Below are 72,089 nucleotides of genomic sequence, written 5' to 3' on the forward strand. Positions count from 1 at the left end.
TTGAAGCGCCCAATAACTGAACTGTATTTAAAAGCTTTGTGTAACGGTTTGGGTCAACCTAACGCAACGCAAGGTTTGGGTCGTAAATTTTTAGATATAAAACCACATTTCTCGGGCCTAACTTTGTAAATATACAATATACACCCTCCATTCCAAAAGAAACCGAACTTTTGAAAACAAATAGTACCACTAGTACCATCTGTTGTAATATTTTACCGTACAACGACTTATCAAAATGATAGTCGTAAACCTGGTTCGTTTGCAGAGATAAAAATCCGAAGTGGTAGTAATTCTTTGACATTAAAAATATTAACTTCGATCTTTAAATACCATTAATCTCACCTTTTTAATAAAACTGACAACGTCTATAAACGATGTTAAACTGGTTTATTATTTGATATAATTTATAGTATCCTTTTCTTAAAACTGTTAAGTACACAAATTCACTGACTAGGTAACCATAAAACATGTCCATATCAACAACTATCCCATAATAATCACTTACATATATTAAAAACATTCTTCTTTTGTTAATATGAAATGAACATTCTACTAAGGCCGTGTCCAAAAGATACAAGTGTGCATTCGAAGTACGCTTATTTCCGGAACTGACGTCACCTAGTGTGCGTCAAAAGGTTCAAGTTCACAAGTCTGCGAGTGCATAGTACGTAGTGTGCGAGGATGTACACTACGTTAGCACACTTGCGTACTTAAGATGGCAGTTCTTCGTAGTAGGAACAGCAATAATGTCAAAGTGACTTAATAAAATTTTAAAAGACACATTTTTAATACTTTTTTTGAGGTGAATATATATGTGGGCTAATCTAATAATAATTTACTTGATAAATATACAAATTAGTGATTTTACAAGTGGAATATAAAAATGTTACGCAAATAACAAACGTACTACGTTGTGTTCTTTGAGTATGCAATGGAGTATAGGAAAAGCAACCAAGTGTTTATTTAATAATGCTATAAAGGCATTTGTCTTTAAATATTACATGGTTTATGTAGCTTATTTGAAATAATTACACTATCGGTAATGGAGCTATTTGCACGTAAATGACAAATTTTAATGGCGTATGAATTAAAATGTTAAGTTCTAGCATAGAATAATGAATACCTAGATTATTCATTTCTCTATAGCTACAGCTACAACTGCAGGTGCAATGTTAATTCGTAGGTAGATAGGCCTAATTTTCTAGTTTTGATTCTAAACAAATTCCTTTCAAAGCGCATATTTCCTTGCGCTTGAGAGACTGTAATATACCAATTACCATACATTTTGTATTTTTGACAGCTGCCCAAAAGTGAAGTACAGATCAAAAATTTCTTTCTCCACATTTATCAAAGATTTCATAAATTCCTCTGGGTAAGTCTTTACTTTGGCCACTTTATTTTTTATTTTTATTTTTTTATTTATTTATTTTTATTTTTTATTTTTTTTGATTCTTCGATTCAGCGATTTGATCTTTCGGTTCCGGTTTTGAGAACAGGAACCAACCTAGTAACTAACTTATAAGTTAGTTACTGGGTTGGTTCCTTTCTCTACCAAAGTTTAATATTTAATTCACATAGTATTGTTGAGCGAGCGTCAGCGAGTGAATGCAGGTTAGAGGCTCGCAAGGCATATCTTTTCAGTCTTGGTTACGTATCGGTTCATTGGATGAAATGGCCAAAGTAAAGACTTGCCTTCCTTTTAATTCATATAATCCCATTACGGTACCCATTATGAATTGATTATGAACAAGTAATTCCTTCCGTATAGTTGAACAATGAGGGCCACTACGTTGCATACTGTTTTTTTTTTTTTTTTTTCATAAAAACGTCTCTTACTTTTCATAAAATTCTTATTAGGTTAATAGTAGCTTTTTATGGTTATATTTGGACGAGGGGATTTGTTTCGTTAATGAGTAAACATTTTCGTAGTGGGAAGAATGTGGGAGAGACTGCGGATATATTTCAAGAAAGATGTAGGGCACCGAAAGCATAGTGAAGTGCACGCAAATGTTGAAGTGTATACAATGTACAGAACTCAATTTAAGCGGGCTTATAAGATCTAATCTTGAGTACACGTGATCCTTATAAACAGTGTGCGAATTGAAAAATTTTCCCAGGGGGGGATGAATTTCACCCATATGCGCACCCAGTCCTCCCACACACACACACACACACACACACACATATATATATATATATATATATATATATATATATATATATATATATATATATATATATATATATATATATATATATATATATATATATATATATACACTAACAGGTACAAAACAGTTGAGATGTGAGATCTTTCATAAATTTTCACTGAAGTAATATTTAGGTTAGCTACGCAAAGTGAGAATTGTTCCCTTTTTCTATCTTATCTTTATGTCCATTTAAAAATACTCCAGAGGGGGAAAAAGTTATCCCTGCCAGGGATAAAATTTTTCTCCTCCAGGGTGGGAAAGATTTTTGTCAGGGGGGGAAATCCCTGGCATCCCCCCCGACAATTCGCACCCTGCTTATAAATTTGTATTTCATAGTGACATAATAGCTTTTTCCTGTAAATCCTGGTCCTCATGTTGTTGAACTCCACCACCTCTTTCCTTGTCATCCTTGTAAGTGTTAATTTTGGTGTACTTTAACAATATGGAGACACTATTTTTAAGATTTACGGGTAAAATCTATAGATTCACAAAGAAAGAGTAACACATAAGGAACTTCAACATCAGCATAATATGGTAGAAATAGTCTAATCAGTATGCCTGTAACTGAAGCAATACAGTAGAACGACGACAATTATAGTGTCATTCTTGTGTATCTACTGTACATAAAGGAATTATACTCAATATGAACTCTCTCCCAAAGTGGATTTGAGCCACATTATTGTAAATAGCGATCTCCCCTCGGTGTCCTAACGCTTTTGTAAATTGCCTACTTTCACCTGCAATAAAATTCTTAATCTACTTCGCAACAGTGTCATCAGCGCCCTAACCACCAGTGCTGCTTTTCTTCCGGGGGATTAATAAATATTAGGAAGCATGTCTAATAAAATAGAACCGCCAATAGTTTAGTGGTTTTTATGCTGATAAATATTTGCAGATACTGCAAAGCTGAAGCTGTTGGCATACATGAAAGAAACCATTAAGTAATTTTATGGTTACCCCATATTGTCAATCTGTAGATATATTTATCTTTAATATAACTGGAAAGTCATTCATCTAAAAAAAAAAAAAGAAGTTAATTTTTCTAGTACGCGAAATTCCTCCTTCTTTTGTTATCAATGTTCCATATTCCACCACGATGAGGCGCTGTAAACAAGAGTGGATCAAAAGCTAATTTGACGAAGTGTACACTATTTAGTGTGCACTTCATTTGTAGACTTCGAGTGTGCATCCTCGAAGTGTGCACTATGCACTTTTGGACACGGCCTAAGTATAGTGCATATGTATGAGTACTTTCTGCCCAAGGTACAGGTAAATATTACACAAACCAAAGTATTTTGTTATATAAAATGTCGCTCGACAAAGGGACTGAATATAAAAGTCATGAGTAAGCTTGGCTTTTATCTTCAAGAACCACTGGTCCGTTAACATTAGTGTTTTTACATTGTATATGTCCATCATATTTTGATCGCACCTTGTATATCTATTCATTACATTTTACATATACATTAAACAAATCTTACACTTTCATCAATACCTATTTTTAACAATAAAGTTTTAACACAAATTAATATAATGAAAACAATTTTTGTGCTAGATTAATCATGAATTACATTATAATCCTTCACGTTAATAAGAAAGGATTCAAGTTATTGAAAACTTATCGTTGATGAATGAAAATCAAAGAAAATATAATTGAACAAAAATCAAAAATTAAACACAATCTACGTTTGAATAAGCACATGTAAGTAAATAAATCTATTTTTGCAGAAACAAAAGACATCCTTTTGTTATTATATAAATACATTTTTCATTATTATTATTATTTTTCATTCTTATTTATTTGAGCAAGAATGTCAGGTGCTACTAATTCTTTCACTAGATGCATCCATTTTTCCTTTGTATACGGAGTAGGTTTCCAAACCTTTAACTCATCTATATTGCGAAGTCCAATTGACATCCCCGTTTTAGCGTTCAACAATTCGAAAACTTTAGGATTTATTTCCTTAAAACATAAATAAGGACCTGAGAAAATGTCACAAAATTTGTAAATCTTCTTTAACAACATATTACTTTGCGGATGTTGTTTAACAAAAACTAAGTCATTGACCTTGATCCGATATTTTCCTTCCTGCAAAGATTCTACTTGCGAATTACGTTTCAAAAACTTGTTATGTCTTCGGATCTTCACCATATTCACTAAACTGGATGAATCCATAATTGTCGAATCTTCTAATTTGACATCAAAATGCTGTTCCACAGGGAAAATCAAATCAGAGCCATTATGCACATTAGCAGGAGACACACCTAAAGTGTCTGATATAGAATGGTTCAAAAGGTACGTAATTTGGTTGACATGCTTAATCCACTCAGCATGTTTATCCTTACAAAAGTGCCGAAACAACATACCAAAATTGCGATGTACATTTTCTACCACGGAGCTACTTGGATGGTACGGAGTCACAAAATGAATTTTAATGTTGGCCTTGTTCATGGCTTTGAGAAACACATCACTTTTGAATTGTGAACCGTTATCGCATAATATATGCTCGATAGGGCCACAATGTGGAATATATACATTCAGAATTTTATTCACGATAGCAGCGGAGGTTGCTTTACGCAAGGGATAGGCTACCACATATCGTGAAAAGATGTCCATAGTTGTTAACAAATAAACTTCTCCAGTAGCTGCTCTGGGTAACGGTCCATATAAATCAATCGATAGAAATGAATGTGGTCTCTCAGGTGTTATTGAGAGCATTGGTTTTTGTATAGCCTGATAATTATGCTTAATTTGCATACACTCAATGCAGTCATTGATATAATTTTTGACTTGAGCTCTCATTCCCTTCCAGTAAAAAGATTTATTAACCAAGGCACATACCTTCACATACCCAAAATGTCCGAAATCATCATGGTAGGCCTTTAATATGCGTGCTGTTAATGTAGGCGGAATGCAAATTTTATTCCTAGATTTGAATTTGAAATCTTTAATAAGTAAAATCCCGTTGTTTAATTTAAATCTGGAATTCCAGTGTTTGGGACAACTACATCCCTCGCCACATGAAGATAAATGTTCCATGATTTGTTTATATTCATGATACTTCATTTGATGTTCTCTTAAATCTTCTATCGAAATGGAAGCTATTTCATCCTGTAAAATCTTAAATTCGTTAATGGACAAAATATGTTGCTCTTCTCCAGGAAACAGACGTGATAAGGTATCTACGGGCCCATTATCTACCCCTTTAATGTGTTGTACTTCGAAATCATAAGCTTGAAGATCTAACGACCAGCGAAGTAATCTGTTATTATATCCTTGTACGCTATTGAGGTATCGCAATGAATTATGGTCGGTAAGTACTATGAAATGACATCCGCTAAGATATGGAGCGAATTTTTGTATTGCAAAACGTATAGCCAAAAGTTCAATTTCTGTCGTGGTGTATCCCTTTTCAGCTTTCTTTAGAGTACGACTAGCGCAATGTATAACAGCTGGTTCCTGAATGGTTGGGTTAGGTTGCCAGAGTACTGCAGAAATTCCAAGTTGAGAACCGTCACACTGTACATAGAAAGGAACGTCGTATCTGGGGTGGTTCAAATGGATGTTTCGTTTTACGCACTCCTTCAACTTATTAAAACTGTGTTCTTGAATAGGACCCCATTGCCATGGTACTCCTTTCTTTATGATCATAAATAAAGGCTGGGCTATCTCAGCGAATCGCGGGATGGCTTTGCGAAACCAATTAAAGAGTCCTAATATTTGTCGTGTCTGTTTCACATTTACTGGCGCAGGTAGATCTTCTATGGCCTGAACTTTAGATTGACTGAATTGTAAACCAGAGGCATCAATTTGGTACCCAAGAAATTCTATAGAATTCTGCAGAAATTTGGATTTCTGTAGATTGATAGTAAGGCCTGAACTTTCCAATCTGTCTAAAACTATATCTAAGTACTTCAGGTATTCATGTGGATTTTTCCCCATGATTAAGATGTCATCAGCATACGTTATCACGTTGCTACGTAAGTCTTGACCTAGAACTTTGTTCAAGCAGGATGCTAATGCTGCACTACCATTGATAAGCCCAAAGACTACACGATTGTATTCGTATAAGTGACCTTCAAAACTAAATGCTGTGTATGGTTTTGAATCTTCATGTAACTCGACCTGATTATACGCCATCACTAGATCTAGATTTCCGAATACAGTGTTCCCTTGTAAAGAAGCTAGTATTTCTTCTACTGGAGGATACCTCACTTGTTCCAGATCAATGTGACTGTTAGTGCGTCTTAAATCTAATACCACACGTAGAGAACCATTTTTCTTGGGAACAACATGTAATGGATTAAGGTGGACGCTTCTTGAAGGCCTAATGATCCCATCTCTTAACATATTTGCAATTTGCTGTCGTACATTCTCCCTGTATCTATATGGAATTATATAGGGCTTGGTTACTATGGGTTTGTCTGTTTTAACTTTAAAAGAATAAACAAAATCCTTGCAACGTCCAGGACGTTCTGAAAAGACATTTCTATGTTTATATAAGATGTTCTTAAAGTCGGCTATTACTGTATTATCAGCAAAATCAAGGCTGCTTTCGAGTGATTTAACATGTTCAGAAAATAATACATCGTCCTTTATATTCATCAAATTTTGTTTGTCTTCCAATCGTGGATCATTTAATTTATCACTTTTTGCACTCATAGAAACATTATTCACTATAGGAGACATATCATTATACTGACAAGCAAGATTATCTAATTTTGGAAGCAGTTTCTGAACGATTTCCTGAGGTATACCCGGTATCGTCAACGTTTGGTTTTTAAAATCAAGCATGACACGTAATTGGGATAATAAATCTAAGCCCATAATTAATTTCTCGTTAAGATCCTTTATCACCAGAATAGGGATTGATATTTCAAAATCTTGAATAGATATTGTCACACGAGTAATTCCTGCTACTCTCTTTTTATGTTTACCGGTAAAATCAACTATAATAAGATTCTCAGCCTTTTGTAACTTAGGATTCGAATAATTACTAGTAATTGCTTTCCACAGTGAATACGATAATAGAGAGGCATTTGCTCCTGTATCAAGTAGAGCTTCGGTACTTAACCCATTGACTTTAATAGGTATTTTAGCTGTACTATATGACTTTAAAAATACAAAATTTTCTTCAATATTAAAACCATCATTGACGGTATCATCTTCAAACCAACAACGATTTACAACCGGTATAAATTGGTACTGACACCTATTAATTGCTATTTCAGAATAATTATTTACCGTGACGTCATGTGAAAGATCATTTTCATAATTAGCATGAACATGTAAATTGGAAGATAAATGTTCACAAAAATTATCGCTTACATTTTTAGATAAATGTTCATGAGAATCTACAGCTGACATGGGTTTAACCCCTACCACATCAGCCGGGATTAGTTTAAATTCATACTCGTGTATGGTTCCAATAAGGTACACTGTACAGCACAATCGTGATTATGTCCCGTATTATTGTTCTGTAAAGAAATTACTTCAATGCCTGGATCTTGATGCGAAGTGCCATCTCTTGTCCTTCCATTACGTCTATCCGCGTAGTTCGCTGTATTTCTGGAATTTCGCCATACATTACGTCGATTTTTAAATCTATTTTGACTATATGGTCTAACATACGAATTGCTACTATTAATTAGGTTAGGCGGATTCCCTACATAACCTTGCCTATTGTGCTCATTTTGATTGCTAGAGTATACTCGGCTTAGGTTAGGTTTCATATTATTCACACTTCGGATATCTAAATTCCGAACAGGCACCAAATGATCTGAATTATTCTTATTTTTACCTATTCCTGATTGTGGATTCATGGCATGGTATTGAGTTTCGTAGCATTGGACAAGCATCAATAAATGGCTGAAACTCATACACTGTGTGGAAAATAAGATCTGTTGCAATTTAAATGGAAGCAAATTTCGAATCGATGCTATTATTCTCGATTCCGATTGCAAAGGATTAACGACCTTTAATTCGTTGTAGACATTTACAACAAATTCTACAAGAGATTTGTGCAATCGAGGATTGAAGTGTTGATTTCTAAGGGTGGCATCTCTATTTGCCAGCAAAAAGTCATTTTCATAATTTGCGATCAATGCCGCTTTGAATTCCTCATGTACTAATGTGATCACGTATTGCCTTAAACCATAAGGAACAAGGTGGGAGTAATACATGGGGTATTAATTTCATATATTGTGATCGTTCGATACACATTATATTGCATTCGTCTTGGAATTTCTCTAAGAAAGAAGTAGCATTCTCATTACACTTACCACTGAATTTGCTCATAGCTCGGATTTCACTCATCTTAACACTTAATTTTACCTTCTTTTTCTCATTCCTTGTTCTTGTTGAGTGATAGTTCCTATCCGTGACGTGCTGTGTCGTGACACCATCTATGTTTCGCTCATCAGTACTCTTCGGACAACTTTCTTCTAGTATAATATCCTCATCAGACCCCGGCGAAGGCGAGTTCATCTCTGGTGAGTGGGGCAACTCAAAGCGATCACTACCCAAGTGATTTCGGTAAATGTTGTCTTTAGCCTGTAACGTTCTAATCTCTTCCTGAATAGTAGCTAATAATTGTGTATTTACACGTATGTTATTAGAATTGTTGCTAACCTGGATCTTTTGCTGTTTAATGGAAGATTCTATTACTTCTAAATCTTTTTTTAAAGCACAGATTTCTTGATTTTGGTGATCATGCTTTTCCTGACAATCATCGGATATCTTTTTTAACTTTTCCTCGAACTGTGAGGATATGTCGTTCACCACCTGGACAATTGTCTGTTTCGTTTCATCTGATTTCTGTTCTATCCGTCTACTTAATTCTTCATATTGCTTATTAGATTCGTCGAACTTTTGGTCCATTCGTCTACTTAATTCTTCATTTTGCTTGTTAGCTTGGTCAAACTTCTGTTCCATTTCGTCAAACTTCTGTTCCATTCGTCTGCTTAATTCTTCATTTTGCTTGTTAGCTTCGTCAAACTTCAGTTCTATCTTCTGTTCCATTCGTCTACTTAATTCTTCATTTTGCTTGTTTATCTCGGTAGACATCTGCATGAATTGTCGCTGTAAAGCTAACAAGAGTCGATCCTCTGATGACAAACCTGGTGTTACACTAGTTTCACCTTGGTCACTAGTATTTGATTCCTGCTGCATTGCTTCGTTGTACATTTTTCTTATGATTACTTTACCACTTCGCAATATGGTTAAGTTCTTATTCATTAACTGTAGTATAAAAGTAAATTCAACCTTACTCTTCTTCTTCGGGAACTGAATTTACAAAGTCCCGGGTGAGGTAAACCAAATTTTTACAACGACTTATCAAAATGATAGTCGTAAACCTGGTTCGTTTGCAGAGATAAAAATCCGAAGTGGTAGTAATTCTTTGACATTAAAAATATTAACTTCGATCTTTAAATACCATTAATCTCACCTTTTTAATAAAACTGACAACGTCTATAAACGATGTTAAACTGGTTTATTATTTGATATAATTTATAGTATCCTTTTCTTAAAACTGTTAAGTACACAAATTCACTGACTAGGTAACCATAAAACATGTCCATATCAACAACTATCCCATAATAATCACTTACATATATTAAAAACATTCTTCTTTTGTTAATATGAAATGAACATTCTACTAAGTATAGTGCATATGTATGAGTACTTTCTGCCCAAGGTACAGGTAAATATTACACAAACCAAAGTATTTTGTTATAACCGGTAGATGGTGTAATCCCTCATTGACAACTGGTATAAGTGTCATGACATTTGGATGCACGGCAACAAAGTTATTGCGTTTCAACTGTCAGTGTGTTGTGTACATCGGTCGGAAAATGAGTTTCAAACAACGAGCTGCAATTGAGTTTTGTGTTAAACTGGGTAAAACTTTTAGTGAAACGCACCAAATGCTACAAAATGCATATGGTGATGAGTGTCTATCCCGTACGCAAGTTTACGAGTGGTTCAGGCGATTCAAATCGGGTAGAGAGACGCTGGATGATGACGAAAGATCAGGCCGTCCCAGAACCGGATTATCGGAAGAAAACATCGAAAAAGTGCGTGAATTCATCAAACATAACAAAAAATCGTCGGTGAAAGTTATTGAAATGGAATTAGGCATTCCTCAAACAACCGCATACCGCATTTTGACAAAAGTTTTGGGCCTTAAGAAGGTTAATTCGCGGTTTGTACCACACAAACTCACCGAAGACCAAAAAGTTGATCGAATTGCGCATTGCAAAGACATCGTTAACAGTGCTCGGCAGGATCGAAACTTCTTGAAATCGATTGTAACTGGTGACGAGACGTGGTGTTTTGAATATGAGCCCGAAACAAAGCGGCAAAGTGCTGAATGGAGAGCGCCGGATGAAGGAACACCCAAAAAAAAGTCGCTTGGTGAAGTCAAAAGTTAAGGTGATGCTGATTTGTTTTTACGATTCAAAAGGAATTATCCACAAAGAATTTGTTCAGCCCGGCCAGACAGTCACTGGAGAGTTTTACTTGGGCGTCATGAAGCGTTTGCTGGCAAGAATTCGTCGTATTCGGCCCGAATATCGCGAAATAGGCAGTTGGACTCTTTTGGACGATAATGCACCATCACATCGTTCGCGACTTGTAACTGAATTTTTGGTCAAAAATCAAATTATTCGGTTGCATCATCCGCCCTATTCACCAGATCTCGCTCCGTGCGATTTCTATCTGTTCCCGAAACTGCATTTGGCGATGAAAGGAAAGTGACACGCATCGATTGATGCCATTAAGAAGGCGACGACCGCCGTCCTAAAGACCATTCCAATAAAGGACATGGAGAAGTCGTTTGACAACTTGTTGGAGCGTGCAAATATGTGTATCGATGCAGAAGGGGAATACATTGATTAATAAAAATGATTTGTTCCAAAATGTACATTGCTTTTTTGTTTTCTTAAAACGTTCGGTTTCTTTTGGAATGAAGGGTGTATATTGCGCCGTTCTTTCTGGACAACTTTTAAAGCACAACAACAAAATTAAATCTCTAATTGTTGTAAATAAAAATACAATTTTTCCTTAATTATTAAGTTTCTGTATTTCGGGCTCATTTGATTACCACACGAGCTCGTGCCGGGCTCTGGCCTAAAGGCTAAAACATATTTCGGACTCAGGTCAAGCCTCAGATTGTAAATTCACGGGCCGGGCCGGGCTAAAAATTCCGGCCCCTGCAGACCTCTACTTCTGGGCCACCCTATATACACGGAGAAAAGCAGGAAAGTGGATTGAATCACTGCAAAAACCATGATTGAGGAATTAGCCCTCCTAGAGATTGAATCAACTATTAACAACTTAAACCACAACCTTGTTAAGAACAAGGACAGGCCAAAATACCACCCACACCCACACACACACACACACACACACACAAAAAAAGAATATGTTTAAGAAAAAAGAACATAGAATTACTTTTAAATTGTTAGAATCAATAACCTTGATTTCTCTCTCTTTTTTTTTTTTTTAGTATTTATAGTATTACATTTGTTGAAGTATATATTTATGGGTGCATTATAAATTGTGGATTGAGAAACAAAATAATTGTAATATTGTGTGTGAGTTAAACAACGAGCAACTTTCATATCTGAATTTAGTCAATGCAATTAAATTGAAAGTTTATAATTTAGAAAGATCACTGATTCCCAAGCTTCTGAGTTTTATGCTCTTCTTAATATCCCTAGATCCACTAAACCAACTTAACTTAGGCCTATGCCTTATCTAAAATCTGAAGTGAAAAAATCTTCTCTTTCTAAGTGCTCCAACAAAGATACGAGTTACCAATCATTTCAAAAGCAAGCAACTCTGTACAACTGAAATATATTTAGAAGAATAGTATAATGAACAAAATTAGTTAAATGTTATTTAGTACATTGTATGATTGCTTTTAACTTTTGTAAATTAATAAAAATCCATTTGCCTTTCATTTGTACATATAAAATTATATTTCCAAGACAAATTACGCAAAGAACAAGAAACGTGTTTTAAAAACTTGGGGATGAACCACTGCTTGCATGCGAAATGATTGGTAATGATATATTCCTTGGAACACTTTTATTAGTTCCTTATTGATAAGTAAACATTAAAATAGTAGTTTTCTTGAGATAGTGTAAAAAGAGCCTACATGATGAAGACGGCATTTCGGTAGGAGGTAGAATGATTAGATGTATAAGATTTGCAGATGATATGGAGCTTGCTGTAGAATCTGAAAAGAAAAGCAATAGGATGTTAGAAACTTGAGGAAGGACTTTGAAGAATATGGGATGAAAATAAATGTTAGAAAGACAAAAGCCATGGTGATTAGAACGAAGAGGTCTGTGTCAAATATAAAAGTGGGAAGGGAGGAAATAGAACAAGTGAATAGTTTTCGATATCTGGGTAATATTCTTAATAATGACAAAGTGCGAACGTGAAATGAAAAGCAATAGGAATGGCGAAAGAAGCTTTCAGGAGGAAATGTCTGTTTTGTAGGACCTTGAATAAAGAGTGAGGAAAAGACTCAAAAATGTTTCGTGAGGAAATGTTGTACTATATGGAGCTGAAACATGGATATTATGCAAAGTGATGAAAAATGACTGGAAACTTTCGAAATGTGTGTGTGTGGAGAAGAATGAAAAGAATTAGTTGGGTCGGAAGAAAAACGAATGAGAGGGCGTTAAAAATGGTGGAAGAGAAAATAACAATTTTAGATACTATTAAGAGAAAGAGAAATTGCTTGGAACATTGGTTAAGAAGGAACTGCATCATGAGGGACGTGCTAAAAGGTATGGTGGTAGTAAATAGGAGGGGCGAAGAACGCTACAATTAATGAACGATATGAAAGAAAGATTATACGTAAAGACGAAGAGGTTAGCGGAGAACCATGAAACATGGAAGTTTCTCAGCTGCGGCAAGTGATCTGCGATTGAGAGCAGAATACCTATGATGATGATGATGATGAGTTAATTTCTAATATGGAAAGATGAAATACGAAAATTTCGAGAAGAATGAAATTCGTACTGAAATATTTTTTACATTTTGGGTTTTAAGCATCAGTGTTTGTCCTCTACTCAGTATCTTGATTAATTCTCATTATTTCTTGATTACATTTAATATAATCCCCAAAATTAATCACATTTCAGGAGAGGGTATCTTAAGGTTAACGAACTAAATTAAGAACTTCTTAATTGTCTCAGTTTGAAATGCTTCTGTTTAAATTTTAACTCAGTAAATAGAAGTGAAGACATAGTGGCTCAGTTTTGAGCGTCCATCTCTGGCGCAAGAAGTTCTTAGTTGGATCCCATACCATGTGAGTTTGTGAGAACAAGATTATTTGTGGGTTTTTCTAGGATTGTCCCGTTTCCTCCCATATTCTCATTCCACCAATTATTTCATATTCATTCAATTTCATTAACCATCAATCTACTTTTAGCCTTCAGAGCACAATCGTGGGACGTAAATCTCATTAAATAAAGGTAAAAGACACATGTAGTCGGGACAGGTCAAATAAGGTCGAAAGGCTTCGGCGCAACCTCCAACATTTACCGTTCTCCAACTTAATTCTACCTCTGACTGTACCTCCAGGAAAAATTATCTCCCCTAAATATTTTGATGAGCACAGCCTGCGCTCTGAAACCCGCCTGTATAGGGTTATCATGTATATATTTGCATTTATGTGGATATGTCCGCATTATGGGAGTAAAAATGTCCGTTCTCACACATTTTCCCAAAACTTCCTGATTTGCCCGCATTTTCTAAGCTCAAGTGTATTGTCAATTCATTTTTAGACACTTCACATGTAAAGGTATGTTTGGCTATTTGTATTCAAAGAAGGAAATGTCATAAAGATCAAATCTACTGAAAAATAGGAAAAGGTAAAGTCTAGAATATTGTCATGGAAGCACTAATAAATTTTCATGTATTTCAACACATTTTTCACAATATTTAAAAGCAAACTTCAAAATAAAAGATGAAACTTATTATTCTTGTGTCGAAAGTTAATATTTATATAACGAGTTAACCAGACAGAAGTGTTCGCATTTTTGCATTTCAGAACATGGCAACCCTACGCCTCTGGCCCTCCTGGCTCCACACTTACTAGACTTCGGCATATATTGGAAGTAATGACCACCTCTGACTCCACACTTACTAGACTTCGGCATACATTGGAAGTAATGGTCACCCTTGACTCCACACTTACTAGACTTCGGCATATATTTGAAGTAATATAGTCAGCACCACGGTCGCCTTTACCCCCAGGTACTTCTTTTTTTACAAAGGGTACCAAAATTGATTCCCGGTGTTCCCAGTTGGTAGACAGACTGACCGTGCACCTCGGTCCGAACAAATTCTGCTACTCATGCCAAATATTATTACAAATAATTTAATAACCATATTACTTTAAAATTAATTTTATTAAGTATACAGTTAAAATAAATACAAAAAATACAGTATCCAAAAATACTACGTCACTGACATTGCATTAATGCACAGGATTATAGCACTAATGATATACTTCAAATAAAAAATAAATAACTACCACATGTTACATATATGCATGGACGTTTGCTACATGACTACTGCATAATGTCCCAAAAATACAAACTTTATTTTGTTGAGCACACACGAACACACACACACACAAACATCTGTATTAGCTCACAAGAGCAAACGTGGATACCTACGCTACTACTAATATCATTAATGTTTAGAACACTGCTATCACCAGTTTGGGTCATTTAATATTGGTGCTTTCCTTGGCATTAATATTTGGACACGATAAACGTTATTATTTACCACAAAGTTTACTCGTACATTTAGAACACCAAAAATAAATAATGGTATAAATAATATTCAAAAATATTTCAAGATTGCAAAATATATTTACATAGTAATTAATGAAACATAATGAACTGTACCACGTTTCTCTTTCTTCTTTCACATGTATATAAACTATACAAAATGTTACTTCAAAAAGGAATTCACGGAATGGAAGATGTGCCATATGTGCGCTTCATGCAAATTACTTAAAAAATACAACAAACTTTACATCAGATGAGACTTGCTCTTTTGATACTGCGCGAGGAAATAATATAGGCATATATGTTCATATGCGTCTACACTATGTGTGACAATACAAACCCATTACAGAATAAGAGTGTCGCAAAAAACTTGTTTTAAGCGATTTCAATAAAGTTCAATTTTTCAGTAAACTTAGTTGCCAAGTAGTGTGGCAGTAATTATTTTTTGAAAAATGACAAAGCAGAAACCATTTAATTTCAAAATGAATATACTTATATAGAAAAATAATTATATTTTGATTGTATAATAAATGAAATACTGATTATCTAATAATGACAAACTAATATTGATTACCTATAATTTTGGAAACTTTCGGTTCCTAAGTAAAACGAAAAATAAACATCGAAATGCTGTGTGCATTTTGTTTCGTATGCAGATTAACGAATGCTCCCGTGTGTTACCGCAATTTTCCATCCTTAATCCCCTCTCAGCTAAAGGGTTCGGAAGAAGATGAAAGTACATACCACTGAAAATTTAACACACAAAACATACAACATTGGTAAACGTAACTGCTATTTTTGTCATTTGGGCAATACTATGAAGGGTCATTTAATTGAGAGCACAGAGGCCACAATAATTTTCGGACCCTTCTTAATAATCCGGAACACATTGATAATATTGGCAAATGTTATTTTGTGATTAATAAAGAACTACACAGTTATTAGTAGATCTCTTCAACAGTTTGAAATCTATTAGAAACTAGAATCGTTTGCATAGAAACTATAGCGTTTGCAAAGAATCACAATTTTTTCCCTCACATTCTGCATGAACGTAAATTGCACTACATTATCTTCATTTCGATTAACAAATGCAAGCATACAGATCAAAAAATGAGATATTAAAGCAGGTGTTAAAACAACTCCTGAGATTACCACTTGACAGTTTTTTTTTTAAATGCACTTTCATTCCCATCCGAAGATGGGCGGGGGGCGCAGAAGGTAACGCCTTCTCTAGGGCCATGAGCATCAATCTACTTGTATGTCTATTTGGAGATGTGTATCAGGATTTTATTTATTTATTTATTTATTGCATTTTTACTTACGTATACATAAGAAGGTTTTAGCATGGCATATAATGTAAATGATAAAGTAAAGTTCAAGTAACAGAACGCAAGGACGTAGGATGTTAGCTGCAACAAGGGTGTTAGTGTTAATCTTCTGCTCTGGGGTTACTCAGAGCGAGTTTAGACACTGTTAGTTAACGACAAAGAAGTGCATTGATGAAGTTACATGCAATGGATGAAGGGATGCCGACAATAAATCCAGCGATAAGGGTTATGGAGAACAGCGGTTTGATCATGTCGTGGATAAGTGTTACTTTAACACAATTGTACCCATGTCAGAAATATCCAGCCTTTTTTTCCCCCTATAAGCAAAGCTTTACGCGGTATATTTGACATTTATACTAAGTAACGTGTAACGTATTATATTTTATGTAATCCTGCACGAAAATAGCGTTGTGAACGTATTAATCTTCTAACATTTACATGAATAGCAGTGCTACCAACTCTTGTATTCATATGTACTAGGCACATATTCCACATAAGATGGTAGCACAGATACTTATGCAAATGTCAAAAAATGTATATGTTCACAATACTATTTTCATGAACGATTACAGGAAATATTTGGTATAAATATCACATATAAGGCGTAAAACTTTGCTTGTAGCAAAAAGTAAAAATTTTTACTGTTAATTAGCAGGTATTTTTGATATAGATAAAAGAGTATTAAAATAACACAGTCAAGTGTTAACCTCATATATATCACCCCAATTTTCTCTTATTTTTTTTACTGTGTACATAGTTTCTATGGGGTACCTCATGACTTTCAAAGGAGAGAAGGTCAAGCCACTTAGTTTCCCAAATAGTCCATTAAGCTCTGAGTAGTGAATAGCCCTTTATGCCATAGCCGTTAAAAAAATTAGCTTCTATGGGTTAATGATAAAATCAATTTCCAAGTTTGATATATTTTACGAATGCAGATATCTAGATCAGTTTGAAATAGTGGTTTATGGTTAATTAAGTCTAATCAGCGTACAAAGTTTCATTGCCAAAACATTCACTAATTCTGAGAAATCAAATACAAGTGGCTAATCTGGCATTGGCCTTTGGTGAAAAATAGGCGAATAAATCTTATTTGAAGACTTGCAGTGACGCGATACGTGATTCAAAAGTCTTCAAATATGTGTGAAATTATCTTTGGCAATTACGAGGGTCGACATCACAATGTCTTTCACATTTTTAGAAAAAAAAAAAGAGAGAGAGAGAAAGAGAGAGAGAGAGAGAGAGAAAGAGAGAGAGAGAGAATAGGAATCAGACGAAAAATTTGATAAAACAAGTCCTGACCTCCTCACTTTACGAATCAAGTCGTCAGGCATCTAAGCGCTGAAGCTGTTGATGCCGCATATGTTCCCGAAAAATCTGAACATCAAAAATGAGATGTGAAAATTGCCGACGAAAGAAAGCACGTTGTAGCTAACTATACGTGTTATATTGACGCCGAAGGAACAAGCAAAATAGATCCTGGTACACTGACAAAAGGAGGTTTACTTTGTTTACGTATGAAACACTAAATGATTTCGGTAATCAACCCAAAAAAAGATGGTGTCTGTGAAAATAACTTGGAAATAATTAGATAAGATACACTGACATTATTTTGTAAACGCATTGACATTCACGACAGTGGCACATGATTTTGAATTGCAAGCTTCTGTCAATTTGATTTTGAACTTCAGCGAGAAATCAGAATTACCAGTTGTAAGGTAATCGCATACGTAACGCAAATTCAATTAGTTAACCATAAACCAGTGTATAACACTGGTCTAGATGTCTGCATTCGTAAAATATTAAATAAAACTTTCAAATCAATGTTCTCATTAATTTACAGGATTTTTTTTAAGTATGTCACTAAGGACATAAAGCGCTATTTGCAAAACTAAGTAGCTTGACCTTCTACTTGAATTCAACTACCAGACCTTTACTGCAATATTAATACAAATATCAAGTGCCATTCTTTGCCCCACAGATAAATCTAAAAGCAGTAAAGTTTTAACCCCAACACTTTCATAACATGTTTCTCAAAATGTTTGGAACTATATTTCTGAAAGCATAACCTCAATGAAAATATGAAAAAATATCTTTCTTGTCTCTGACAACAGTTACTCAGGTTAGGGTGTTCTAAGAGGTATGGGCCATTATCAAGGCCTTGTATAGACTGGATTTACAAACTACGTAAAGCACGAACCCCAACAGTTTTCTTCCTTTGCAAAACTACCACAATAACGTATATTGGGTATACAAAATATTGCACGTACCTTAAATTCAAATATTTCAATGTTTTTCGTTCAATGCTTTGTTTTGTTATTTCAAAACAGGAAGTCATATTGGCTTTTGCGGAACATTTTTTCAGAAACACTAATCCATACAACAGAAACTTCTTTGTTAACTGAAATTCCACGCGCAACAGCCCATGAAAAGCTATGATTGACCAGATGTTACAATGTTCAACTGCGTAATTATTAGTTTATTGAATTGGATAACGAAGCCATTATTTCCGGCTCTGTAGGCAAAAGTTTATAAGCTCTTAATTCAAGGAATTTTCTCAATTGCTTCACGATACTGGATCGAAGTTCGATGCCCCACCAGGAATCAAACCCTGAACTACACACACCAAAGGCACGTGTGTAAACCATCATCTACAGAGAATCAGAAATACTGATGTTATCTCGGTATATATATAGCTCAATTAGGGCTTTACCAACTCGCAAACAATATGAACCACATTACACTTACATATAAAGTCAGTAATGGAAAGTTACCTAAATAAAACGAGACAAAATGGCGAAGCTCGGCTTATGACTGGTTGGTACTATCCTTAATCGTCAGATAAAGCTTCGAGAAACACGAGCAGACATTGGTAATTTTCTAGTATTTGCGTAACGAACAACACAGTAGTTACACACTGTTACTTCTCATAAGATTTCTTACTTTGATATCTACTCACATCACATAAAGAGTACATCTTACCTATAAATTCAGAAAATGAAAAGTAATTTTTATAAACATTTTTTACTCTATTTCTACCAGTCAAAGTTAATTGACACTAGCATAGTTTAAAAAACACTCTTGTGAACTATTGATTTTTTTTAAAATTCCAAAATATGATATGTTTTCAGAAGGACGTATTTTTACATACATTTTCACTCCAATCTGAATCTAATAAAATTGTGTAAATTAATATTTGTTTTTCGTTGTCAGTTATTAAAAAACTTTATTTCGGAAGAAAGAAAGAAAAAAAGAAAATTCTGTATTTCATACGTCTACGCACTAGTATAATTACAGTCAAAAGTGTTTACTGTCCGTAAAAATATATTAGAACCAATAATATAATTATCTTCTTTATTTTCGTATAGACAAACTACAAAACTATTTCATGGATAATTCCGGCAGGTTCTTATTTTCTTAGTTCTAGTTGGAGAAATGAAAATGAAATCTTCGAGTTTTTCGTCCCACTTTTATGCCGGTTAGGCTAAAGGAGACGGTGATGATGAGAAATAAGTGAAATGGTGGAATGAAGAAAGTGGGAGAGCCCCGAAGAAACCCAAGCACACGGTGTTTGTCCACCACAAAGTTCACTTGGCGGGAGCTGGAATTGAATCCGGGACCCCATGCACCAGAGGTGAACGCTCTACCAATGAGCCAACGCGACCCCAAAAAGTTGCGGGAAAATCAAGGCGTAGGTCTTACAATGGTAACAAAAATCTGGCAGAATGGAGTCTACTTTGTAGCGGACTTCAGCGTCTGCGGCAATAAATCATCGTGTTTTTAAAGCCAAAATACTGGTTAGTTATAGAAGAATACATAATATCTATTATAAAAAAAAAATCTTAGTAGATAGTTGGATGGACAATATAGTTTTCGTTGGTGTTAAAAATAAATAAATAAATAACAGCTTTTGATTGTAGTTGTACGGGTAATTTCATTAGTCACTAGGCAGACGTATCAACATATGAATAAAATTTCCACGAACCTTTAGAAGTAACACTTTAATGTAATATGTATATATATATTATATTCAAATTAGTTTTTTCCTCTCTCGACTAGCTTTATATTAATCTCTATCTGCATTTGCGACGATCATTCGCAAACAAACAAGCAAACTTTTTTTCGTAACAACTTTTTTTTTCAAGTGTACCCTTGCTGGCGCTGCTGTTGATGTGTTTTCCTATACCTCTCTCGAGAGGGAAGGGACAAGCTCCTGTGGCAGAGATCCGTCAATAGTTGGATGTGGACAGGGTTGCCACATTGACGGGCTTCGCTACGATCTTGACTTGCCAAGACTAAATGACTGAACGACAAATTGTCAACAAAGCCGCGCTTATTCAATTGTTTCCCCAAAGCAAAGGGATGGTTTCCTCCATAAGAGAATGGCGGAGGTGTTTCACATATTTTCCGAGGGTACACTTGAAATAGAAAGGCTCTAATTATTTGGTCTAGGAATTAATTCGTGCGGGTGGACAAGAGATGGCGTAACGAACGGAGCGTCCCACAGTTCCGTGTATCCACACATGTGTTGCAAACCCCTGTCATCGCGTATCGTTCGTAGTATAGGGCAGTGGATTAAAGCGTCAACAACACCAGTTTGTAGTTAAGTGAACATGGCGCAATTTGTGCCTGATAAAGTGTTTTTGCGGGGTGTCCTGCTGCATTACTTTAACATGCAGAAAAGTGCGACTGAAAGTCATCGTATTTTGGTGGAAGTGTATGGTGACCATGCTCTAGCTGAGCGAACGTGTCAGAAGTGGTCTGCACGGTTTAGAAGTGGTGATTTCGGCTTGGCAGACCAAGAGCGAGCTGGACAGCCAAAAAAATTTCAAGACGAAGAATTGACAGCATTGCTCGAGCAGGATTCGTGTCAAACGCAGGAACAACTTGCAGCAGCATTAGGCGTTGATCAAACAACAGTCTCCAAACGCTTGAAAGCCATGGGAATGATTCAAAAGATGTCACATTGGGTTCCACATGAATTGAAAGACAGAGACGTTGAAAGACGAAAAACCATTTGCGAATTGCTGCTTCAACGACAGAGCAGAAAGGGGTTTCTGCATCGAATTATTACGGGTGATGAGAAGTGGATCCATTACGAGAACCCTAAACGAAAAAAGGCCTGGGTGAAACCAGGTGAACCAGGTCCATCACAACCAAAACGAGATATTCACGGTGCAAAGGTTATGCTGTGCATATGGTGGGATATGAAAGGTGTGGTGTACTATGAGCTGCTGCAACCGGGTGAAACTATGAATGGAGAACGTTATCAACGACAATTAATGCGTTTGAAGCAAGCTCTGGCCAGAACACGACCAGAATGGGAGAACAGACATGATAAACTTATTGTTCAACATGATAACGCTCGCCCACATGTCGCAAAACCGGTCAAAATCTATTTAGAAAATGTCGGATGGGAAGTTTTACCCCACCCGCCGTATTCACCAGACGTTGCTCCTTCGGACTACCACTTGTTCGATTGCATGAACAACGATTTGATTGGACAGCGGTTTACTTCTTCAGAAGATATCGAAACATGGGTCTCTGACTGGATCGCTTCCAAGGATGAGGACTTCTTTCACCACGGAATCCGTACATTGCCTGACAGATGGGCGAAAGTGGTGGCTAGCGATGGATAATATTTTTCTTAAGGTATTTATGTATTTTGTGTTTGTACTACAGCTTCAATGTGTGCGTACCAACCGCACGAATTAATTCCTAGACCAAATATGATATCTTAGAAGTCTAGTACAGCAAAGATTTTCAATCTTTTCCAATTTGTATAAGTGAACCACAGTAAAGAGAAAACCTCATACTGGCAAGAATTTACTCTTTTGAGTCTCCCCGCCATCCACTTCGAATTCATGCCTATGCAGTTATATTCAAAGGCTTTCTTATACAGCCATACGATAAAGCAGTAGCGACATTTACTAGTTAGGCAGGCGAGCGATAGCATAGGTAGTGACATTTATTAGTATCAGGCAGGTGATCGAGTGACATTTATTAGTGTCAGGCAGGCGAACGATAGCGTAGGTAGTGACATTTATTAATATCAGGCAGGCAAGCGATAGCGCAGATAGTGACATTTATTAGCGTGTCGCACAGATTGAAAAGCTTTCTGTTTATTATTAGGGTTCTCCATAACGTCATCAAGATAAACATAGTGAGCAAGTTTCATGTCTCACATGATGAATTGTGTATGTTAACAACAAATTTTGGACATAACATATTGGATTTAAATTCTGCGAAAATGATACAGATTATTTATTTGAAATCATGGACACTCAATTCTCATCGGATTAATATTAAAGTTACATTTTAATTTCCATTTTTTTTTCAGGGTAACTAACAGTTCAGTTACATTGAAGACATAAAAGAAAATCTATTTTCTCATGACTTGTTTCTGTATGTATATATCTTAATCAATAGAACTATAGATTATTTCCTTTTGTTCACATTCCAACAATTACCTTTTGACATTAATCTACACAGTTTGCAAATTTCATAATTCATGTGACAATCCATGTAACAAGGACGCCGAACAAAAACGACAGAATGACGTGGATACAAGGGAGTGAAAGACTAGATTTGCTACGACGAAGATGTAAACGCGCGGGCCAGGATTTTGATTCTTGAAGTCCGAATCTTACCCACGTTAAGAAGGGGTAATATCTGTTTTTTTCAAATTGTTGAATATCTGACAGGAATGTCACGACACTAGGAGGGCGTCCGTGTTTCGATAAAGCTCATCGTCGCTGAAACGCCAGTCTTCCTATATATTCCCGCCAGACTTCCACTCGAATCATTTGATTACTGACTGCCTGGAGGACATCAATGCATCAAAAGAGGGATGGTATTTAGTATCTCCCCCAAATTCATGGACTGCTCCGGAACTGATACTGACTTATAGTGAGTCGATCTAAAAGACCTTGTTTACGCGTATACCCACCATCGCCGACTTGCCTGCGATCTACTGACGCACTCCCTCGCAAGTACTCGGACCCCCTGCTATGCTCCTGCTCTGACTCGCTTAGATAGCACTCGTGCTTTCTAGTGGTCACTTAGAACAAGTTGGTTCGTGTTTTAAGCACTATAGTTTTTAATGCCATACGTCCACATTGTGTTTATACCCATCAAAATTACAAATAACAAACCGTAATCACTGCTATGTGAGCCAGAGTCACTAACAAGTGATTTGGGGGAGAAACTAAATAATATCCTCAAAGGAGTCATTGTTCGAGAGCTGCCGAGAATATTATGCAAGCATTGTGTAGAATATTCCTATTTTAAACATATCTACTTTCTTTGCCCCTGTCCCATCTTCTAAACATCACAATCAGCTTTCAATTTAAATGTGTTTTGTTTCATTTACAAAGCAATCCGGATCCCGACCTCCTTACCTTTGCTCTACAAACTTTAGTTTGCAAACATCCTCGAACGGATAGTCAGTTCTAAATCACCAACATCTTAAGTTTACTTTTTGGCTATTTGAGCTACGAGAACTGACGAGACCGAGCTGCACAACAGAATATTTTCAGTTTGCTTGTTCGTAAACAAATTTAGAGCCACAAATGACTCAGGAAATAATTTTTCATTCTCGATCATTTGAAATAATACTATCAGTCTTAATATAAATTATGATCCCAGAAACACCATAAACATGTAAAAGTTCGCAAATGATTAGAATCTGGTATTCTCCCTTAAAGATAGTAGAAATACATAGAAAAACTTATTATTTTTTTTTAAAAAAAAATAGTAGTACAGATCACTGTACTTAGTTCACAAGACTTGTCATTTAGCTAAAATAACAGCTACTTTCTTTCATTACCATAACTTAAACATGGTCTAAAAATAAAGAAGTTATTTCTATCCTATCAAAAATATATTTCTATGCATAGTAAATGTTTATTGCATATTGCAATAAAAGCTTTCAGAACTCAGGATAGTGAGGTATTGTTTCTTTTATACTTTTATATTTTTCTTAAAAAGGAAGCACATATAATGCTTTAATGCGCTAATAAATATCTGACAAAGAATATTTAATAATAAAATACTAACCTTGAACTTATTCAAGCACCTGTATTATAAACTTATTCGTATACGTTTAAATGACTGCTAAGTATTTTTTATTGATTCGTGGACCGACATTAGCAATAAATTTCTGTTTAAAGAAAAAAAACGAACACTACTCTCACTTTACTCGGGAAAAAATAAATAAAAAACAAAGGGTTTGATGATCTTCACTATCTCATAAAGTGTACCTCCTATTAGTCAGCGATTACAAAATTCTGGGACGAAAATAAAAACTTATCTGTGCCCATAATCTAAAAGCTTATATGGGCCATAATTTCTTTGAAATGAAATGAAATCTTTCAGTTTTACCTCCCACGGTGTTGCCGTATAGAATAAACGATATGGTGATAATGAAATGAAAAATGAAATGAAATCTTTGAGTTTTACGTCCCACGGTTATGCCGGTTAGGCTAAAGGAGACTGTGATAATGAGTAATGAATGAAATGGTGAAATGAAGAAAGGGGAAGGAAAAAGAAAAACCCACGCATACGTTATCTGTTCACCCCAAAGTTCACTTGGCGCGAGCTACGGTCGGATCAGGGGGGCTATACACTAGAGGTGAACGTTCCACTACTAAACGACCGCGGCTCCCTGACTAGAATTACAGAAATAACAGAATATTACATTTAATAAATGAAGTAACACGAAGCATACTTTGTGTGATACTGTAGTACATTAAACCCTTCATGTGGAGCAAATTCAGAGTGGTTTCAGGTGCCAACAAAGTATAAGAAATTTACCGTTAATCTGAGTCCATGAATGAATGTAAAAATCATTAATACAATCGTATCGTGGAATACCACCAACTGTATTGAAACATTTATGATTGCCTTAATAATAATGGTGCTTAAGCAGGTTCAAGATTAGTATGATATCATTAAATATGTATCCTACTAGTTCACTAAATACAGTATATTTTGTTTATTCTGTGAATACATTTCTTTCCAACGCTCGACAATAACAACATGTGGTTTTCATTGATTCGTAGTGACATGTGCATAGATCTAGACATGGTAACGATGTAGAAAACTGCTTCCGATCAGCACAGAATCTATTACATACTAAATTGGCCACTGCAACATAATTTGAGCAATTGGAACACATCACCCGTGACATTTTAATACAGCGCAAACAGGGTAGCGCTGCATCAAGTGAGGTTTGCTCACATTCATCTTTCTGCTCAACGCTTCGGTTGCATTCTTCATTATCTTTGGTCTCATTGGACGACGAATCACACTTGAGATCCTCGCAGGTTTGGTCCCCAAGGGAAGGAGTACTTTGCCTCTCTGCAACGAAGCTTCCGTCATATTCCAAGATAGTGGAGATATCCAAGTTGGAGGTTTCGGTTTTATCACTTGTGCAGAAGCATTCACTGTCCTGGAATGAACACTTTATTTAATAAAAACAAACGCTATCGGTAAGAAATTCTCTCTTCGACCACTGATGTCGAAGTATTACTTCAAAAGATTATAGTTTTAATTACAGGTGTTAACACTTAAGACTGTCGTGTTGCCCACACCGTGGGCTACCCCTGTATTATACCACGGCGCGGACAGCGCACGATGTGAGCACATACAGATGCTGCTGCTCAGGCCCAGCTCCTCACCATATGTGCAGGCCGAGCTGATCAGTTTCTTATGCTAATTCAATTTAGCCTCTGTCTGCTTGTATAATTAATACCAGCGGACTGGGGAAAAATTGGACTATAAAGAAAATATACACATAATACATATTGATTATATAACTTATGATATATACTGCATTACTCATGACCTGGGAGGGTAAAAAATTTTTCTTCTGGTGGCAGTCTAAGTGTTAACTCCAAACACCTGAACTTCACAAATAATATCAATACAAACATTACGATATAGAGAGAAAAAAGAAAACTACAACAAAATAGAAATAAAAAGAAAGAAAATAAAACATGAAAATCACGAAAAAGAATGGACACTCTAGACATGAGACAAAAAGGTATATGTCAATAAGTTAGCACACAAAAATAATCATACATAATCGTTACGAATTTTTCATACAGAAATTTAATAAATTTAACTTTTCTATCTGAGAATAGATCAAATAAAAGAAGCGTGCCCTTACCTTCTCACTAGGAGATTTATTCAAGACTGGTAAACAATGAACAGTGCTAACAAGTTCAGGCTCCTCAAGATCTCCCAGAGGCTCAGGGTTAGTTTCTGACAAAATCTGCCGTAGCCAATGCCTTACATGGGGTGGTTTATCTTCGTTGTCTTTCAAATCTTTGTAGGTTATTCCAATTCCCTAAAACGAATATACTTTTAGACAAGATTTAGCAATTGCTACTCTATCACTTATTTAGCATAGTTTTAATTCTTTATAAAGGTTTGAAGGAAGCAATCAATGCTATGCTGAATAAATCGGAGAACTGAAATAAATATATCAAGTGGCATTTCGAATGCATTATTCATTTGTGGTTCTTTGACTTACGGTTAATAAAAATAATATGAGACATAAACCTAAAATTGTTATTTGACTCACTGAGAAATAAGTTCCCCTCTCAGGCTACTAACACTAAAATTACGAATGAACATATAAATGCGTTAAAAGACTTTCTCTACTGTTGGTACGTAGTTGAATTACTTAATTATTTGTAAAATAATATTGTGTGTGTGCTTAGTATCGTCATGTCGTGTACCATCATTTCTATCTCATACATGCATCGCTATAGTATTAATCTCAGCTTGATGTGTATATACTGTCATTAAATGTTCACCATTTGACGCTGACTTAAGCCTATGTAATAATTACACATAATATTGTACTCGTACACACACTCATTCTATCACTGCGTACGCCCCATGGGTCCACACTTAGCTTTCTGAACGTGCCGCATACGTCTCATGAGACTTACATGTCTACGTTATGAGACATGTAGACTTACATGTATTTTCGTTATTTTCTTAGGAGGCGTTGGTTCGTTCTTGTAAGACTTTCTTGGTAAGATTTTCCCATTTAAACGGGATCGATGTGGCCTCTTGGAAGAGTTTTGTGCTAATGGTCTAGTAATATTGAATTTTTATTTATTATTATTATTTGAGAATATAAAACCACACTAAGGAATTCTACCTATCATTTTACTTATAGATTTCTGTAATTCCTGAATTTCATTTAAGTTTCCAAGCTTTCGACCTTCCCGTGGAGTCTTGGTCACGGAGGATAAAAACAGGAAGAAGAAGAGTAAAACACCAAGGAATAAAAAGGAACAGACTTACCAAGAGAAGACTGTGTTGTACGGAAACACGTTGTCAAGTACGTCGGTAATATTCGAATGGACATGCTGCAAACTGCAACATGGCGGAGTAATTTGTGTGCTTTTTTCTCCCTTGTTGGAAGGTTAGCAGCTCATGTTATTATTTATGTTGTTATGCCAATGCTCTGAAAATTTTGTAATCACTGCTTTCCATTCGTCACTTAACCATCCCTTGTCTAAATTTAATTTCAGTTTTTTTAAATGAATTAATTTTCAAAAACTAGTCTTTCTACTTCATTTCTTGTGTTGTGTTTCTTTTAAATGTTTTGATAAACCTGACACCGGGTTTTCCGCTTTTGAATCTCTAATATGTTCATTTACCCGGACTTTTAGATTTATTTTCGTTTTCCCTATGTAACTGTCATGACAACTGCATTTTATTTCATAAATACCCGATTTTTCATTAGAATCCGTGTATTAACTCTTAAATTGGGTAATGTTCTTTTCTAAAGTTTCGGTTTTTTTTTTAAGGCTGTTCGGAAAACCGTATTGTGTATAAATCTTATTTAATGTAGTTGTCAAATTGTGTATAAATCTTATTTAATGTAGTTGTCAATCTGTAAAAAAAAATAGGCAATCCTACCCATTTTTAACTTTCATGTCGATTTCAGGTTTATCGGAACGGGATTTTCGTTCTACCTAGTTATATCAATTGATAATGAAACTGGATACTCATTCAAACAACCCAGCTTCAACAGATAATCATCTCCGTCTGTAAATCTGTATAGCACGCAAAAAGAAATTCTTCTAAATGTTTGCTTTGCTACCTGTTAACCGTGCATATTTATAACGTATATACTGTGTACCGGCTGTAGGCTTGTGGTGAACACTGGTAATGAATTGAATGTTATATCTGCTTATATTGAGATCTAAATACGCAAGACTGCCGTCCTTTTTCTCAATAGTGAATCTCAAATTGCTGTGAATACTGTTCAATTCTTTTAATAAGTAATCCAGCTGTGACACACAATACAATACAATACATAATTACGATTACATTTACACGTGATATCATATTCTGTTTACTTTCTTTCCCTCATAACGATGTTTATGAACACCAATTTTCAGTGATAACTAGAGGTTTCAAAATATAGTCTAACTTTTACGCATCTTACTTTCAAACTCTGAAAGAGGACCAAAGCAGAATCAATATCAGGAATTTTAATATCAAGAAATCAATAGAATAAAAATAAATATACATGTATGTATTTTATTTTGCACGAAAATCATTTTAATTTGCTACTAACCTCGAAATCCCCAACAGGAAGGCTTGTTGACTTTTTAATAGCACCAACTTGTGGAGAATTGTCTAAGCGTGGGAATCCAACCTGGATGTGAACTGTATCCGAGTAATTAGTCAATGGAGCAACAGACTTATACAGCCACATATGATCCTGATTAGCTTCCTGGTAATCTTCAACTCTGAAATGTTCATACGGTTAATAAAAAGTAACTCACAATAAAATAAACACTTCTAACTTAAACAGATATTTTATATACAGAAGTTGTTTCTGATCTAAAGTAACAATTTCGAGATACATCTCTACCTTGGGAAATTCCATGACGCTGCCTACCACCGATGATGTTCTATTTGTAGGACCTGTTATATATCTCTCATGGAAAACTGAGGTCCAATGTATGTATATGACCCAGGATGTCATTACTTCCCTATAAGTAGCGCTACTGTCGCTTGTGAAAATAGTAACAACAGATTCGTAAACAATTTCTCTAGAACTATTTAAATCCATAACAAGTTATTAAATCTCTCTCATACACTGTTTATAAGATTTATGGGTCTACTTTATGAATATAATGTACAATTATAAAATGATACACACACACACATACATACATATATATATATATATATATATATATATATATATATATATATATATATATATATATATATATATATATATATATATATACAAAATTCTAACACAGTGGTACAATTCAATATCAAATATGAAGTCTTTGGTTCCAAAACTGATTTGACGACAACTGTACAGAAATATTTGACAATTCTTAAACTCAAATGCATTACTATCTTTTATGCCACAGATGTAAATATTTGTATTAAACCACCGTAAGATTTATCACAAAAAAATCTCATCTTGAACATGAAATTAACTACTCTTTTTAACTAAATTTCTTTTCTTCTTTGAATCTTTTCTTCTATTACATCATTTGTACCAAAATTACGAGCACACCCTTCATAATCTGTTAAAGTTCAAGAAATAATCTTGGAGTAATAACATGCTCGTCAAAGTTGACAGCAATGATCATCATCATACGTATTCTGCCATTATTGGCAGGTCACTTGCCGCAGCTGAGAAGCTTCCATGCTACACGGTCTTCCGCTAATCTCTTCGTCTTCACGTATGATCTTTCTGCTTTTATATCGTCCATTAATTGTAGCCTCCTTCGTCCCCTCCCTCTCTTTGCTGACACCATACCCTCTAGTACGTCCTTCATGATACAATTTCTTCTTAGCACATGTCCCAACCAGTTTCTCTTCTTCTTAATGATATCTAAAATTGTTCTTTTCTCTTCCACCATTTCTAACACTCTCTCATTCGTTTTTCGCTCGACCCAACTAAGTTCTTCCATTCTTCTCCACACCCAGAAAGCAATGAAGTCAACGAAATAATGCAGTTTTTTCAAACGCCTCGACGCACCACTCACGCAAGCTATCTTTTACTTTTAATAAACTCAATAAATAAATACTCTGTTTTAATGTCCAATGTTGCTACATATAGTAAAGAAGTGACGATTTGGTATATGGAACGCAATAATAATAACAAAAACAACTTTATGGATGTATGTGAACTATTTCTCTCCAAATAACCACAAAAAAATTAAACGGAATATTTAAGTTTCAACATTTATGCCCTTTATGCTAGCTGAGACGGGTGATTAATGAAAGTGAATGACTATGGAAAATTTAGGGGAATAAGAGTGCGGGAGGAAGCAGTAAGGTACCGAGGAAACCCACAGACATGGTGTTGAATCACATAAAATATACGATGCATTAACGAGTGATGCATATTCCTTCTATATGATAAAATAAAATCTGATCAAAGCAAACACTTATTATTACTAATCTCTGTTTTAGTTTCTCAGTGATATATTGCTTAAATTGTAACACTTTCAGTTTCGTCAATGATATATTACTAAAATTGTGAGTAATAATAAATGTTCATTTTCTGAAAAAAAGTTATGTAAATAAATATTTTGGACATTTTGGTAATAAATACATATTTTTAATAATTTTCCGTTATTTTATTCTAAATTTCACAACGATTTTTTTTTAATTTCTCGCGAAAGAAATTAACATCAGGAAAAGAACAGGCCACATAAATCTACCCATCATATTTATAAACAACTTCCCACCTGCATAAATAGCGTCGTCTTAAATTCTGCTTATCAATACTAAGGTAACTTGTAACAAAGAGCTTCTAAAGCAGCGCTTGGTAGTAAAGTACAAAAGTAGTGTCAAATGGGGAAAAAATCGTAAAATCCCCCAACTAGAATTGAACTTTTCAAAGAAACAAATCTCGATCTTTCACTTCCTCCAACACCCGTAGTCACGCGGTGGGGTACCTAGCTAGATACAATACTATGTTATGTGGAGAATTTTGAAGCATTTGTATCTGTAGTAACTAAACCCAGACGATGATTCATCCATTGAAATTGTTCAAAATTTAGTAAGTAACAGTAACTTGGCTTTCATATATGCCAATTTCCGTTTCTTGACTCACTCCATAAAGAAACTAGTAACTACGGAAGATTTATTAAGTACTTTGGTTAAAGAAATACAGGAAGTAAAGTGCATTGAAAGAAAGCTCTTTCTGCTGAAGTAGTAAGAAAAAATTAAGAATTTGTTTAAGTGAGACCAGGAGCGTCATTTCACATTTTGCTTGGGGGGGGGGGGGCAAGACCCCTTGATATTAGTAACATTTCGCGTTTCTCACTGATTTACTACTATTCTATTGATAAAATCTATATACATCTCAAACTCGGGGGAGGGCAAATGCCCCTCCCTGCCCCCCCCTAAATGACGCCCCTGAGTGAGACATTGGCTATAAAACTCTATGTAAAATATCTGAAGTATTGGAAGGCCAAACCACAAGTGAAATTGATGGTGTGAATATTCGTGATATGCCCCTTTTCAAATACGCGAGGTTAACATCGTGTAATGTAGAACGCCCTTTTTCTCAACGTAAGATATTATTGCATGATAATAGGCATGGCTTTACGATGTACAATTTGGAAAAGACGTTAGTTATTCACTACAATGCCCATGGAATTTTGACATCTGATGAATATGAGCTATTGGTGAGTACCAGCATTTATTTTTCTTACGTTGGGTGTTTTCCTATACTTTACTTTGTTATTTTCTTTGTAAAATATTTTCTTATTCTTAGCAAACATTTTTTTCATTTTTTAGCACCTAAAAAATAAATATTTTACAGTTTTTTTAGCACATAAAACTCCGGGCCCTATTTATGAAACAATGTTATTAATAAATAAAGATTTTGCCAGTCAGGTATGTGGTCGTTTCATTTTGTTCTATACCCGAATGTTCGTAGTGCATCCGTGGAAAATATATATAAAAATAAAAGAAATTTCTATGGCCGTTCGTAGCGGTGTGATATATATATATATATATATATATATATATATATATTATTCTGTACAAATTCATGACTAAAAAGGAGTATTCATACTTATATGTATAAAAATAAAATAAAGATATAGAGGTGAAAGAAGTTTACGATTAACCTTAAAGAGTTCATTCCCCCGAAGCAGCCCATAGTAGAAAACGTGAGTGAAATATAAGGCAAGAAACAAAACGACAACGGAACCAACCGGTAAAATATTTATTTATTTATTTATTAGAAATTAAACGAAAGTTTTCAGCTTAACGTCTCATGATTATGCCTCTTTGGCTAAGATGATAATTAAAGCAAACGAATGATGAAATAATTGGTGGAACGATAATGTGGGAGAAACTGAGTACCTCGCGAAAACCCACGGATAAGATATTATCCATCACACACTTGCTTGGCCGGAGATCGAACAGGAATCCAACGCACCAGATGGGAAGCGCTCTACCATTAAGCCATTAAGGCCTTTATTTATTTATTTATTAGGATCACGCAAGCGGGCCTTGCAAGACTGTCAAGTTAGTACGAATAAACGTTACTAGACACGACAAGTCTTCAACGAAAGCTGATTTTAGAACTATTTTTCTGCAACAGATACTCGAGCAACTACCGCGATGACGTTCGTTAATGGAGTAAATGATTTAACATCTGCATGAGTAACGATGACTTTAACGGTAGTTATTCATATCCGATTTTTTTACTATTGAAACAACGATAGTAGAAGTTATATATCTTGCCGTTAGATGGCAGAAACATCCTTCAGCAGCTGACATCTACCGGACGAAATTTAAACCGCGTGATCCTCTTTACTGTCTCTAGCAGAGTCTATTTATGAATATACTTCTATCTCAATGCTATGATTTAACTTTTAATTAAATAATTATATCTGATTAGGTTTTTTTCATTGAAGAACCTGCAAGCTGTGTACTAACATGTAGGAAAAAGATTGATACATTTCAATTCGAATTTTGAATTCTATAGCCGGTGCCTCCACCATGCGCTTATGCTATGAGTTATCTATGATTAATATAGAACGGGACGTACGCGGGACAGATATCCTGGCCATAACAATAACTACTTTTTTTTTAATCGATAATTTATACATCAATATTTTTGACCATTTTGTATATGATGAAATGAAAAGAATCGAGTTTCAGAGAATGATTTTAGTACGTGTAAGTTATTAGTTCGTGTCTGTAGAATTGTTCCAAGTCCCGTATTATGAGATGACTAGGCATTGACAAATATGAAGTGAGTACATACTTTAGAGTTATAGACGTTGATCTAATAAAAATTTTGTAGATGATACATTTTAGTATAACTCTAAATGTCTAGGTCGGATCCACGGTTAGATACGTTTTTCTTTTTTCGCACTGCCACTAGTGTTTCTTTCAGAAAAAATGTTCCGGGGGGCATATATTATTTTCACACGGTACTATTCTATTTATTATTATATTATAGACCTATTATTTTGGTCTCCTCTGTAGGGCAATTTCATACTTTCGGGGGGAAGAAGCAGTGCCCCCCCCAAAAAAAAACATGTCGTCTGGCAGAAACACTAAATTCCACGACTAGGAAATCCAAGTTTTTTTTGGGGAAGGGGGGGTAATGCTGAGGTGATGAACTTACTGTACTCGTGATGAAATAATAGGTACGTGTTCCTACAAAAATATACTTTTACCATGATGTTTGCCATTGCATAAACCTACACGACTGCTTGTGTAAGGTAGTTGACTTCGGTACATAGAAACAAATTCAAAGACAGATTTACAAAGCAGTTTTTACAAATAAAAAAAAAAAAAAAATCAGTTAACCATAATTGAGTTTTAAAATATCTACGAGTAAAGTTTCTTTTTACTGTGTTTTGCAAATCATATTGAAGGGTAATGAACTAAAAGTACAATTACAGAGAAAAGTTTGATAAATTAAGTTTAACATAGTCCGTGACTATACGCACCTGCATGGCAAAGAATACTGTAACTGATTTTCACCCACTCCCATCAGACTACTTCCTTCTATTTCTACTTTTCCAAATGACTGAAGAGTGGACTGCAAGGAATCAGTATCTAAACAGACTTTCAGCTGAGGAATTGGTCTCAAGTAAGCGTTACTGAGGAAACAAAAAGAAGAAAAAAATTATGAATATTAGATATAATGCTCAGGCAACTTTGGTACAATCTTGTACATTATCGTCTAAAACTAGGTATTGCAATCAAAAGTACCCTTATCTTTCTCTGTCAAAACTGAATCTAATTAAGCTATATACTTTTACTTAGAGATGCAAGCGCTCGAAAAAAAAGAAACGGCTATTTTGGGAAAAAACTCGGTTTTTTCTGCTTCGCTTTCTTGCTTGGTAAATTTTGGTCTTTTTTCAAGTTTCCTTTAAATTGATAAAGACGACTTTGTTTCGCTTCTCTACAACACAAAAACTCATTTAATTAGTGGTTGATGCAGATAATAATATAAAACCTCTAAAAGAAACCATAAATTTCGAAAAGATTTTTCAAACAACTTTAATTCTTAACATATTTAGATTAAGAATTCAAAAGGATTAACCCCAACGTAGTCTACATACTTTTTTAACCTCTTACATATGAAAGTAAGCACTTTAAAAAAAATGATACACAAATAACTAGCAAAATTGTACATAGTGTTTTAACTTCAAAATATCACACACCCTCTTTTTGCGGAAAAGTACCGAATTTTCTGTTCATGGATCATATGCGTAAGACTGTGTGGTTTCCTAGGCTCTAGAATATATAACCACCGTCACGGTTTACCCAGTCCTGAAGGTTTCTGAATTTTTAACAAGAGGAATTCATCATATCATTACGAAACTCTCCTTTTGTTATTACAAAAAGAAAAAAAAAAACTACGAAATACAATGAAGAAGAGTGGAAAGAATCAATCACTGTTCTAATTCATAAGAAAGGCGATAAAACTGGTTGTAATAATTACCGAGATATTTCTCTTCTGTCAAAATCCTAAACTCCTCCCAAACATTCTATTAACAAAATTGATCCCATACGCAGTTGATATAATTTGAGATTATCAATATGGATTTAGGCGAAATCGATCAACTATAGACCAGATATTTCCCATTCGACAAATACTCGGAAAGAAATGGGAATATATATTACTAAGTACATCAACTGTTTAATGATTTTAGAAAGTCTTAAAGAAACATTATACAACATTTTTGCAAAATTTGGAATATCGAAAAAGCTAGTTAGAGTAATTAAGATATGTTTAAATGAATCCCAAAGTAAAGTCAGAGTAGAAAAATTTTTGTCCACGAGCTTCCACGTCGAGAATGGCCTGAAACAAAGAGATGTTATTGTCATTATTATTCAGCTTTGTTCCGGAGTACGCTATAAGGAAAATCAAAGATAACAACCAGGGCCTAGAGCTGAATGGTATTTACCAGATTATGGCGTATGCTGATGATGTAAATCTGAAAGGAGATGATAGGAGAACAATCAAAAGAAATGCAGAGGTTTTATTAAACGCTTGCAGCGACATTGGCTTAGAAGTAAATGAAGAGAAAACTAAATACATGGAAGTTCACCGAGATTTTAATACGGCAAATTATGAATGCGTCAAAATATCAAATAATACTTTCGACAAAGTGGATACTTTCAAATATCTACGGTCAATATTACCAGACCAAAATCATATACACAAAGAAATTAAATGTCGACTGAAATCAGGAAATTCGTGTCACTATTCGGTTCAAAATCTCTTGTCGTCGCGAATTCTGCTGAGGAATTTGAAGCTTAAAATATATAAAACGATAATCATGCCTGTTGTGCTTTATGGTTGCGAAACATGGTCGCTTACGCTGAGGCAAGAAAGCAGACTGAAACTATAAAATCCTGAGACGACGAACGGGAATGGCGGAAACTTCATAAACGAAGAACTATATAATTTATACGTTTACCAAACATCGTTAGGGTCATCAAGTCTAGGAGGCTCAGGTGGGCAGGTCGTGTAGGCAGAATGGAAGAAGGTAGGAGCACTTTCAAAGTCTTAACGGGAAGACCATTAGGAAGACTTATGCGCAGATGGGAGGACAATGTTAAGTTGGATCTCACAGAAATAGGAATACAGAGTAGAAACTGGATCGAACTGGGTAAGGACAGAAGTAAATAGAGAGCTTTTGTGAAAGCAGCATTGAACCGTCGGATTCCATAGGCCAGAGAGAGAGAGAGAGAGATTACATTTAAGTTGAGCACAACTACACAACAAACATGAGTGAGTGGTTAGCTTTTGCGCTTCTATCGGGAAGTCCAGAATTCAACCCCGCATACGACCATTTAGACAAAAGGTTTTCTTAATTCCATCTGTGAATGTAGACATAGTGCATGTACTGTGAGTCCTAGCTGATTTCTTTTCTTATCGTTTTTAAATCGTTGTTATTAATAATTACCAGCAGTGACGGATTTGCGAAGGGGTTAGTGTGGGGATGTCTTTCGGATTGAAGCCTGTACCCCGAAATTACGGAATTTCTAAAACAAACGAAATATTAGTTATGCCTTCACTCATAATCTTCAAGCTCCCCTCAAATAAAAATTAGAAATTTTTAGAAAAACTAAACATTAATAAGAAAAACCCCTCCGAAAATAGTTTTCTAAATCCGCCACTGATTATCAGTATAAATTTGTCTTCAAGGTTGTATGCGGAAGGTAATTCCTGAATATACAAAAGAAACGAAATATTAGTTATGCCTGTATTCATAAACCTTGAAGCTCCTCCCAAATAAAAATTAGGGGTTTTTAGGAAAAACAACAAACATTAATCAGAGAAACCCCTTACAAAATACTTTTCTAAATCCACTATTGATTATTTATATAAAATGGTATTCAAGGTTGTATCCGGAAAATTATTGTGCACAGCTACAGTATAACAGAAACATGGAAGTACGCTCTGATGGATATATTGAAAAACATAAGTTTAATTATGTGCTAGAAGCTAGAGTACTATGCTGTAAGAAACGAAACACGGGTGACTAAAAATAAAATGATCTAGAGAAGAAAAAATGTTGATAACTCAGAAGTTAAAATAAAGTTAAGTAGCCTCTAAAAGTGCCCTGAAATACTACGTATTTTATTTTATTTTAATTCATAAAATACGTGCTCCATCCATCATGATGGTGAATTCCAGAGCGAAATATGGCATTTAGGTCATGAAATCTTATTTAACTATAGAATATACTATAAGGACAGTATTTAGATCGAAAAATCATGAAAATGGAAAAAGCCAAAATTTCCAAAATTCTCGTTTTTTCCCCCAAAAGCCGGTTTTTTATGTGCAAAAAAAAAAAAAAAAAAAAAAGCCGGCTTTTTTGCATCTCTACTTTTACTTTAGTTAAAGTAGATGTGTGACTACAGATCTCATACTGAGGAATATGGAGGTCGAGAGTGCTATGCAAACAGATGTTTCCTTTGTTAAAACTACAGTTTTTGGCTATTTACTTAAACAAAATGACTAACGCACTTTTAAATTTAATTTTTAGACTTGATTAATCATGTGAAAGTTTCGCTGTATCGTTTCAACTACTTATTCTCTGGGCTTATTCACCAGGTTAAATCACTCACGTGAAGATTGTATCGCTTTATAAACAAGTTTCATTTATTTATTTATCATATTTTTGATGGAAGGGCTTTATTTATCTTGTTAAATTGGCTGTTTATGTAGAAAAAAACAATTACAGATCTTTTTCATAAAAGAACTACAGATTTAACGATTCTTCTGTATGTAGAACGTGATGGAGTCTTTTAATCACTGCTTCTTCTTTTCTTGATATAACTTATACACTCGACGTTAAACATTTTTGCAAGAAAAAAAAATCAATTATAATTAGTGATTTAAAAAATTTTTGAGTATGTAACCACTATAATACAGTTAACCTCAAATTCGTTGACATTTAACGCTAACACGTGTTGTCTGGCCCATGGACTACATAAAACATTACGTTATAATTGCTCTTTTTTTTTTTGTTTTTGTTTTTGTTTGTTGCCAAGTTGAAGTATATACTGAAAAACGATTTAGGGAATCGCCAAATGTTGACAAAACATTTAAATTCAAGATCATGGAAGATCATGCTCTGTGTTTGGCATCTAGTCGCAAAGCAGTGCATTACAAGCTCCTATCATCAGACTACACCATAACTGAGCACCTGTACTCGCAGCAGTTGCAACATGGATTCCAGCCGAAGGAGCCAGCGTTGGTTAAACGCAAGGGTTTGCTGTATCACGACGACAAGGAGAGTCCACACGTAGCAAAGACGACCAAGTATACTATTCAGCAACTTAGCTGGGAGACATTGTGCCGTTTACCAAACTTCTCGGACCTAGCACCATCAGATCACTACACGTTCCATTGTCTAGACAATAACCTCCCGGAAAACTCTCGTCACTTCGGCAGTCGGCGGCACGTACTCATGGACTTCTTTACGTCCAAGACCTACTGAGTTTTATCGTTAGGGCATTGCGCAGCTGCAGGAACGTTGGCAAAAGATCCTGGATCCTGGCAGAGTTAACTTTGATACATACCGCTGAATACCAAACGCTGCATTTATGTCAATTTCAGCTTTGTAGCTGACAAACACCGTGCGCGTGGGTTTTCTCGCGGTTCTTCCGTTTCCTCCCACTTTTTTCATTCCACCATTTCATTCATTTCTCATCTTCACCATCTCTTTCAGCCTTGCGGGCATAATCGTAGGACGTAAAACTTATATATATCATTTTTCACATGTTTATTTTTGATGATCACGAAGGCACAATTATTTTTTTAATTACCTTGTAGGTTTTACTGAGTGGAGCTTATTTTCAGTGCCTTCAGTTTACATCAACAATTTACTATAGCGATATTATTTGTTAAAAGACTACATTTTTATGTAGTCATGTGACATACACAAGAAGAGGCTGAAAACAGAACGTCCCTGCCTAATTTATTTTTACCTTGCGGTAATTATTATCATCTCCAAGAAGCACTAAATAACTTAATACCAAAGACACAACAAGTAAATTCATAAAATATAATTTTTCATTAAAATTTACTTTCAAATGTTTTTGCTAACATGCGAAATTTTTGTAGCATGTCCAGTTTCACTAACATTATCTGTCCTATCCGTTTGCTTCATTATTAAATTTCGTAATTTATTATATTAGTTTTTTTCAGGATCTATATTTTAATTATCGTTGACAACTATTTTGTTTTCTTCTATATTTGATGCGTATTTATTCCTTTTTCTCTATTTTGGGAAGTCACGCTTTTGTTTTTTAAACTGAAAGTCCTTTCTTGAGCGGCCATTGGTCTTTACATGACGGAGATAAACAGCCGCGCCATTGACGTCCTCATTAAATCCTAAATCAATTAATAGTAAAATTCATAGTATTATTTTACTATTGCTAACGTTGCTCAATATTGAGAAAATAAAAGTATTGCAATAACTATGCGTTATGTGAGTGGTTTCCAACTGGTATGTCGCACAGTCCCTTAAGGTGTGTCGTGAAATTTTAGAGATTTAAACATCATGAAACATTTAATAATTAATTAAAATAAATTTTGAGATACATTGTAGCAATCAATGTGTGTTAGAGATCCAAGTAGATTTCAACGAAATTTGGCAGGCAGATTCCAGACACAAAACAAGTAACTATGTTTCTGTAGAAAGATGGTTCTTGGAGGGAGGAAGAGGGGGGGAAGGGGCAAAAGCCCTCGCCCAAATTTTGAAAGTCTACGCCCAGACCATAAGAAGAATAGATTGAAGCGAACGAAACTGCATAGATATGTATTAGATGCAAAATGAAGGAATACATGTTTCGTTTTTCCTTGACAAAATGGTTCGTTGAGACAGAGGTCCCTCCAAACTTATAACCATGAGATCTCAAAATGGGTAATGAAGCTAGTTTTGAAGTACTGTACCGTGTTGTTTAATTGAAAATCACATTTTTATTTGTTGAAATATTAAAAACTTTTTTCCATATATGTATGTAAATCCGAACTTCTCTTAAGCATGAACTCAGGTGAAAAACAAAATTATTTTTAACAAGAGTAAACGTAAAATCCAAAGACGTAAACACTCTACAAAACAACTTTAGCGTAGCCAAGTTCTTGGATTTCGTTATATTTATATTTATAAAAAATGATATTTATAAAAAGTGATATTTATAAAAAATCAAAATCATATACTTAGTTGGAAAAATTACACAAAAGAAATACTCTGAAGCTCCGACCCTAAATGGACTCATACAAGGACGCTTCTCTCTCAACGGACAGATTTTTACAGGACAATAATACACTGCGACATGAGAGAACTAAGCCGATATTTGTAATATAAGTTATACCTTTGCTTTATTGATTCGTCTTTTTTGAGAAGTGTATCTCAATTGGTGGTCTCCTGAGGCTTATAGTATTCATTTACAGAAGTTCATTTTGAATTAATATTGCTTTAAAAATTTGAAATGATTGTTTCAATCATGCAGACTAATTAGAAAAAGTGCATTTTGCATTCCTCTGTTTTATTTAACTTCATTCTGTTTAGTTTTTCTTGCCTTCTGCATAAAGAAATATAAGTCTGCAATTTGTTGTGATATCAAATTTCTGTAATAAATCATGATCAATGAATTTTTATTCTATTATAAAATCTGCTTTGAATATAAGCCTCTTCAAGACCTATTATAAGGTAATGAGTACTACCACTACTACAACTGAAAGATGTGGTTTCACTATCAATATCATTCAATTGCTACTAAGGAACTTTCTAAAACGCTACTTAATGGCTCTCTCTATAAAAGCATATCACAGTACATAGACAATTTGTATAAAATAAGCGAACACTTTTTTTTTTTTTTTCGGAAAAACTTTGTGGAAGTACAAGCTCTCGTCAGAGAAATGTGGCAGCCAGCTTTAAAAAAATGACACGTGTATAGAAAAATGAAAGGGAAAAGAAGCAAAGGTAGGGTTTGAAGTGCAACATACACACCTAGGCCTAGACCGTTGTAACAACTCTACTCTGTGAGAGACTCAGCTGCCAATACTCATTCTCTGCTCCCTGTAACACCGGCAGTTCTATGACTCAGAATGAAAATGTATGTAAACTTCTTTCGATCACTTACGGCAAGCAACGTATATGTAGAATATTTACTAGAACATTTCGGTCTACTACTTTTTGTGCTCTCTGTGTCGACGACTCTGAAACTTGTAGGTGGTGGCCTTTGCCCTAAAAACATTTTTTTTTTTCGAAGAAAAGAAACACGTTAAGTTTCAAAATGGTCATTATGGCAATAAGTAAAACAAAAGAACATCATTTTTCCAGTCTACTGAAATGTCGTTGTCAAGATTCTGAGTTCAAAAATTAATAATAATAATAATAATAATAATAATAATAAAAATAATAAACAATAATTACTTTTCACTTTTCTATTCTACAAACTTTTTTCGAGTATTTTACCACTGTTTGAATATAAGAAAAGAAAATGGAAATTGCTGACATCGAACATGTACCTATACCGTTCTTACAATAAAATGATCAAGATAAATACCTGCAAAAATCTGCCACATGGATCTTTTTGGCAGCTTCTTCGGTGGTGCATTTCTCTAGGCTGCGAAGGGAACTCTGAAGACTACCAAGGGCTTGTAATACATGCGCCTGCCTCGACTGAAGCAAAGACATGTGATGGCTATTAAGTACTTCCATTTGTCTTATCAGCTGCTTCTCTCTGGACTTCAATATCTCGTACAATTGGTGAAATGCAGAACGAATTTCGGTCTGAACCTACGAAAAACAAGCGAACATTATTAACAATAAGTATAATCTCCCATAAGAACTAATCCTATCCTGTACTCGGTACTTCTTTTATTCATGATTTCAGTTTCCTCTTTATTTCAATCTTCTCGGGGTCCTGAATACGGGCATATTTAATTCTACATTAAAACACTTAAACTTTCGATAAAGACAACTATCAGTTCTCCATTGGTCCAATGAACATTTTTGTTTCAAAATCTCATCAAATCTCATGCTTTTTTAAAATTTTTTTTATTTTAACGCATTTGAATCCTTAGAGTATGCAACTTGGTTGCTAATTACCAAAGTAAATAAATGAGAAATGATACTGACAACTTATGAAGAAAAGAACACTGAACAGCAAAACACATGAAATAAAATTTTTAATACGCAGCCAAGGAGGACAATAATAATAAATTAACAAAAGGATATACAGAAGACAAAATATGTAAGTTACAATAAGTTTTAAGTAAATAAGAGAACAAGACAAATATATAATTCATAACTAAGACACTTCTTAGCAAATCTGTAACGAACAAAGCATGTTACATTTTTTTTATCGTAGTTTCGCATTCAGCTCACGATTTTAATTGTAGTTATTACACTTGAGTACATAACAGGCTTAGATTAAAAAAAAAAGAAAGAAAGAAAAAACCTGACTATGACTACCTGACACGTTCTCTTCTCCATTAGCTGTTTAAATTGAGACAACGTTGATAACGTAGTGTTTGCTGCCGACACACGCTCTTGGACATCGGCTTTCATCTGCAATAAAATGTCCTCCTTTTTTTCTATCATTGTGCTGAAATAGAAAGGATACTAATAAAAAAAAATGTTAATAAATGGTACAAGATACATAATTTAAATATAACGTAATTACCTTGTCTCTCAAGTCATATAATTTAAATGAACTGTTCAGTGTACTTTTTAATGTATCTTTAGAAGCCACGGACAGTGGTAGAACGCTCACCTCCGGTGCCTGGGATTTCTGTTTTGATTCTAAATCGCACTACGTGGGCTTTGTGGTGGACAAACACCGTACGCAAGAGTTTTCTCGGGTTTTTCCCGTTTCTTCTCACATTTTTCATTTCACCATTATCATCCATCTCATTACCATCGTCTCTCTTAGCCCCAGTGCATAAACATGGGAGGTAAACCAAAATAAAATAATAATTCTTAAAATTGCTAAACTGGACGTATTGTTAGGATGATTGTATCTATGGAGTTATCCTAGAAGAACAACTGAAACATTAATCTTAAAACCTTCCTTTCTTCAATCGCAAGATTATTTAAGATTAACGTTTCACTAATTCTTCTAGAATAGCTTTATAATTCTTATAGGAAGGACAATCCTAACAATGAGTACAGTTTAGCAATTTTAAGAAAGTACTGCAGAAAATGACACAGCACATTGAACAGTTTAATCACCTAACTTGAGATACAAGGTAATTACGTTTAAAGTACAATTTTAACTTTTATTATTAATACGCATCCTATTACGTTACTAAGTAATACCTTACAAAGGATATTGTTAATGTTAATTCATATTCAGGAAGTATCATGAATTCCATATTAGCATGTACAACAACGTATTCGTACGCGCCTCTAGCACGGGAAACACTGATTAGATTCGCGACTACAGCACATATGGTTCGGATTCCGTGTTAGGCTGTAGTTCCATATCTCATCTACTCTCCCTGCTGAAAGCAATGCTAAACTCAATGATGCATTATACTCTTAAATAATTTGGAATTATTTCATCAATGTTATATGCTCTTTATTATATAGTAATATAGGAGGAATTAACCGACTTTCCTCATACTGGGACTGAGCAGGGATTGAACATGGGTCTCCGGATTACCGTGCCGATGCATTCACCACTACGTAACTCAATCTGTTCCCTCAACAACTGTTAAGGACTGTGTTCATACCTTCAGACCACAGGGACTGTATCACAATTTCTATTGCGTTTGCACAATTTAGTTTCAATATTAGCTTTGGTTAAGCCTGTATCAGACGGGACTGAAGTAAGGCTGCGATTCACGATCTAAAATTCACGACCTTACTTAACGATCGTGTGAGAAATAACTTGCCCCTAGTTCAGGTTGAAATTTTCTGCTGTCCTTATTTGGATCCTGACTTGGAAGAAATAGAAGCAGTTTCTATTTTCATCTGGACTTCCATACAACTACCAATCAGTAAAGAGTAGCGCCTAACGACATTCAACTTTATTTCTCGCTGTAATTTCAAAACAATGCTGCCTGGACAAGAAAAGCACAAATAGTATTAATAGAGTCATACGAAAACTATGATTTTTTGTAGCACGATTTATATTATTTAAAAAATGCAAGAGTAAAGACCTTAGAGGAGGTATGCAGTGAAGGTATCCGTCCGAACACTACAGCTGTGAACAAATGCAATTACATCTTTTAAAAGAATAAAAATAGGTGATTACTGTGCAATTTGTATACCAAAAAAATGTAACGTTAAAAAAAGCGTTCAGGTTTACTTTTGGCGCACCACTCGAAATAGTTGTTCAAAAATTAGAATTCTTTCACTAATTACCTTCTTATTGTTGTCTAAAGGATTTATGCTGGGCGACATGAAAATATCCACATGGCATAGTTAAAATTCAAGGGGGTGTCATAAATAATTGTTGAAAAATTATAATTCTTTTGCGATTTGCGTATAAATACAGCGTCCGGATGCATGCATAAAAACTACAGCCTAAAAAGCACAAAACAACTTGCGCTAGGTCGCCACTAAAAAGCACGAAAGCTATCTAACCGAGTCACAGCAGAACGAAACTGCAGGACACGAGAGTTAGCGAGGTGGTGCGTCTGAAGGGAACAGGCGCGTCAGCGAAGGTGGGTATCCGCATAAGCGAGGGTAGTGAAAACGAGTGGGTTTTGACAATAATACAAGTTTCAATAGGATTTGTTATGGTTTCATACTAGTAGCATTCCACTTGTAAACAAAATACAACCCCTGTAAACTATGCAGAAATTCATCGCCGGTGCAAAATAGTTTCTATACAGGCATCTTTCATATCAACTCATTTATTTTATCCGTCTTAAAGCACTTGTAATAATTTTAGACTAGTAACCCTACACTTGCAAACATAAAATTCAGATGTGATGCGCAAAAAACAGAAACAATTAGAGTTAATTGTCATCAGTGTTATGTGGCTTTTGTGAAATTTTAAGGAACAGTTTTACAATGCTGGCACAATACAAAAATTCCAGGTGTAGCGCATGAGGTGTATTCCGGTGGGTATAAGTTTACTTTATGGGTAATGTGGGGATTTTTTGTGGGTACTGACCTGAGGGGATGCACTCAGTACCTATACTAGTAAATTGCTCTTTCTTCTTTATTTTAGCTGATAACTGCTCTCATTTACATATTTGGAAAAGTCATTTGATTTTCAATTTTACAATCTGGTGGATCCAAGGATCTACAGACCGTTTTTCAGCTGATACAGACTCCCTCATGTTCGTATCTTGCTGCTGAATTTTCGCAGTTACTTATTTCGATAGGGTATAGAACTGAATAATCTTTTTTATTTATTTATTTATTTTTTTAATTTTATTTATTTTTTTTTATTTATTTATTTATTTATTTATTTTTTTTTTATTTTTTTTTTTTTGTAGGAACGAGGATTTGTAAGTAGTTCATTATTCACCATTGAAAATATGGTGCTTTCCTGTTCATTATTGCGGCGAAGAATTCACTCCCTGGTCCACCAGCTCCTCTTTACTCTTTCTTTCTCTCTCTCTCTCTCTCGTTTTTTTGGGGGGGAAAGGAGGGCGGATTTCGTGTCAGCAACAGAGCAGATATCGCTGCTATGGCTATTTCATCCTCTTCAGATGAAGTCATATCGTGAAATAGTACGATTTGCGTAACACGTTTTTCGTTTGTTTTAATACAGCGACCACGAGAGTCTCTGCTGGTAAAACCTACTTAGTTTTAAGGATCGTCTGAGACCCCTACATCACCTCAGGATAAAAGAAATTGTATGGAAGTTTGAGTTAAGCAACACTGTTAAGTTGTAGCCTGGGTTGAGGCCTTAGTTCAGATCCGTGTGAGACGGGCTTTTGGTTTCGTTTGATCTGAGTTGAGCGTCCCTTTCAGGAGCGAGGCTATGTGAAAGGGTACAACATAACGTCGAACCACATGAGCTCACACTGGGAATTGAACCCGAGTCTTTTGGGCCAAACGTGCGTACGGTAATCATACAGCCACGAGAGAGCTCAGTGTCTATATTAGCCTAGACAATATTACCTACAATGTTGTCAGTAGTAATTTTAAAACAGATCTTTGTTCTTTAATGAATAAAGACAAAATACAATTAGCATCTATTGGTGTACTCGAATCAATGCAACAGAGGATGATAAGTTTGCATATGAACTAATTTGGAGTGATCACATATCAATGGCCGTCCGCACTTCCAATACCGGTTGTGTTCCACATGAGGACGAGTACTCTTGACAATTGTCGACAGTGCACTTTCCCCAGCAGAACATTTATTTGCAAGTGTACAAAGAGTCTTCCACCAGCAGTTGTATTCTATGTATTCTTCACACCAACATTCTTGACAATTACCCGACGGCTCACTTTCCACCAAACACTTCTATACAACAGGTATTCTGTTCCAGTTCTGCTGGAACGCTTTCCAGTGGCCGGAAACTGTGCGTACTTCACGAGACGTAATATGGTGGTTTTAGAAGTCCAAAGTCACACTAGTGAATTGGGCTACCATTGGGATTCGGTGAAGGGAATAGCTCAAATCCAGGTTCTAGCCTCCATTTGTCTAAGAATACGAGTGATGATTTAGCTGTTATTGGATGCCATGTCCTCATGCAGTGCCACCCGAGCGATGTGTCTAGTCTCTAGTGTAAGGATTTGTTTTTTCTAAATGTCCTAAATATCAGTTAAAATATGTTTCTAATAACGCGCAACATTTATTTTTACATTCTTAACAAAAAGAAGTAGCTTTAATTTTCCCCTCAGCAAAATTTAGCCACAATCATGAAACCGCGCCAGATAACTTTCGGTGCACTGACAAACGAAACTGTTTCCTCTTTTCTGTATCGACGTTCTGTACGTGACTGCTCGAACGTTTTGATACTTAATACGGTATATCCACGCCTCATCTACTTTCTTCATCAATCTTCCGCGAGGAGGCACATTACAAATTACATCATCTTGCATTTGGTTTTCTGTTGCACAATACATCTAACTTTAAACACATGAACATCCGCATTATAAACTCCTTTGGGAAATAACTTTTTGTAAATGGTAGGTGGATGGCTGGTTGGGACACAGAAACGGAAGGCTATACCGCAGTGTATCGGTGTATTCTGTGACACCATCAATGTCTTAATTCTCCGCAACACTGGTGGTATAAGATTCACTGGGTTCACTTTCGGAGGGACTCAGATTGATAAGACAGTCAGAAGGTAATAGTACTGCATACTGTCGCACTACGCTATCCACAATAGTTTATGTCCAACAGCAATGCAGTCGTGACACTCTTTAACTATGCTGGAAGAACTATAGTGTGGATCACGGTGCTAAAATGCAGGCTTTCCTGAGTCGATTCACTTTCGGAGCCATTAGACTTCAAACTGCTCGATTTCTTTTATAGCACACAAATTCCACACTACTGCCACAGTGGTACGTCCTTCGCATTTCGTGTATATGTAAGCCCATGTGATTCGGATCCCACGTTAAGTGTACATCTCACATAGTCTCGGAGCTAAACGAAACGCTGAACTTCACATTAAACAACCAATACTGCTGCTAAATGCCAATAAATAGAAGCTATTAACTCAGAAAAAAACAGCTTTTAAATAAATCGATTTCTCATTACGTTCTCGTACTATGCCAACTATTCCGAATTATGTTACACTATACCCTTGTGCTTTCAATAAATCCCAGATGTGCATATTCGAAAATTCAAGATGGTCATGAAGTCAAACTTGATTACCTGACATTTCGAATCTAGTAAGTTCTCGCTTGTTTAGTGAACCCTTTGAACTGTAGTGGCTGTTGTGGAGTGATCATTTCTAGTGCGTGGGGTCTCGGGTTCGATCCGTTCCCGCCAACTGGGCTTTGTGCTGGACAAGCACTGTGGGAGTAGGTTCTTCCGTTTCCTCCCAGTTTCTTCATTCACCATTATCGTCCATCTCGATCTCCGCTGTGTTCGTAAGATTTGCATGTAACTTATGTGGATAGCGTACGCGTCTTCGGTGTGAAAGATCCCGGTTCAATTAATGGTGGAACTCGCGTGATTCGAATCCCACGTTAAGCTGTAGGGCAATATTTCATACAACCTCCTGCTGAAAGGGACGCTGAAATATGGTGATATGAAGACAAAAAGAAACGTTTCATGGCAATTTAAAGCAGGTTGTTTTCATAACGTAACTTTTCGTGAGTGATATAATGTAATGTCTCACAAGCTAAATTTACATTAACTACTTAACTACTGAACAATCAATTTTGTAAGTCACCCTTCTACCATATTCGTTTGTTTGTTCAAAGTTTGGCGTATTCTATCAGTACCGATACTATACGCAACGTGGACCTATAGTAGATCAAACGTATTATATTACAATGAAAGAGTATTAAAAAAATAGCTAATTTACATAACCGGCGACGTACTTGTGTGCAGTGGTAGAGATGAAGTTAGACAACAAAAATGAATACCGTCTACGATGCAATCTTTCATAAACGCAAATATTGTGTACTGTAAGGAACTGTATTTTACCTCTTTCTCTTTAAGAGTTGACGTTAAATTTCAATTTACACGGTAAAATGTGTTAACTCGCAATGCAAGAGTAATATTAATAGAAGTTTTATACTGTATATATATATATATGCGCCTAACATGTAAGCTATCTGTGAAGCAAATAGAGCTGAAAAGTGTGGTTTAGTAAGAGTTTCAAAATATCAGCGTACAGTAATCACCTAGCCTAGACTGATATGTTCCTCGCATCTGTCTTTCTATACGCCATTGAACATGCTTCCTCGCAAGCACTCCTGCACTCAGCTTTCCAATCTCCTAAACCGAAATATACTCAAGTTTTGCTTGTACTAGCCACCTAGTATAGGTTTGTGCGTCTTTAAGCTCGATGGCTTTAAGCTTTAAGGTATGTATCATAGAAATTTGCCAATAGAACGCATTATTTACGGCTAACTGAAAGTAAATCTGCACCATAAAACGACTATTAAAAGTATCTAAATTTTCTCAAAGCACGGTATACGTAATGAATCTGAAATGTTATCGCTATTACGAGGGCAAGTCAAGAAAGACTTGGACTGATTTTTTTTCCCGGCAGTTCTGTTAACGCTGGAGCTTCATAGTTTGGCATACAAGTAGGGTGGGTCTTGCTGTGCATATATATAAAATGTTGTTAAGGAATCATTGCATGTTTGGTAACCACGACTTTTTATTGCAGGTGATGTTCCGCGCCGCCTCTAGAAGTCGCCTGTAGAAGAAATGGAGTCATTACGAGATGAACAATTTGCAGCTATACGGTTCTGCTATCGCCTGGGGAAAAGTGCAACAGAAACTCTAGGAATGTTGAGAGCAGCCTACAAAGATGAAGCTCTGCCACGAAGTACCGTGTTCTGGTGGTTCAAAGAGTTTAAAGAGGGCCGAATGACAATCACGAAAGCTGGTGGACCAGGTGTATCAGCGTCAACTGTTACTGAGGTGAACATTAACACGGCAGCAGTCATTGTTAGAGAAGATCGCCGCATCAGTATCGACGATCTGGCAGCCGCACTACGCATATCTCATGGCAGTGCCTTCAAAATTTTGCATGACCACCTCCACATGAGCCGAGTGTGTGCGCGATGGAATCCGCGACTCCTGACATCAGAGCAGAAGGCCGTTCGAGTGGAGACTTGCAGGGAGCTGTTGCAAAGGTTTGAGGATGGTGGAGACGCCTACCGCACCGTGCGACTTTTTTCTATTCCCTGCCCTAAAATCCAGACTGCGTGGACGCCGCTTCTCCGATAATTCCGAGGTTCTGAAGGCATCGGAGGCGGTTTTGAAGGACCTCTCAAAGAATGGCCTGCGACACGTGTTTGAGGACTGGAAGACTCGAACGAAAAAGTGCATTCAAATGTGCGGGGACTACTTTGAAAAGGATCATGTGCCTGTTGCTGAGTAATAATAAATTGCCTAGAAAAAAAAAATCAGTCCAAGTCTTTCTTGACTAGCCCTCGTAAATTTGCCCTTCCATCGGAAATCAAACACGAAATTAGGGAAGAGAGACATAATTATATTCCTAAAATATAATGACTTCTAGTTTCTAATACACCAATCAAATGCAGTTTTTAAAAATACTGACATATCAAAGATTTGTTTCAGTTGTATGTAAAATATATCTATATCTACGTATCTACCTATCTAGATAGATATATGTGTATGTATAAGGTTTCCCGTTTTATAAAAGCAACGGAAGAACTGTTACTTGATTTCACAATTACACTGCACTTAAGTAATAAACATATATTGCAATCTTACCTCTCACATGTATAACAAGGTAAAAATACTACATGCAAAATGTGCTCTTTACTCCTAAAGAAGACATGATGAAATGAAGTGCTATGTGAAGGCACTGTACAAAGTAATTATAGAGGTGTCGCAAACCTCTCTCACACGGAAAGCATGCGTATTTATGTCATATAAAGTGTTTTTCCATGATCCTAATTTATGTGTATACCCACTCTCGCTGACGAGCCTGCTCCATACGGGCGCACAACCACGTGGTTCCTCGTGTTCGACTCCTGCCCTCACTCAGATGGTGAACGTACTTTTCAGTGGCAACCTGATACGATATATATATATATATATATATATATATATATATATATATATATATATATATATATATATATATATATATATATATATATATATATAACTGGGGTTAGGTTTAGAGTTGCCCCACGGTTTATTTAAAAAAAATAGGAAAATTTACAGAAATAGGGTAAGAAATGATGATTTGGAGTTCTTATGTGATGTTTAATTGTCGAAGATTGGCAGTAAAGTTCTATTTAATACGAGAAAAGACATGTAGAAGTGGGTACTATTTGCAAGACGCAGGTACAGAAGGTTTTCGATAACTGAACAGCATGTTAGTCGTATAGGATGGGGAATCGGTGCGTTGAATATATTTCTGCAGTTTTACAGAATTATATAGGAATAATGAAGAAAATCTATTAAATTTTCATGAGAATCATGGATTACTGAATTTAAGTGATACTTAAAGCTTATATGAGAACCTATTCCCGTCACTGTTCTAGACTAACAAGTCTTACCAGGTAATCTAACCGAACGTAAACTAACAATCTTTAATGTTTTAACTGTGTTGTTGTAGGTTGGAAACTGGAGGAGCAATTCTAAACTTAAGCCAAAAAATGGTTTATGTTTTATGTCATGTCATCACGCTGTATTTATACTCAGCCCTTCTAAAGTCAGTCGGCAGCTATAACTGCAACTCTTTCTTTACGGAATACTTTCTAGTTAGTAAAGAGAGCATTTCCTGCTAACAAAAGTTTATACTTCATGAATATGATTAAATATGATAGTATATTGCATATATAGGTCCATGTTCCGTTAAGGGGGTCCAGAACTACACTGAACCCCCTTAAACTAAACTAACCTAACCTAACCTCACCTAGGTAACTCTTTACTTTGGGCAAGGCAGTGATATACTGTCAGTACATATTATTGCCAAGCGAGCGTCAGCGAGTGAAGGCGGGTTAGAGCCCCGCAGGGCACGTTGTTTTATGTCTTTCCTTCTTGGGAACCGTAAATATAATTGCGAGAACCGGTTCAGATTCATTGCTTATTGTCACTGCCTTGCCCAAAGTAAAGACTTGCCCTGACCTAAGCTAAGCTAACCTGACCTGACCTAACCTAACCTAATATGACGTTATATTATGTAATCAAACGAAAATCAATAGAAAGAAGTGGTGTCAAAGACACTGGACCTCCTTAACGGAACATTGACCCATATATACACCTAGTCAAAACTAATGTACAGTTTTACTATACAGATCGATAGTGTAAGTAGTAATAGGAGTAGGAGTAGGGATAGGGGTCGCACTAGGGGTAGGAACGGGTTAGAAGCCTCGCAGGGGTTCGTTGGGTTGTTCTCGACATAAAACGGGCAAATTAAATACTTTCCCAAATATTTCAGTACATTTTACAATCTGTGGATCCGTATAGTAAAACTGCACCAAAACTAAAACCTTTGCTAATACTTTGGATAAAAAAATATATAAAATTCGATCTTATATTCTAAGAAATATTTTATCTTCAGAAACTTGATCATATAACAATATATATATATTAAAATACTTGTTTACGTACTCTAAATCTTCTACATACACAACTGTCACAAGCGCAGACAACTTTCTCACTTATTAGTTCAGCTGTTTTAATTACCGTACCAACTAAAGTATGCAAAACATATGGGGACACTATCTGGACAGTAACAAAACAAATATTTCCCATATGCAAAATAGTTCCATGTCAATAACAATCCATAATTATACGAAATATGGTTGCAAATCTTATAGACACAAGAAAATTCGACTTTAAAAAATACAAGTTCATACCGCTAAAATTACAGAAAAATATATAATGAACACAGGACAGTAAAACTATCCACCTTCAACGGGTTAGTTTTTATGCTAACAAGAGATCGTAGGTTTCAATAAGACAATTTCCCTCAAAATACTCAAAATTTTCCCTTATGTTATTAAACTTTCCCTAGTTTGTTTAATGTAGAATTCCTGCGATAGAAGTCGTGTAACAAGATTATTATTTAGCTATATTAAAGGAAGTGTCAATCACATTTGTTTATTCATTTACCTTTCTCCCTTGTATTTCCCCCCTCATCCTTCATTTTTTCTACAAAAAAATACAAATAAACTCGCCCACAGTGGGTGCAATTGAACACACAAACACACCCAAAAAAGGCAGGGTTCTAGAACACTGGTTCGCATACCAATTGAGTCGTAATAAAGAAAGCATTCAACCTGGCTACTAACTCACTTTCACTCGCTAAGATACTCACACCATTATTATGTAAATTGAGTATGGGGTTTTGATAAAGAAACTAACGAAACTGGCTACTAACCGCCGTTTACTTATACGAACAGACCAGCATTTCAGAACCTACCCCCTAACAAACTATTGCTATTGTATTGGTTTATTTCTGAAAAACAAACAAAAATTTAAATAATTATATTGGTCAGTGTGAGAATTTCCCTGGATTTTCAAAGTTTTATCGAAAAATTCCCTTTATCCGTTTCTGCTAAATTTACTAAGAAATTTCCGAAGATTAGGGAAATTTACCTTAAACTATAAACACTGATGCTAACTTGGGAGTTAGGCAGTGGCTGTGATAGTGGGTGTCTCGTGTCTGGTGGTGCTCCGTGAGGAAGAGGGTTAAGTGGGCCTTGCTATACACCTACACTACACTTACACTTTCTGTTACATTTACACGTACATACATCCCCTTCCTTTTTATACGCTTTCTTTTTTTCATTTTCTACTTCCCACTTACCCTTACGTTTTTGCCCTGTTCATCTTGGCTTTTCGCCCTCTTTCCCTGTTTGAACTATTTTTTCCCGATTTTGACCTTTCCCTGACTTTGACTCTTTTCCTGACTTGTGTCCCTTTTTCCCGATTGTGTCCTGTATTTTATTCTATTTTGCTTTTGAATCCTAAATCCTCTGTTTGAGGTACACATTTCGCTGTTTTGCAATTGTAGCACATATGACTAGTGAGCTGGTGCACCTACCTATTTGACTGATAATAGTCGTAAGACAAGATGCTAACTTGTGTGTTTATGTTCTTCAAGCACAAACCTTTTCTCTAAATTCGCCTCCTAGGCTTTTTGAAATGTAAATATCGGGTGGTTTCGAGAAAAAAATGAAAATTTACATTTTAGTGTGTAGGAATCGGCTAAACTTTTTTCTAATTGTTGCATTTCTCAAGTTGCTTTACGATCGACAAAATTTGATTTGCTCATGAGAAATAAGTCCCCAGATGTAAATTTCTCTGTAAAGGCATTTTCCTTATAAACAATAATTATAGGTAACATTTGTTTTAAATGGTGAATCTACACTAAGTTCTCAAACTATACACATCCAATATTGAAACCGAATTAGATAAAATTACCACTTCTGGATAGGACTGTAGCCAGCTCAAAAATGAAGGGGGGAGGGTCGCGATCCAACCATATTATAGTTAATCGTCATATTATAATTCATTTCCAAGCCTACCGTGAACATTTTGCTTGGGCCAGCAAAAATTTAGGGGGGCCCGACCCCCTAGACCCCCTGGAAACGGGCTTCTGGAATACCATACCGTTACCGGTACGGTCTTTGTAACAAAATGCAACGCAAGCAATGCAACAAGTCCGCAATATACTTTGTATTGCGAACCTTTGTAGTGAGAAGGTATGAGACGGTTATGCATCCGAAAGTAAGAAAATCGGCCAGTATGGCATATCGGTAAAATAACTGATTTAGATTGTAATTTGCGAGTAGAAAAAAAAAATTGACATATAGAAACAAGTACGATGTTAGCATTGAGTCAACAAATATGTTTGTACTACCCAAGGATGTTATAAAATAGAGGATCTGCCCATACAACAAAATCATGAGGCCATACGTCACAGCTTCGCCACAACTACTCTGTCCACTCCGCGCCACTAAGATCGCAATGTTTCGAACCAACAATCATGGCGGAAACGAGAGTAACCAATCAGACGTGCCGGCTCAGACGATGCTCGGTTGTTTTTTGGCTTCATTGAGTTCATATGTTGAAGATACGTATGGGCAGATCCTGTATTTTATAACATCCTTGGTACTACCAAAGATTTCATTGCTGCTGCTTCAGAAGTAAATAGCAGTAATGATTGGCAATATTTAAAGTTTCCATGTTATTGAATGGAATAAAATACAATGCAACAGAATACAAAGGAAAACAATATTCTTTGAATACTTGAAGAATACATTTTCAAAATCTTTGGCGTGGGAGACCCGGGTTCTATTCCCGGCGGGAGCTCATGTGGTTCGGATTCCACGTTAATCAGTAGGTCCACGTCTCATATAGCCTCGCTGCTGAAAGGGACGCTAAACTAAAATCAACTCAACAACTACATTTTCAAAACGTCTTTGTTCATTTTTCATTCAAAATTCAGATAGTGAGTAAACTAAGACTTATTTATTAATTTTTGCTGTTAATTGGTTTCAAAATCCATAATCAATTTGAAAATACGTTTCTTAAGAATTTGAAATTAAATCAGAGTAATTACAGCTAAAATTTAAAAAGTATTTCTAGTTTAAATCTTACCTGAATTTTGAATTGAAAATAGGCAAGAAACGTTTTGAAAATGAACTCATCATTTTATAAATATTTATTTATGTTAAGCTGATAATAGTGGGGAGTAAAATATTTACATACGAGTCCTCACTTACCCTCTTTATCTCTCTCTCTCTCTCTCTCTTTAGATTTTCCAGGTCAAAAATCGTGCGAAAATGTCAAGAGTAGAGTTGCCCTTTAGGGTTCTGTCAAAATTGCTGCTCTAATTAATCATATTTGTTCCGTACCGTCACCTCATGTGATGTCACTTTAAGCACTGACAAAGACATGTGCGTAATAAAACCCATTCACGCCTAACTAATGAAAATAGGAGGTATACTGCAAGGAATGATTGTGTTAATATAGTACAAATTCATAACACTATTTATGTGTTATTTCAACATTCGTGGATAATTCCGTTCTGGTTCGCGTCAACAAAGCGCGCAGACTGAGTTTTAGTTTGGCTGATAGGCATAGGAATTATAACCGACTTTTATATCTGCTGCGTTGTCTTACGCGTTGCAATTTTTGAGAAGGCTTACCAGGAATAAAGGCTCTAGGCTTTTCTTATCGTTCTTCCATTTAAAGAGTTTTGTCTTTTATTCAGGTGAGAGCTACATAAATTATCAATAAGGGTTATATCCGATTGTATATGATGTAAGGGATCTTATGGTTATAATTCGTTTATTTCCATATTAGGGATATTCCGTATCAGTCGACAGCAAACAATACAACATAAATAGATGTGAATCAGGATATTAACTCTTGATAAGAATAGCCATTAAAAAAAATAAATACGTACATAAGAATGTGAGTAGTAGGAACCCCGTTATATCTAGTCGAGTCAGCAAAAATTTTAGTGACGTCACAGGTCAAAGGTCAATGAGCTTGGCCCGGGGGCAATGACCTAGGGGTACATAGGACCACCCCCTCTAGATTTTGGCAGGGGTACCTTGGTCCACTCCCTAAATTTTGGCAGGGGTACATAGGACCACTCCCCTTAAATTTTGGAAATTGCCAAATCTAAAAATTGGGTATGATACCTTAGGACCAGGGTATGTACCTCTATTACTATTGGGGGTCCACCTCGTTCCCTTTCATGGGTAAAAAATTGCCAAAAAGTCAAATTTCGGAGGTTTTTGACCTAATTATCCCCTTTGATGAGGTGTTATTGCCCTATATGGTTACCTGGGCGTATACATGCATCCATTTCCTTTCATAAGATATGGGTATATTGATGTACCCCTTTAAATTTTTGGGAGGGGTACCTTGGCCCATCCCTTCAATTTTGGAAATTGTCAAAATATAACATTTGGTATCATAGTAATATATGTATCATGATAAATATGTATCATGACCCTAATATGTATCATGATAAATTTGGATGGTCCACCTCGTTCCCTTTTAGGGGTACAAAATTGTCAAAATATAAACGTAAGCAATACGTTGTACCACGTGTTTGGTTTTCGACCTAATTTATCCTCTTGGATGAGGTCCTATTACCTTATGTGGTTATATCGTCGTGTATAGGAGTCCATTCCCTATCATAAGACATAGGTACATTTGTGCACCCCTTTAAATTTTTGAAAGCGGTACATTGGCCCATCCCTTCAATTTTGGAAATTGCGCAATTTAAACATTTGGTATCATAGTATAGGACCCTAATATGTATCATGATAAATTTGGGTGGTCCACCTCGTTCCCTTTAGGGGTACAAAATTGCCAAATTTTAGTACAACCACGTGTTTGTTTTTTGACCCAATTTATTCCCTTTGATAAGGTCCTATTACCTTATAAGCTTATATGGTCATGTATAGGTGTCCATTCCCTATCATAAAACAGGTACATTGATGCACCACTTTAAATTTTTTGTGAGGGGTAGGTACATTGACCCATCCCTTCAATTTTGGAAATTTTTCAATTTAACATTCGGTATCATAGTACAGGACCTCAACATGTATCAGGATAAATTTGGGTGGTCCACCTAGTTCCCTTTCATGGATAAAAAATTGCCAAAATATAAACATAAGCAATATGTTGTACCACGTGTTTGGTTTTTGACTCAATTTAACCCCGTTGATGGGGTCTTATTACCTTATATGGTTATATGGTCATGTATAGCAGTCAATTTCGAATCATAAGACATGGGTACATTGATGCACCCCTTTAAATTTTGGGAGGGGTACCTTGGTTTATCCACTCAATTTTAGAAATTGTTCAATACAAGCATTTGGTATCATAGTACAGGACCTCAATATGTACCACTACAAATTTGGATAGTCCACCTCAATCCTTTTCATGGGTAAAGAATCATAGTACAGGACCTCAACATGTATCAGGATAAATTTTGGTGGTCCACATTGTTCCCTTTCATGTGTAAAGAAATGCCAAAATATAAACATAAGCAATATGTTGTACCACGTGTTTGGTTTTTGGCCCAATTTATCCCCTTTGATGAGGTCTTATTACCTTACATGGTTATATGGTTATGTATAGGGGTTCATTTCCTATCATAAAACATGGGTACATTGATGCACCCCTTTAAAAATTTGGGATGGGTATCTTGGCTCATCCACTCAGTTTTAGAAATTGTTTAATATAAGCATTTGGTATCATAGTACAGGACTTGAATATGTACGACTATAAATTTGAATGGTCCACCTCGTTCCCTTTCATGGGTAAAGAACTACCAAAAATCAAATTTCGGAGGTTATTGACCCCTTTGATAAGGATTTAGCACGTTATATGGGTAAGCACAGAGGTTTATTACCTTTATATGTTTATGTTCCCTTTTAAATTTGGGAATTATCAAATGACAAGTTGGTGTCCCTCTTATGGACAAATATTCAAATTTTAAAGGTTATTGATCTTTCTTGATACGGCTTTATTATTGAATAAGTACAGGGTTTATTACTTTTTCATAAGACACAGGTGTATTTTGTGTACCAATCTTAAATTTTGGGATGGGTACATTTCTTATTGTCATATCAATAATTGGTAATTGTTCTTAAAATTGGATGGTATCTCTTTCTTTGGGTAAATCATTGTCAAATATGAGTATGACCACGTGATCAGTTATTGACCTATGATGGGATTAGGAGTCCAGGACATTGGTACATTGAAACTTTGTAGGATAATTTGAGAATTGTCAAAATGAAATTACGTCATTGGTTTTGATTATTCCCTCCAAATATAAACGTAAGCAATATGATGTACCACGTGATTGACCTTGATGAGGTAGTGAGTGTACAGGGATTCATTTCCTTTTCAAAATTCGTAGAAGTTATCAAGTAACACATTTCTAGAAAACAGTTTGTTCTGCTAAGGTAAATAATTGACGGAGATTATTGACCTTATTGAACATATAATGATATGGTTAATTTTAAGACAGGTTATTTCGAGAGAGGCACGTAGGACCATTCTTTAAATTTGGAAATTATGATAAACAGAATTTTAGTATGAGGCGCGAAATTTGAAACAATACTTTGAACTTCAATCGCAGCTCATAGTCTAAGATCATTGGTGTTGGTTGATTTGACCTTGAGCTTTAGAAATCTGATGGCTAACCTTATTGACCTTATGAGTTATAGTCTAAAGGCAATACATGCTACAACACTGGAATTTAGTTACAAGGTGATGTAATCTACACTGGCAAAGTTATTGTTGATGGAATTTGATTGGGTGATCACTATCTTTCGTGCAACCTGATTGGTTGATCACTATCTTTCATGCAATCTGATTGGTTGATGATTTTCAAATCTTTTGTGCATTCAGTTTTAAGTTTTGTTTAACATTTATCGATTACTGTTTAAACATCTTCGTTTCGTTCAACATTTCACACACCGATAAATATGATCAAAACCGTTTATTTGTTAATCGAATAGTTAAAAACCGGATAAAGTCTGACGGTTAACCGTGAAACGTAAAATTTTTAGTTTGAAAACTTTGTTTGAAATTTGATAAAAATTTTTCGTTTCAAAATTTGTTTGAAATTTTTTGTTTGAAATTTTTTCGTTTCCAAATTTTGTTTGAAAACTTTGTTTGAAAAATTGTTTAAAAAATTTTTGTTTCCAAATTTTGTTTGCAATTTTTTTGAATTTTTTTCAATTTTGAAATTATTTGTTTCAAATTTTTGTTTGAAAAATTTTTTCGTTTCAAAATTTTGTTTGAAATTTTTTGTAGAATTTTTGTTTGAAAATTTTTTGTTTGAAATATTTCGTTTCCAAATTTTTTCGTTTCAATTTTTTTCCAAAATTTTGTTTCAAAATTTTTTCTTTGAAATTTTTGTTTGTAAACATTTGTTTGAAATTTTTGTTTGGAAAATTTTGGTTTGTCATTTTTAAGTTTGTGCATTCATTAGTAAAGACCCGGAACTCTTTAGAACAAAAACATCTAACAACACTGTTTATCATGATGCAATAGTACACGTCGGGACATGGGGTTGTACTTGAAAAACACAAATCATTGAAATGGATCATTTTATTACACTGCACTGATTAATCACAATAATCCATACCAAAATGATAAGAATAGAATTTTACCAGCAAGATATTTACCCATGAAAACATCAAAACAAGAACTTTTGACTTTCTTAAATACTGGATCTGTATCTTTATTTTACAAAGGATTCTTGGGTGGAAGTCATCAATTTGAATTAAGTACACAGCCGGATCTGTGAATTTGGTTTCGTCAGCAATTGTGATGAAATCATGAATTCAAACGTCAACACATTCCTTTCCAATGACATCAGCAATAACTCTATGAAATCAACCAATTCCCTGTCAGCCCCGAAATCATTCGAGCAAGTGCGTTTCAGCAGGAAAGATCTGTACTTCTAACGATAAAGAATTCCTCTTTGCAAGCTATTATCCAATAAATATATTTCAAACAAAACGTGTCATGGTTGGTATCTGTGCTACAACATTTGAAGCTGTGATTCGATTGGTCAAAGCAGAACAATTTGGTGTACAACTGGCCTGTGAAGAATGGCAAATATTATGTTCGCGAATCGACCAAATGAATGATTATTTTCATGATGAGCTAAATGTGACCATAGTCAAATCATTAGGCTCAAATCATGAAGTTGTGCTACGTACAGTCCTCGAGAAGAACATGGTGCTGTTACGTAAAAAGCGTACATTGCATGAAGCCCGCAGTATGGTGTATCTAACGCAAACGGAATGGAACAAATTCATTAATGTATTCCAGTGTGTTAAAGATGCAGTGGAAGTGTGCAACAAAACAAGTATATTCCTGAAAAAGTACTATTTTGAAAAATGTGTCATGCATATTGTACAGTTCGTGGCATAGAAATTGTTACAAAAATTCTAAATCCAAAGTAATAACAAATTCTTACCCCGTTTTCTTATGCATCCAGAAATACATGTCCCAATCGATTAGTTGCTTCTAGTACAATCCAACTCCTCTCCTCCTCCACCTCTCCTTGTCTAAAGTAGTGTGTGTGACGTAGTACACTCTTTCCATTCAGACGAAAAAAAAACAGGGATCAAGTTTACAACTTTTTAGCTCTAAAATAGTCTTTTTCATTCGTTTGTTCTGAAATATCTTTTAAGAGCCCATTTTTTAAAAGGCACACAATCTTCCCATAGCTTCATTAATACCTTTAGTTTCATACTTTCCGTTCTTTAAAGACTGCAAGCTAGTAAGATGCTCCCTAAGAAATCTATGGAAATTGCCAATAACGGCAGTAAGTTTTGTACTTCCTAAAGTCTGTAATGCACGCACAGAGCTCGAGAATATTCACTGACAGAAATGAGTGTTATTCAATGATTCATATAATTTCTTTTCAGTAATTGCAAGCTAATGTTCGAAGAGCGTCATTTGAGCAGGACAGGAGGGTGTAATTTCCCCTCCCTTGAGCTTCATAAATACATATTGTTTGAGCAAATGTATAGTAATACACTAATAAAAAAGTGAAAAATTTTTGTCGGCGGAGACTCTTCTCCCTCCCCCCTCCGAATAAAATCTAAAATGACACTGGTTATAGCAACAAACCTATAGAATTACGATAGCACATTGCTAGAGAGCTTACATTTGGTTTCAAGAGTCGAAGGTTTGATCTCAAGCCATATGAGTTCCTGGGCGACATTGATAGAGAGAGAGAGAGAGAGAGAGAGAGAGAGAGAGAGAGTTTAAATATGGAGACAGAGAGGAATGATTTATATACACAGATTTAGAACTGGGGAAAATGATCTGACAGCATTCGTATTATGACGAAAATTGTGATTTTGTGAAACAGAAGAAGGGAAGGTTTCGAACTGCGAGGATCACATTAGGCAGTTGTCGAATTAAGGTGGAGAACACTTGAGAGCATCAGATGATTACGAATGGAGAGAAAGATCTTGAGAACTGAGGAATTAAGAATTTAAAAAATCTGAAGCTTCTGAGACGGGTTTCGAACCGCGAATCTTGTAGTTATCGAACCATGACTTTATCCATTCTGCTACGAAGAACTCTGCACTCATGCACATACGTTATCTTTAGCTACGTTGAAAGCTAACTTAATGGGATATTTCAGAAGTTGACTTGATGGATGCGCCGTTCTGATAGGATATAAACCTGTTACCTTATGCTCAGCATAACGTAACATGGCCCGGTGCTTTTGAGCACCTTGTATATTGGCAGGGAAATTTTAAAATTTATTTAGAATGTAAGAGAAAACTTTTATTTTATAGTAGGAAAACCGTAAGTCGAAGATTTTGTGTAATTTTTGTAAAACAAATCGTTTCAATGGATATTATATGAAGATTACATGATTATTAATTATATTTTGTATATTTTACGCATTTATCCAAGTATATATCATTATTTTAGACAAATGAGTGTATATTCCAGCTTTTTCAATGGTTTTCAGTTCATTTCTATTCATATTTCGGCATAGGGAATCTTCACAAGAAAGCTAAAAATTTTGTTTCGTAAAATCTTCTTCAAAATTCCAAATTAAGAAAGTCAGCCATAATTTCTTCTTGGTGCATCTCTTTGTTTCGATGTAAATTATTTGATTGGATAATCCACAATCACAGCTGCGGCTGAGATTTCGGTTTTCTTTGATCTTCGCACAGAAGCCTATCATCCGATAATTACGTCACGATTATCTTCCAATTAGGGATCATCTTCATGTAATTCTTTGTCTTACGGCGTCAGCCATTTCAGGAGACAGACGTGCAGTGTTCAGCGTCTGCAGAAATTGTGGAATAATTCGTGGTTACGTTAAACTGTGATAAATTCTTCGTTTTGGCGAATATTAGAAATTGTCAGCAGAGATAAACGTGCTGTGTTTGGTGTTTTCAACGAAATTATTAAACCAATAATATTCAAAATTGTGAAGTGATTTCGTATTGCATAAGGAATACTAGCATGGAAGTTGTCTATCGTTACGGATTGAGCCCATCGGCAAATTTTACGTTCTCGGTCAACGAGAGAACGTAAGAGAAGCCAGAGGAGACGGGGACGGAGAGCGAATATTGAGTCGTTGTGCAGGCATCGAGGAAGAAGAAGTCAAGCGACGCTCGATGGGTTTTTCCAGATCGGTGCTGCAGTAGGTGGTATCAACAAATTATTTTGGGACCACAGTTGAAGAGTCTCCCGGAAGACTCGAGTGGATTTGTTCGTCAGTAAACTTTTTTTTAATATATCCGTTTAGTCTCTGTTCAAGAGATGAAATCACGTAAGTAGGAACCAGTGCAAGTGAAAACTCACTCCAGGTATTTGGCTTCAAAATTTCCTTGTCTCGACAAACAAACATGTGTGATTATATTTTCTGGTGCATGTGTGAAATTCATATCATGAAGTGTTAAGTGCGTAAAGTTTCCCTCAACGCCGCACACATGCAGGTTCAGTCAATGTGACATCGTGATTTCGTTCAATGAGGGGGGAAAGAAAGCTAGATTCTCAGCACAGAGCGATTGTCGTAATCACAAGAAAATGTGTGTCCCACACACACATTTTCCCCCAGTGAGGAAAAGATGTTTAGATTCCCTGAAAATCTTGAAAATTATTCTCTTTCGGTAACACTGCTCGAAATTAAGTTTTGTTTATTTTGGCATGTTTCTTTGGTTTTGAAACAAAATGATTCCAAACGTTGATTCTTGTAAATGTCAGATTCACGGCTAATGTTAAGTGCAAGGGTACATGAATTTTGCGTACCGGTAACTGAAAACTTTCGGCAATAGGCTAAACCTTCGTAATATTTTAAATCTGATACCCATCAAGTTTAGAAATTTCAGTTTTGTTTATAATAACTAGTAAATACCTTTTTTTTTTAGAAACTCAATATATTCCGAGCGACACTAATGCAAGTAACCACTGCGTCTTCGGTATGAATGTGGTAGCGAAATAAAACAAAATATAAATACAAAATAAGGATGGTGCTTTATGAAATATATGTGTGATTTTTTTTTATATATATATTCTTGTTTAGGTTAAGTTAGTGTAGTTAGAATAGGGATTTAGGTTTAAGTATGTCAATATGTAAGTGAATGTTTACCTGTGCTAGATTGCCCAGTGAGTCCGAGCTGTAAGAGAGGTAGCGAAGAGCGTAAATCCTCGATGCCGGCCACAATCTCCATGCACAGAGAAGTTTAAGCACCAAAGAAATAAAACAAAGTAAAAATAGCTAACCACAACAGTAGGCAGTGAAGTATCATTTTGTGTAATGTATTTATATTGTTTTTCATTTGTTTTGCGTGTCGATTCAGTGTAAATGTCTTGAAAGCTAAGAATATTAAATGAAGAATATTAAATGAATATTAAATGAATATTTTGGGAATATATGTACAAAGTAAACAATGTTTTTGGCTCTGAAAGATATAGAAATCGATCGTATTAATTTTCGTAGATGGGTATGTCAGTTTAATGTAAAGATTTGCTTCTGTTTTCAAATATTTTGTCCAACACTATTTTCATGAATATTTTCGAATAAAAGTTACTAGCCGTGAAAACATCTTTCTTTTCGAATGCAGAATCTAATTATCTTGTAATTTTAAGAAGTGATAGAAATATGGAGTTGATGTTTTTGGTATGCATGCGAAGCATGATCAAAGCAAAGAGCAGTACGTATAGAATAAGTTTACTGGGGAAATGAAATAGCTGTGAAATTCAGGGAAGAGACTTTCCTTAGTGTGACCGAGTTGAAAACAACCGAATCTGTAGAAAATTTCTCATTTTTATCAGTTTCTATCAAAATCTTAGTTTGGATTTTTTTTAAGTTACAAAATTCTGTTTCAAGATTTTTTTTTAATTCAGATAGGGCTTTCACAGACAACATTAAGATCTTCATTGTGCTCGTTGCCAGCTCCACTCGTAGCTCGGTGTCCTGTGTCTGTAGTCATGGTTCACAACCTATTTCCGGATGGGATGTGAATGATGAACTGCAGGCCTGGATATCGGACTGTGAGTCGAGATGGAAGAGACTTTGGGATCTTTACATTTCGGGCCAGATTTGAGTTCTATTTTCCGTAGATGATTGGCTTGGTGAGTGTATCAGTGACTGTTGATGACGAGCCCATACGGGCCCAGTAGGTTCGGTGTCACTAGTCAATGATACATTCAACATAGCATGTAATCTCAAGGAAAGGGAACATCGTACAAAAAACACAAATAGTCAATTAATTCATTTATTTATTTTATTTAAGTTATTTATTTTTTTTAAGTTAAAATGGCGACCCATTATCCAGGATTTCTGTTGTTTCAATCCTACGCGAGCGCTAAGGAAAACAAACAATCACAGCAGAGTATTTGTAATGGGGATCATTATGACAATCGCTGCATTGAATGAATCATGGTCACTTCTGGATCTGTATGTGCGTGATGTTGTGGGAAACAAACTTAATGAAAGTGAAAATGTCTGTGGGTAGCAGATCGAGTAACGAATCTCGTCATCCGAGCGAATATATATGCTGTTCTGACGAAATTGCAGGGTTCAGTGTTTATTGTGACAGTTGCTTTAGATGGGTACATGCCCAATGTTATGGTTTGTCAGAGGAACAAGTGCAGAAGTTAGACAAGAGTAGTGAGCCGTGGTTATGTAAGCCTTGCCTGGCGAAACAGGTGACAGTGTTGCCACTTCCGAAATAATCGGAAACCGAGAGTGAGGAAGGTGAACGTGTAACGCGGGATAGCCCGAACGATTCTGACAAGGAGGAAGGAAGTCGAGGAAACGTAGCTTCCGGTTCAAATGTGCAATTAACTGACTTTGCAGCCATGATGGAACGCTTCAGTCAAACTTTAACTGTAACGCTGAATGAAAAATTCGAAAAAGTAGATAGTAAATTCCAGGATATTCATAGTAACTTTCAGGCAGTGAATCAGAAATTGGACAATGTTAAATTTAAATTGTTGCAAACGATTAATGAGAAAGTGGCTCGTGTAAACGAAGACGTAGAGGCTGTTAGGTCGGAAGTTCGCGATTTATATACCTCTGTTGGGAACTATCAGAATAAAATAGACGCGCGGGTAGATGCCGTTGAGGAAGGTCTCCGGTTATCGGTTGAGGCGCAGAATCGACGATGTGATGACTTGACTAAGGAGTTCTCGCATCTCGAACTAAGTACCCAAAGGTCGTGTCAGGCACTTGAAGCCAGGATTCAGACGTTGGAGGAGAAACAAAACCAAAGAAAAGATAAACGGTGTGGACGTAAACGAGCGCGAGACTTTGTTGTCGGTGATGGAATCGAGTCTGACGGGACCGAGTCAGACATCCAAGTGGATGTACCGGTCTCTTCAGTTGGGGAGACTCGTACTATTCCCACGGTGACTGTCTCTGTCTGTCAGCCGACCAACATTCACGGCACAAATGTCCTTCCTTTTGAATTATCCCCACGTACGTTGAACTTAAACAAGTCACATACATCCTGTGTTGAGACAATAGGTTATCAGGCGTCGTCCAGGAGGTCGAATCCGTTGTTAGTTCCACCTCAGGTGTCAGGATCTTCCAATACTAGTTGTCGTTTGAACCATGTGGTGTCCTCTAGTAATGCAGCAGACATGACTCCTTCGTGTGCTGGAGTTCAGGAGGGAATGTGTGGTCACGCGGTGGTATCAATACCAGACAACTTAACTTCTGGACAAAATTACCAACACTATTCTATTTTCGGTCAAAATCACTCGGGTGCAAAGAGCCCCGTCGTTGGCCACCATTCTCCCGTGAACCCCAGTAGAAGCGAGGAAGGCATTGGTAAGCGAACTCTAAATTTAAGACTTTCTGAATTAAATCACTTACCTACATTTTCTGGTGAATATGGTTTGGCGAGATCATTTTTAGAAAATTTGGAACAAACTTTTAAGGTAATTTCGGCATCAGAACACGAACGTCTAACCTTGGTACCTTGTTGCTTAACAGCTGGGGCCAAGACGTGGTTTCAGACGGTGTGTCAAGACATCAATAGTTATGCGGATTTTGTGCGTCTGTTCCGGGAACACTATTTTTCGGCAAGGATGGAAAGGTTGCAAAAGAAGTTCATTCAGGGAATGAAGTATGATCGAGCGAAGTACAACCGATTGACGGACTTTGCATGGAAAATTGTAGCGGAATATTATGCGGTGGCACAACACCCGGATGAAACCGAACTTATTGAAATAGTCTTGGATTGTTTACCAGCTGGTGATGCCAAGTTGTTGAGGGCTGTTGAGCCGAAGAACATTCAACACCTTATGGTCAAAATAGCCGAGATAGAGGGACATCCGGAGCCGAGTGAACCGGTCACGGACAAGAAGTTTAGACGCTTTCAGGTGCGTCAGGCGAAAGTCGTCAAAAAGACCGAAAAGTCAGGAAAACAAACCACCAAAGATACTTCGTCTCAGACGGAGGAAGACGAAGGCAAGAGGAAGGAAGGAAATTCCAATGGCAAAGGAGATGACCGATTTTCCGGAAGCAGGGGTCGAAGAAGGAACTTTCAGTCTCGAAGACCTTGGCCCAATCAAGGAAGACCGAATTGGGTAAGAGATGGTAATGGAAATCGAAATGCTCCGTATGGGTACAACCAACGCTACTATCCAGCAGCGATGAGTTACGGGTATCCGCGGGGTACATCTCAGACATGCGCGCCAAGCGCGATGACCTCAGCAGGAGCGCAAGCCTATCCGGGATACGCGCCGAATTTACTTCCTGGAGGGGGAGTGGCGGCTCCCACGTCCACTTCTTCCCCAGGAGTGAACATGGCGATGTCCACTGGATGGCCTCCGCAATATACGACATTCGTACCTACGATGGCTCAGCCACCGGAAACGAACGGGAATAGTTTGGGAAATGCATACCGCAGCCCTCATTAGGGGAGAGTGTGGACTGCGATGTGGATTCCTCAACTCCCCAGAAAGAACAAGATCGGTTAGCGAGTAGTCAAAATTCCAATTTGGTAACAACCTCGTTCGATTTTGATACCAACCTTCCAAATTCAAAATTCAATGTTTTGGCAGATTCCGAAAATCGGGAAACAAAATTGGGCACGCCTCTGTTCTCGATTCGTTTCGTGATCGACGAGAAGGAGTGTGACTCCAGTGCGGAAAATGGTATTCTGTTAACTTATCCTTCACCTACGTTAAGTTGTTCAGTTGGAAGTTTAACTTTAGTTTGCATTCTGGATTCTGGAGTGGACACGAATTTGTTGTCTGGAGACGTTTGGAGGAGAATCAAGGAGATTTATCCGTCAGCTAAACTTCGTCCAAAATCCAACATTTCATTACGAGGTTTCGCAGGAGACGAATCTTTTCAAGTCAAGGGTTTTCAGATTCTAAATTTTACGATTCAAGGTTACGTTTTCGAGGTTCCAGTATATGTGATTCAGAAATTAAAGACAGATTGTATTCTAGGTTTTCCCTTTTTCATTCGGTATCATGTTCTTCTAAATTGCAAAACGAAAGAAGTCTCTCTTGAGACTGATTCTGGACAGACCATCTCTATCAACATGGAACAGCAGCATTGTTGTCGAGTCACAGTTGCGGAAGTATCATCAGATAACGAGGAAGACTCTTTATACCAACCAGCTATTTCGAAAGAAGACATTCAAAATTTTGTTTCTCAGAGAACTGATTTAGATTCAGATTCTAGGAATCGTTTATTTTCTTTGTTAATCAGGTTTCGTTGTCTTTTTACAGAGAATCCCAGAGTCGTGAAGGTTGAGCCGTATAGAATACAGCTTTCAGACGACGTTCCCGTGGTAGGAAAGTTGTATCCTGTACCTGTTCACCTCCAGAAGGAATTCGAGCAAGTGCTGGACAAATGGTTGAAACTTGGAATCATCATAGAAGGTCCATCACCTTACAGATGCCCTGTACATATTGTGCGTAAGGCGTCTGGAGAGCTAAGGCCTGTAGTTGATTTGCGTGGTATCAATGAGCGTGTGATTGCACCAAAGATTCAAGTCGAACCGATCTCCGATCTAATCGCGCGAGTCAGTGGTGCAACCATTTTCACCTCGTTGGACTGTACGCAATCATATCACAGTGTCCCGATCCATCCGGACTCTTACAAATATGTCAGTTTCATTTACAAAGGTCGTCAATATCAAATGACACGTCTAACCATGGGTTTGAAATCATCTCCAGCAGTTTTCCAATCAATCATGCATACTTTTTTCGGCTTAGAACCTTTCAAAAACTTTCTCATTGTATACCTTGATGACGTCCTTTGTTTTTCATCATCTATTGACGAACATTTTCAGCATTTGGAAAAGGTCTTTGAAACTCTTCGTTCGGCAAATCTTTCGCTCAATTTTCAAAAGTGTAATTTTCTTCAAGTACAAATTCCTTTTCTTGGCCACATTATTTCGGGATCATCAGTCAAAATTAATCCAAAAAGTAACGAGGCCATCCGTCACTTTCCTCTGCCGCGGACGAAGAAAGCTTTACGAAGATTTCTTGGTCTCGTGGGATGGCGAAAGCGACATTTCCCTGACTTTGCGGGGTTAACAGCTCCATTTTATGATCTTCTGAAAAAGGATCGAAAGATTGAATACTCTCCGGAGTTACTGGAAGAATTTGATCAGTTGAGAGAACTTTTAAGTAGTCCTCCCGCACTTGCGCAACCGGACTTCAATCTTGACTTTCATTTGTACAGCGATGCATCTGCGGAGTCGTTGGCCGGCTATGTGGCGCAATATCCCCCGGGACAGGATGATCCGGAGGTTATTGCGTATGCGAGTCGGCGAATAAAACCGCACGAGGCCTCGTTGTCAGTGTTCCAGTTGGAATTAGCTGCAGTTCTTTTCCTCTGCGAAAAATTTTCATACTTCATATTAGGTCGACGGACTACGGTCCATTGTGACAATGCAGCAGTCACATATGCTTTCAGTTTAAAGAACCTAGATGCTCGAACTACTCGTCTTCTGCTTAAACTGCAACGCTTTGATCTTCAGTTCATTCACATCAAAGGCACGGACAATGAAATCGCAGACCTATTGAGTCGCTATCCTCCAGAGATTCCTCAGGCAGAAGAGGATCATTTTGTAAATTTCTTGACCGCGGAAGACACTGACTTCTTGAATGTCACGGAACTGAGGCGAGAACAGCGGAAAGATCCGTATTGTAGAAAATTACATACCATTTGGAAGGGTTGTCAAAACAATACTAGGGTACGTGTGGAGAATAATTTGGTTTATGTCCGAAATTCTCAAAATTCTGTTTGGTTGCTGGTCATTCCTTCCAGCTCAGTGAAAAATATTGTTTCGGCAATCCACAATAAAGGCCATTTTGGAGTGAAGCGATGTTTGTCGTTCGCTAAGGCCATGTTCCATTGGAGAGGTATGCGTGAGACTTTTACAAAGTATATTCAAGAGTGCCTTCTTTGTGCACGAACCAAGTACTCCTACAGGGTGATTAGAAAGGAGCCCTGTCATGTTGAGGCGTCTTCTTCCTTTGAGAAGCAATGCCTCGACCTGGTCGGGCCTCTTCCTAAGAGCCAGGGATATAAATATATCTTGTCCATCTTGGACGTCTACAGTCGTTTTGTGTATTTCTTCCCTCTTCGGACGGCACACACAAGAGAGATTGTGGCGGTCCTGGAAAAGAGATATTATTATCAACTACCATACCCGAAGTATTTGGTGAGTGACCAAGGTCCGCAGTTCTTATCGGGCGTCTGGAAAGAGTTTTGTCAAAAACACCGGATAAAACATATACTTACCACGCCATACCATCCGGCTTCTCATGGCATTATCGAACGCAGACACCGTGACCTTCATCGCATTCTCCGCCTGTATTGCAGTGACAACCAGTCCAAATGGAGTAATTTTCTAAAAGCAGCCCAAGATTTGTGCAATCACTCTTGGTGTGATGCTCTCGGATGTACTCCAGCAGAGCGTTTCTTATCGTATTCAGCATCCAAGAGCTTCAAAGAAAACTTCATTTGGCCCAAAGAGACGGTGCAAGTAAAGGAAGACAAGAAATTTGTAGTTTCTATTCCGGCAGCAGAACCGAAGAAAGAGAGAAAGCTGCGGAAACAGCAAGACATCGTCACAGAAGGTTCTTTGGTGATGGTGAAGACTCACCATGTGTCGTCGATACCAAAAAAGGTATTCGCTAAGTTTATGCATACCTACGTCGGACCTTACAAAGTGGTATCTCTAACTCGAAATTCAGCGAGATTGCAAACTCTGAAGGGAGAAAACATAGGAGTTCAGAGTTTTGACAATCTGAAATTGTTTCGCTGTTCCGAAGAGAAAAGAAAGGAATTATTAGAAGGATGAAAAAAAAAGAGAAAAGAGAAAAGCTTAGTTTATAGGTTAAGGTTAGGTTAGGATTGATTAGAATGTATAGTTGTAATTAGAATTGAAAAAAAAAAGAATGTTTTGTCTTGTATAGTCTCCAGTAATTTAGTAGTAACAGAAAAAAAAACTTAAGAAGAACTCATAAGTTGAGATTTCTTTTTTCTCCGAAGCTCCCGGAGGATGTTACCTTATGCTCAGCATAACGTAACATGGCCCGGTGCTTTTGAGCACCTTGTATATTGGCAGGGAAATTTTAAAATTTATTTAGAATGTAAGAGAAAACTTTTATTTTATAGTAGGAAAACCGTAAGTCGAAGATTTTGTGTAATTTTTGTAAAACAAATCGTTTCAATGGATATTATATGAAGATTACATGATTATTAATTATATTTTGTATATTTTACGCATTTATCCAAGTATATATCATTATTTTAGACAAATGAGTGTATATTCCAGCTTTTTCAATGGTTTTCAGTTCATTTCTATTCATATTTCGGCATAGGGAATCTTCACAAGAAAGCTAAAAATTTTGTTTCGTAAAATCTTCTTCAAAATTCCAAATTAAGAAAGTCAGCCATAATTTCTTCTTGGTGCATCTCTTTGTTTCGATGTAAATTATTTGATTGGATAATCCACAATCACAGCTGCGGCTGAGATTTCGGTTTTCTTTGATCTTCGCACAGAAGCCTATCATCCGATAATTACGTCACGATTATCTTCCAATTAGGGATCATCTTCATGTAATTCTTTGTCTTACGGCGTCAGCCATTTCAGGAGACAGACGTGCAGTGTTCAGC

General features: G+C 36.1%; 1 protein-coding gene across 2 annotated transcripts; it reads right to left on the reverse strand.

Annotated features, from left to right (window-relative positions):
* Positions 1-14,623: 14,623 nt before the first annotated feature.
* On the reverse strand, positions 14,624-52,877 carry LOC145686699 (uncharacterized). Of its 2 annotated transcripts, none has more exons than XM_081760252.1 (7): positions 52,816-52,877; positions 42,847-42,979; positions 41,936-42,168; positions 34,345-34,497; positions 28,962-29,136; positions 26,526-26,705; positions 14,624-25,805 (listed from the first exon to the last, which is right to left on the reverse strand). In XM_081760252.1, exons 2-7 carry the CDS (start codon positions 42,973-42,975, stop codon positions 25,350-25,352), a joined length of 1,326 nt encoding a protein of 441 aa, XP_081616378.1. In that variant the 5' UTR covers positions 42,976-42,979; positions 52,816-52,877; the 3' UTR covers positions 14,624-25,349. The 2 variants fall into 2 exon arrangements, with proteins under 2 accessions (XP_081616378.1, XP_081616377.1); XM_081760251.1 differs by lacking the exon at positions 52,816-52,877 and adding an exon at positions 52,568-52,807.
* Between the last annotated feature and the right edge of the window lie 19,212 nt (positions 52,878-72,089).

The sequence above is a fragment of the Thermobia domestica genome, chromosome 5 (assembly GCF_964235325.1).
Source record: "Thermobia domestica chromosome 5, izTheDome1.hap1.1, whole genome shotgun sequence".
Taxonomy (NCBI): Eukaryota; Metazoa; Arthropoda; class Insecta; order Zygentoma; family Lepismatidae; genus Thermobia; species Thermobia domestica.

Excerpts from the sequence above, each read along its gene's own strand:
- LOC145686699 (XM_081760252.1), bottom strand. The coding sequence starts at position 42,975 with ATGATAGAAAAAAAGGAGGACATTTTATTGCAGATGAAAGCCGATGTC. Across the intron at positions 34,498-41,935 it reads CATGTGGCAGATTTTTGCAG|TAACGCTTACTTGAGACCAA; the intron begins GTATTTATCTTG and ends TTGTTTCCTCAG. Across the intron at positions 26,706-28,961 it reads TTCCTGTTGGGGATTTCGAG|GGAATTGGAATAACCTACAA; the intron begins GTTAGTAGCAAA and ends TATTCGTTTTAG.